This window comes from Sturnira hondurensis, unplaced genomic scaffold (genome assembly GCF_014824575.4).
Source record: "Sturnira hondurensis isolate 20B ecotype Veracruz unplaced genomic scaffold, ASM1482457v3 Scaffold0001721, whole genome shotgun sequence".
NCBI lineage: Eukaryota > Metazoa > Chordata > Mammalia > Chiroptera > Phyllostomidae > Sturnira > Sturnira hondurensis.
The window spans coordinates 13,498-85,586 of NW_028074352.1; the positions used below are offsets into that span (position 1 = coordinate 13,498).

A 72,089-nucleotide genomic window follows, 5' to 3' on the forward strand; every position below is an offset into this window, starting at 1 on the left:
CAAAGTAGCTGGAAGCTGTATCTGCTTGCTCCCAGCCCCAGACTGAACTTGCAGTTAAACTGTGGAGCAATTGACTTGAAAATCAGTTGAAGTGGAGCTGATCTAAAATTTTATAAACAGGTACACAGAGAAAGACACGGAGAGGGTGAGCCCTTGTGCGGACATGGCAACCGGGAAGTCAGAGGGACACTGGGGCAGCAGAGCTCCCTCCCCCTGGAAGCATGAGGTCTCAGCCCTATGCAGGGATCCCCAATCTAGAGCAACAAGAGATGGGAAAGGAAGCTTGCATAGCATCAAGCAGTGGGAATCAGTGGGGACTTGGTCCACTTAGGAGACACAGAGTGCACCATCCCAGAGAAGGAGCTAGGGCATTGTTAAACCACCAGCTTGGCAAGTCCCCTCCGATCTGTCGACTGCTGGAAGGGCCACCCACTGGCAGTACCCAGGTAGAGGAGGGGTCTGCTCTGTACACTCAGCAGTGACTTTCAGTGACTGTGTTCTCTGGAAGGACACTGGGCAGAGAGCCGGTCAGAGTTTACATTGGGTGGCTTGAGGAAGAGGACCCGTATTGCTGACCTCCAGCACAGTGGCAGTGCTCCTTCCACCACCTGCCCTGTCCTTCAGGCTTCAGAGGCAAAGGGGTACAGCACTGAGCTGAGAATTTGGCCCTGCCCTGCTTGGTTAGACAGCACTGGAGAGCTGGACATTTGGCCCAGTCAGACCCCCCAGTGGAGCTGGGCATTTCAGCCCTGCCCTCCTGTTGCTGGCCCCATGTGAAAAAATTAGAGTGGCAAGCAGTCCTGATTTTTTTAAATCCCTGTCTGCTTCGTGGTGGTAGAGGGGTGGCAGCAAGCCACGCAAAGCTGGGTTTTTGTGACTATGTCTCCCAGGTGGGTGTCTGTTTGAGAGTCTGATGGGCATGTGCTAGACTCTACAGCTGCATTATGGGGAAACAGAGCCAAGCTTGGAACCGACACCAGCCGGTACAGCCAAAAAGGGAAGAGGAAGTACACACACCCCCTCCTACAGGAAATGAGCATACTCCCAGACTGAATCACTCCCACTAGATTTTCAGACACCCGTACTGACTGTGGTTCTATAGCGAAGGGAGAGCCCCTCAGTAGGGATCCTTCAAAAGGCAAGACAGGAGACAGACACCACCTCTGAGATCTGGAATCCCCACCCACACACCCTGACAAGCTTGCCAAGGCCCAGGAGGGACAGTGTCTGACTTTGGCTTGCAACACAAACCTCTCAAGAGGCCCGGACCCACTTACCAAGTGGCCAGCTTCAGACAACACTGAAGAAGGATCCAACAGGCTTCACAAACAGCTACCCACAGGGCCACCACAGCAGGCTAAGCAATCTGCTGAAGAAAACCACACTTTTTAAAAAAATCTTTTTATTTTTTCTTTTCTATTTAATTTTTCCTCTTCTTCTCATTTTCCTTTCATGTCTCTTGTTCTTTCTTTCCTTTTCTTACTTCATTTCCTCTCTGTTTATTTCTCCCCATTTTTCACTTCCTATTCTTTATTTTATTTTTATTTTTCTGAACATATATTTTTATTATTTTTATCAATTTTTCTATCTTTTCTCTTTCTCCTTTCCTTTCTGTTTTTCTGATTCTTTTTGAGTCTTGTCTTTTATTATTCATTTTCTTTCTTTTTTGTTGCTTTTTCGTCTCCTTTTTCTTTATGTCTTTTGATATCTTCACCAGAGGACATTCTTTTCATTGTTTCCGAGAAAGAGGAAGGGAGAGATGAAGAGAGAAAAACACTGATGGGAAAAAGAAGAATTTGGTCAGTTGCCTCCCACATGTGCCCAGGCAGGGGAATTATACACACCAAGACTGAGGAATGAACATGTAAACCAGAAATGTGCCCTGACTGGGAATTAAACCCACAACCTTTCAGCTATGGGATGATGCTCCAAACCAACTAAGCTGCAATGACCAGGACTCTTTTTCTTTTTCTTCTTATTTTTGGTTGCTTTTGTTGGTGGTGGTGGTTTGTGTATTTTGCTGAGTTATTTCTGGTTTCATTTTGGCTTGGCTTCTGTGATTCTGTCAGCACCTGTACAACAGTTTGCACAACGTGATCAGGCTTGAGCCTCACAGTCAAGCAGCCTGAGAATCAAACCCACCCATGAATGGGACAACACAATCAAGGTGGGTAGAGGTGGAACAGGGCATAAGGGGGAAATAGTAATGAAAAAATAAAATTTAAAAGAGTATTTTAATTTTAAAAAATTACAGCAAGAGGGCCCACATAACCCACACAGGGGTAATTCCTAGAGCGGCCAGCTCAGAAGATCAAAGAGACTGCACCACTGGGTCCCCCAGGACACCTACGACTGAAGGCCATGCCCCCAAGTCTGGGAGTACTAGCAGTTCTATTTAATACACAGAAACAAACGCAAAGATATAGCGAACATGGGGAGACAAAGAAACAATATCCAAATTAAAAGGACAGGAGGAATCTCCAGAAAAAAGCTAAATGAAATGTAGCCAAGCAATTTATCAGAATCAGAGTTCAAAGTAATGGTTATAAGGATGCTCATCAGCATGAAAAGGGACATAGATACCATGAAAAATAACCAATTGGAAATGAAGAAAAACATATCTGAAATAGAATACAGGGAAAGAATAATCAGTAGGTTGGAGGAAGCAAAGGATTAAATCAACAAATCAGAAGACAAGGTACAAAAAAACCCACTCAATCAGATCAGCAAAAGAAAAAGAGAATTAAAAAGCAGGAGGATAGTTTAAGGGATGTTTGGGACAACATGAAACACAACAACATCTGCATCACAGGGGTACTAGAAAGAGAAGAAAGAGAGCAAAAGATAGAGAATCTGTTGGAAAGAAAAAAAAGGCCAGAAAACTTCCCTAATCTAGTGAAGAAAAAAGTCATACAAGATCAAGAAGCACAGAGGGTCCAATAAAAACCCACACCAATACACATCATAATTAAAATGGCAAATGTTAAAGAGATGGAGAGGATTTTGCAGGCAGCAAGAGAGAGGCAGTTCGTTTCCTACAAGACAGTTCCCATGGGGCTGTCTGCTGATATATCAATAGAAACACTACAGGTCTGGATGGAATGGCATGAAGTATTCAAAGTAATGAAAAGCAAGGATCTGAAACCAAGAATGCTCTATCCAGCAAGGCTATCATTTAAAATTAAAGGTGAAATAGACACGTTCTCAGACAAAGAAAAAAAAACAGTTAAAGGAGTTCATTACTACCAAACCAGCATTGCAAGAAATGTTAAAGGGACTGCTATGAGAAGAATAGAGAGAGGGGGCGACATAGGCGTAAAGAATAAATAAGTACTTATCAGTAATAACTTCAAATGTAAATGGATTAAATGCTCCAATCAAAAGACATAGAATAGCTAAATGGATAAGAGAACATGACCCATGCATACGCTGTCTACAAGAGGCTCCTCTCAAAACAAAAGATTCACATAGAATGAAAATGAAGAAACGAAAAAAAAATATTCCATGCAAATTGAAATGAAAAAAAGCTTGGGTAACAATACTTACAACTAACAAAACAGACTTCAAAACAAAGGCCATAACAAAAGACAGAAAAGGTCACTACATAACACTAAAGAGGTTGATCCAGCAAGAGGATATAACCCTGGTAAACATATATGCTCTCAATATAGGAGCACCTAAACATATTTTTTTAAAAAACCTCTCAGTGGACTTGAAGGGAGAGATCAACAGCACCACAGTGATAGTAGGGAACTTTAACAACCCACTGACATCAATGCATAGATCTTCCAGACCAAAACATGTCAACAAGGAAATAGCAACCATACACAACACTGTAAATCAGTTGAGTTTAATTGATATTTATAGAACATTTTATCCCAAAGCAGCAGAATATACATTCTTCTCCAGTGCACTTGGAATATTTTCAAGTATAGACCACATGTCAGGACACAACATAATCTTAACAAATTCAAGAAGATTTAAATCATATCAAACATCTTCTTAGGTCACAATGGCACGTAATTAAAAATCAACTTGTAAGGTAAATGGAGTCAGTCAGGCTCCCTCACCTAGATGTCTGGGCAACTAAGAGAAGCAGTTTTCTCACATGCACAGAATCACACTGTTATACAGTATCTTGGCAGCCTGCCAGCTTGGTGTGCATGTAGTATATAAAGGAGTTGGGATTTCCTGCCAGTGCAACACCCAGCTTGTGACTTGCATGGATCACCCCATCCTAGCATAAAGGCATGCCAGACAGTTCTGAGGCTCCATGAATTTTCTTTCATCTGACCAAATCCTGTGTGAACCTGCCTGGTCTTGAAAGGCTGCAGCACAACTGGTGCCATGGCAGGACTCATCACAGTATGATATGACTATAGAGGAGCAGTTGGCCCCCTTGAGGGGGGTGGTATCCAGTGGTGAGTCTCCTGGCAGCATGGGTTTCCCCCCAGAATTGGCCCAATGTTAGTGGTGCACCTAACATGGTAGAGAATGCCCTGCAGGTGGTAGGGGAGACCCTGGAGAAGCTAAGTGTCCAGTGGCTGCAGGGGCAATGCTCTGGGTGCTCATGACCCAGTTTCTTTCAATTCTGTGAGCTGAGACAGAGGCTGCACTTTGCAACACAGCAAGTTACATGAACACCAAGGCAGAAAGAAAGCCTCAAAGGCTTGACTCAAATCTGTGCCCTGGAGGAAGACATCCAAACAGTAAAGCCTTGGTGATCCCACTCCCCAGTAGTAGTGAACAATTTGTTAGAAGAGGAGGGGAATTGCCACTTTTGTAAACCCTTCCCTTCCCTGGCCCCACACAGACATGGAACACAGTTGCTGGGAGCAACTGAGCCAGAAGACTGCAGCCCAGGTTGGGTGCTCTGGCAGTGGCACTGGCACCTGGAAAGCTCTGCTATAAGCCCGCTGATCAGAACAGATGGCAGCAGAAGAGCAGACAGAGATGGCTGGAGCCACAGAAGCTGTGCTGGCAATGAGGCAGCCCAAGGAAAAGAAGCAGCACTCAGGAGGGGTGGTGTCTTGAGTTCCCCCTGTCTCACAGTTACAGAGCGACTACATGTGATTGCAAGCTGAACAATGTTTCTTGCAGCCGCAGAAGAACAAGGTGGCCAGAGGCGAAGGAAAAAACTTGGCTGTTTGCCCTGAGAGGACCATCCTGGGTATCTGGAGGATCATTTGGCTGTGTCAGCCTCCTGAGAAGAGGGAGGAATATCATTTGGCCATTTGAATGGGGGAAGGGCCAGAACCCATCTATAGGGGATGGGCAGAGACTGGAAAAGATGAAGACTGAGCAGTTCCCTTGGATAGTGGGTGATTGACCCCCATGAGTACACTGTGTATGTGTCCCCTACTACTGAGTATATCCATTAATGTGCTCCAAGAATTGTGGCTGTAAACCACTGTGAATGAGCTCAAAATGTTTTGAGGGCTTCTGGGGATCCAAAGTGCCCTGGATCCTGCTAGGCCCTGTGAGCTAGATATACATGTGATATAAGAAGGCTTTGGGTGGGATCCATGGCAGCTATAGGAATGGCTACATCAACCCTTGGGTTTCTGGTCCCAACTATGGAAGGGAGCAGAGGTGTGGTACTACCTGAAAAGCAACTGGTGGCAGTGTATGCTGCCCTGTTGGCTATGAAGGCTATAAAAGGAACTACCCCCATGACCATTGCAGGGTGGGCCCGAAACTGGATGGCCAAGCCTCCCAGTGGGATGGCCAAGATGTCCATGCTGGTTAAGTGGGAGGCTTATCTGCAACAAAAGAGTATTTTGTTAACTAGCCCCCTACAGGCCCAGTTGCAGGAAGTATTGGGCCCTGTCTCCTACACAGATGAAAAATCTACTGCTCCTGCAACTATAAAAGAAATACAGACTAGCTCCTTCCATGAAGGGCAGGCACCTATTCCCTCAGATGCATGAGGTACTGATGGGTCCAGCAGGGACCAGCCTGCCGTGCGGCACTCCTGTGGCAAACCAGAAACAAACACAATCTGGTTTGACACTGGAGCAGGTAAGAGTAGCCAGTGGGCAGAACTGAGAGCCATGTGGCTCCTGACTGCTAATGAAGCACCGCCCCTATTTGCACAGAAAGTTGGGCAGTGTACAAGGGGCTAACATTGTGGATCTCTATGTGGCATGTAAACAAATGGATGGTTATGCATAGGCCATTGTAGGGGCAGGCGTCATGGCAACACCTCTGGGAATTATACCACCAGAAGCAAATTACTATATATTGTATGACTGGGCATGCATCCCTTGCTTCTCCTGGGAATGATCAGACTGATACATAAACCAAGGTGCAATGGTTGGAAACGGTGCCTAACAGCCCATCAGGAAGAGAAGTAGCCCAGTGGCTACACTGTTGCCTCTCGCACTTGACAGAAGTCCATGGGGTCTACTATAAAAGCTTGAGAGTTACTGGGCATCTTGGCAGAGGTACAGGAAGCTTGTGAGACCTGTGTTGTCTGCTCACGAGAGCATCCTCATAGGCCTGTGGAAATTACTGGGCAGGTGGTATGAGGACAAATACTGCTGACTCAATGGCAGGTCAGTGTGGTTGGGCCCCTACCTAGTTCCGAGGGGTATAAGTATGCAATCATAGGTGTGGACACGGCTACTAGACTTTTAGCAGCATACTCTGCACAGCACCAGGATCAGAATGCAGTAATTGGTGCACTAGACCATTTATGTACTGCTTATGGGTGACCCTTGATCACTGAAAGTGATCAGGGGATGCATTTTACTGGGGCCTTGGTACCACAATGGGCCCGAGACCTGCAGATTGACTGGATGTTTCATGTGGCTTATCACCCCCAAGCTGCTGGGATGACTGAATGGTATAATAAATGGTATAATAAAGCAGGGCCTACGAGCCATGGCTGCAATTCCTATGCTAGCAGAATGGACAAAATGCTTACGAACTGCCCTCTGGACTCTAAATGAGAGGAGTCAGGTGGGGGCCCAGCTCCAATGGAAGCACTGCTCCACTGGACTGTAGCTCTAGTTCAGCTGCAAGTATAGACCAAGGGTGCTTTGCTAAAACCAGGCATGGGAAAACAAGGAAATATTCTCTTGCCTACACCTGAGGGCCTAGAGCGAGGACAGGCAGCCACCTGGACGTGGCAATGGAAAATAAAAGCCTCTCACATTTGTTGGGTGGCTCATGTTGGCCCTTGGGGACAAGGGGTTGAGAGAAGCTTGCAAACTGCCCTGGGTAATTGGGTATTCATGCCCAGGGAAGTCCCTTCTGCCAGCCACTGTCTTATTAGCTGACCAGAAATTTGCTTGTATATTGCCTGAGGGTCATGATTTGCCATAGTTAGTCCCAATAACTGCTTTGTCTTTTCATTCTTAGGGCACAAAGTAACACCTTAGTGGACTGCGTACATACCTATACCTCAGTGGCTACCAATCAGCATGCTGAGTCTGCACTGAACTTTCCCTGAGCATAGCTACTGGCCTCCCAAGGTGCATTGTGGGGCAACTTTCCTCGCAAGTCCCCCCGGGTGCCACAGATGAGGTGCATAAATATGACCAAGACATGATGTGATTTGCTTAGGGAGGAGAAGTGAGCAGCAGTCAGTTTCTCTGAGGAGAAAAAGGCCTTGAGCCCCCTTCTCCAGGGCTTTTATTGGGTTGTAATACACAGGAATACAGGGTGGCAAGGATCAAACAGTAGATAACACTTCAAAGAAATCTGAGGGCTTCAGAGTGTCAAGAACAGAGTTTTAAGGTTTTCTGCTTGAACCCTTAACATATGAATGAAACCACTCTTAGTAGAGCAGATTTCACAGGTTTATCAGGAAGTTTTTGTGATGCCAGATTTTTCCCCAGGACACGCTCTAGCAAGGCAAGGAGCTGCACCCTTCCCCAGTAGGTATTCAGGCTTCAGGGGATTAGAGCCAGGAAGAGCTTCTCCCAGGAACATGGGGACTCGGGCTTTGTCAAAGCTGGGGGGCGAGAGTCCATTGCTCCCTCTTTGTTGCAGCCCCTCGAGTCCTTCCATGAAGGCCTCCCAAGTGATCAAGTCTGTCTTAGGTTTCCTCCCCCCGCCCCCTCCCCCTGTGAGGGGTCTTACCCGTCATTGACTTCTGACCAAGCTCTGGGGGCAGGGAGAGGAAACTGAGGCAGCATTTGCTACCAGAGACAAGCTTTGTCTCCTGTGGCTTGCATTCCAGAGGTTGTCCCTCGCCCTTAGCCACAAGGGGTTGAGATACAATTCCTAGAACCAGGCAGAGTGGTCTACAACAGTGCATCTCTCTGGCTTCTGCCTCAAACTGGACTTGGTTACAGCACCAGTGGAATAGTGCACATTCCTTCTGGAATGCAACCTGGCCCGTAATCTGCAGAGTAGAGTAGATTGGGGCAGAGTAGCAGTGTGACTGGCTCTGACCATTGGTCGGCGGCTCCAAGTGGGGTGGCTCAGGATTGGCTCAGTTCGGAGAGTGCAGTTGGTTGGGCCAGCCCCTCTCTGTGTTAAGAGCCTCAAGTAATGGGTTCAGGTGAACTAAACTCCTGAGGGTCTGTGTCAAAGATTCACCCTCCTGAACATTCCTTGGAGGCACAAAATAGTGCATGCACTGAGGTTCCCACAGGGTCTCTCTGGCTGTGTGGCTCACATGGGTACCCTCACTTGCACAGGGATCAGACTGGCCACTGTACACAGGGGTGGCCTTATTTGTTGCTTGCTGCTGTAGCTTGTACTGCTGCTGGGGCATGTGGGTGCAGGACCCTGCCTTCCTCACCAAGGGACCCTCGCAGAAGACACCTTCACATACATTGTATAGTGAGGAACCTTGAAGGGGTTGATTGTAGGGTAAATGGAATCTCTCAGGCTCCTTCACCCAGATGTCTGGGCAACTGAAAGAAGCAGTTTTCCCATAACATTGAGGATGAGCCCAATAAGCAGTATTCCTATAACCCTGACTGGGCCTGCATGCACAGCATCACACTGTGTTATACAATATCTTGGCGCCCTGCCAGCTTGGTGTGCACATGTATATAAAGGAGTTTGGACTTCCTGCTGGTGAAACATGTGGCTTGCTTGTGGTATGTGTGGATTGCTCCACCCTAGAATAAAGGCATGCTAGACATTCCTATGGCTCCAAGCATTTTCTTCTATCTGACTGAATCCTGTGTGTACCTGCCTGGCCTTGAAAGGCTGCAACACACAATTACAATAAAAGAATTAAAAAAAACAGTCTAACACATGGAGGACTAATAGCATGTTATGAAATAATAAGTGGAAAACAGTGAGATCAAGAAGGAAATCGAAAACTACCTGGAAACAAATGAAAATGAACACACAACAAACCCAAATCTATGGGGCACAGAGAAAGCAGTCCTGAGAGTTCAGAGCGTTACAGGCCTACTTCAAGAAGCAAGAAAAATCTCAAACAAACAATCTAAACCTGCACCTTCGAGAATTAGAAAAAGAACAACAAGAAAAGCCCAGAGTAAGTAAAAGGAGGAAAATAATAAAGATCAGAGTAGAAATAAATGACGTAAAAACTAAAGAAAGCAACTCAAAAGATCAATGAACCCAAGAGCTGGTTCTTTGAAAAGATAAATGAAATTAATGAAACTTTAGCCAGACTCATCAAGAAGAAAAGAGGCCCCAACTAAATAAAATCAGAAATGAGACAGGAGAAATAACAACTGACAACAAAGAAATGCAAAGGATTATAAGAAAATACTATGAAAAACTATATGCCAAAAAAAATGAGAAACCTGGGTAAAATGGACAAATTCCTAGAAACATGCAATGTTCCAAAATTCAATCAGGAAGAATCAGAAAATCTGACTAGACTGATAACAACTAATGTAATTAAAGCAGTAATCAAAAAACTCTCAGCCAAATAAAAGACCTGAACAAGACAGCTTCACAGGTGAATTTTACCTATGAATTCAAAGAACACCTGACTTCTGGTCAAGATGGAGGCATAGATAAATGTGGCTCATCTCCTTGCACAACCACAGAAAAATTACAACTAAAATATAGAATAATAATCACTCAAAACCAACAGAAAATTTATCTTTGTGGAGGTCCAGCAACCAAAGGATGAAAGACACCACATCCATCCAGATCAGCAGGAAGGATGAAAGGGAAAAGTGAAGACACAGAACCAGCTGGTTCCAAACTCACATGTGGTGGACGCAAACCAGAGGGATATCTTGGGAGTGAGGGGTCCCACCCTCACACCAGACCACCCAGCCCAGGGTTCCAGTGCCAGAAAGATAAGTCCCCATTATTTCTGACTGTAAAAACCATGGGGGTTGTTGGATCAGTGGAAGAAACTGTGAGATTCTCAGGCATCTCCTCTGAAAGGGCCTTGCACTGCACACAGACTTATATAGACTCACTCCCTCTGGCTAACCAATCAGCGTGCAGGGTCTACACTGAACACCAGCACCAGGACTGCAGATTGAAGGGCACCAGTGGTATATGGGGAGGAAGTGAAGTGTCTGGCATCAGGGCAAGAGCTGGGGGCCAGCTTCTTTCCAGAGAGAACTGCAGACAGTGGCCATTGTACCTTGTCTGAGCCCTCCCACACAGAGCCACAGTGCTGTGGCACCATATCTGAATCTCCATCATCCTGACTCACACACTCTGATGATTACCTAAAATCGGCCCCCTCCAATTTACAGGCCCACCCAAGTAATCCTCCCACCCCAGTAACAGTGGCTTTTCTTTATGAAGGGCTGGGCTAGGCACCAAGCTTCAGACTGCTCTAAATCTGCTCAGTAAGCAACAGCTGAGCCTAGCCCCTGTGCCTCTCACTGAATGGCCCCAGGCCTGGCACTAGCAGCAGCCATCTGAAGATCCCTTTACAGGTTAAGCCAAGGAGCCCCAGACAGAACACAGGAAGAGAATGACCTTGGACTGTACCACCCTGGAAACCTCAGAGCCTGTGCACCCATAGACAGTTACAGACCACATTGAAGCACCACCCAATCACCTCCGCAAGCCAGGGAGGGAGGTGGTGGCTGGCCAAGGGTCTCAGCCAGTCCTACCAGCTATCTGGACTGGGTAAATCTCTACCATTGCTGACAACAATCAAAACTCATTTTCAAGAGGAGGGAGTACCTGGCCTACACAAAGGATGGACCTCGAGTACCCAACTCGGGAGATAGGGCAGGACGTGCCACTACTACACCTACTACAATAGGCCATGCTACCAAGACACAGAGTCACAGCAGCTCATCCTAATACATGGACATAAACACAGGGAGACTGCCAAAATGAGGAGACAAAGAAATATGAAAAATATGAAAGAAGAGAACAAATATCCAGAATAAGAACTAAAAAGAATGAAGATAAGCAATCTAGCAGATGCAGAGTTCAGAACACTGGTTATAAGGATGCTCAAGGAACTCAGTAGGAACTCCAAGAGCATAACAAAAACATGGGAAGAAATGAAGGATATGCTAACAGAAATAACGAACAATTTATAAGGAATCAACAGAAGAATTCATGAAGCCAATAATCAAATCAATCATTTGGAGCATAAGGAAGAAAAGACATCTAGTCAGTTCAGCAAGAAATAAAAATAATCCAAAAAACTGAGGATAGTGTAAGGAGCCTCTGGGACTACTTCAAACATTCCAACATTCGCATCACAGGGGTGCCAGAAGGAAAAGAGGAAGAGCCAGAAATTGGAAATCTATTTGAAAAAAAAATGAAAGAAAGCTTCCTTAATTTGGTGAAGGAAATGGACATATAAGTCCAGGAAGCACAGAGCCTCAAACAAGATGGACACAAAGAGGACCACACCAAGACACATCATAATTAAAATGCCAAAGGTTAAAGATAAAGAGAGAGTCCTAAAAGCAGCAAGAGAAAAGCAGATAAATACCTATAAAAGATCTACCATAAGACTGTCGGTTGATTTCTTCAAAGAAAATTTGCAGGCTAGAAGAGATTGGCCAGAAATATTCAAAGAGATGAAAAGCAAGGACCTACAACCTAGATTACTCTATCCAGCAAAGCTATCATTTAGAATTGAGGGACAGATAAAGTGCTTCCCAGACAAGATAAAGCTAAAGGAGTTCATCATTACCAAACCACTATTATATGAAGTGTTAAAGGGACTTATTTAAGAAAAAAAAGATCAAAACTATAAACATTAAAATGTCAATAAATATGTAACTATCAACAACAGAATCTGTAAAACAAAGTAGCAAACAAGCAGAACAGAAACAGAATCACAGATATGGTATGTTCTCAATCACAATGTTCTCAATCATATTGAGAACATTGGGATGGTGACAGTGGGGGGGAGGGGTCTGGCAGAATGGGGGAAAAGGTGCAGGGATTAAGAAGTACGAACTGGTATTTACAAAATAGTCAGGAGATGTTAAGAATAAGTGTAGGGAATGGAATTGCCAAGAAATTTATATGCATGACCCATCGGCATGAACAAAGGAGGTGGAATAGCCAGAAGGAGTAGAGGTTGCTGGGTGGAGGAGGGCAAAGGGGAAAAAATTGGGACAACTGTAATAGCATAATCAACAAAAAAGTCAAAAATGAAAATAAACAACTTTTATTTTTATTGACAACTTTTTATATGCTAAAAAGAAAGAGCTAACACCTACCTCCTCAAATGATTTCAAAAAATTCAAAAGGAGGGAAGACTTCCAAGCTCTTTATACAAGGCCAGCATCATCCTAATTCCAAAACCAGCTAAAAACACCACAAAGAAAGAAAAATATAGGCCCATATCCTTGATGAACCAGATGCTAAAATCCTCAAGAAAACGGCAAAGTGAATCCAGCAATACCTAAAAAGATCATACATCATGGCCAACTGAGATATATTCAAGGGATGTAAGGTTGATAAAATTTCTGTAAATGAATAAATGTGATACATCACTTAAAAAAAGATGCATCACATAAAATCAGATAATCATATCAATAGATCCAAAAAGCACTCAATTATATCCAGCACCCACATATGATAAAAACACAGCAAAGTGGATAGAGGGATTATACTTCAACATAATAAAGACCATGTATGAAAAACCTACAGCCAACATTATGCTCATAGGCAAAAACTAAAAGCATTTCCCGTAAGATCAGGAACAAGACAAGGATGTCTACTTTTGCCACTCCTATTTAACATAGTACTGGCCCAGATGTAGAAATTCACCCCCATGCTTGTCGGTGGGGCCACTGGTGGCCCCCACCTCTGGGACCTGTGGGGACTGCCTGTGTGAGAATATTGCGTTTTATGAAAGTGTGCTGTGACTTAAAAAGTTCAAAATCTGGTGAATCTGGCAGCGATGTAGGTGTGAGCAGAGTTCACTTCCCCCTGCACAAAGGTGGGACACCTAGGGGATCTTTTGAGGAACCAGAGTGAACAGCCAAGAAGGTTGGAGGCCAAAATTGTAGAGAAAACTAAAAACAGATGGTAAGGAGATTACTTTGGGACAATAAGGTTATGGGGACCAGCACAGGGACCAGGGCTGCTGCAGTCCCCAGCCTGGTGCATGACTGACTCAAGAGCCTTGGAAGAGAGCCAGGTCAATGGCTCCCTCCCCTGCCAAACAGGGAGGACAGAACTGCACCAGAATGGACCTGGATGCTTGAAGTCGCTGTGGGGAATAAAAATGTAGTGGCAGACACACAGGGGCGGTGTTCACCCGCTGAGATTATGGTCACCAGCTGGGTCATTACCGGAGAAATCGGGGAGCCTGGTGATGCCTGGAGAAGGGAGAAGAGTTGGGCCTTCATGGACACTGACCCAGATAGTCTTCCATCTTGTTGGAAAGTTGGGCTGTGTGAGAGGCTGTGCACTTGTTGGGAGCGGCAGGCTTGAACAGGAGGATTTTGTTCAAAAAAGAGGCTCTAGGTGGCTGATTAGTGAACTCTCCTGGGGTGGCTACCCCCGGTGCAGCAGCCTCTGCCATCTCCCCTCCTCCACCACCACATAGGCAGAGTCCAGGCCCCCACCACCCGCAGCCTCAGCTCTGCACCCTCCACCTGCCACTGCAGCATCTGCACCCCTGCCTGCAGCCCACCTGCATCGCCTCAACCTAGGCCCCACTCCCTCCGAAACAGTGGCCACGCCCCTGCCCCAGCAGCCACAGTGGTGCCCTGCCCTGTGCAGCACATCTGTCTTGCTAAGAGGATGGAGGAGCTGCCCTCCGAAGAGGAGAACAGTGGGGCTCAGGGAGTTAGCAGTCCCCAGAAAGACTTAACTCAGCGGGGGAGCTGATCTTCCCTGAAGAGACTTTGAGAGTGCCTAGCACCTAGAACAGCAAAGAGTGAGAAGGTGGTGTGTGAGTTGCCACTAATTGGGGCATATCAAGGTCAGCACAACTGGTGGACTGAAGAATCCAGTTTGGCACAGAAGAGTACTGGGTGCCCAGCAGCAAACTGAGGAACTGGGCGTGTGGCCCAGACCTGGCCCCCTCCTCACAAAACCATAGGAAGGGAGAAAAGCAAAACCTAACCCCCTCCGTCTACTGTATCCAGGAAGATCAGCAGAACTTGCTTGGCCAGTTTAAAGTCAGTAAGAGGTTTTTCTTTCTATATATATTTTTCTTTTTATTTATTTTATTATTTTTATTTTCCTCCAAGTGAGACAATGAGATCTGGAGCTGTGAAAGGACCAGAGTCAGACCCAAAGAGAGATTACAAAGTTAACCCTAACAATTTAGAAACAGACAAATTTCACTTCGCTGTCCCAGAGAACTTGCATGTTATTATTTATTTGTATTATTTTTTTATTATTTTTACTTCTTTTATTTTACTACTATTTTTTTTTATTTCTCTTCTTTCTGTTTAGTTTTCTTCGTTTAACTTGTTTGTTTAATTGCACTGTTTGACTGGTTTTTCTTGTTTTCTCTTTCATAGTGTATTTTTAATTTTCCTTCTTTCACTTCACTTATATTCCAATAGCACACTACTCTAGGCCATGTACTTCCTATTCTTGTTATTCAGATCATATAGATTCTGTCATATGATTATTGCTCTAGTATTACTGTAAATAATTGTTGTTCCATACAATTGTAAATACTATGCAGCATCCTTCCACCCCCAGACCTTAGCCCATTTCACTGTCCTCCCGAACTTTATTACTGTTGTGGTTAACTCTTTTCTCTCACACACTATGCCTATTTTCTATCCTTTAGTCTTTCTATATCTCATAATCTGACCTCCCACAAGCTCACTGTTTTCTGGATTCAAATCACAACCCTTCCCCTCTCTAATAAGAGTCTTATCTTTTTTCCCACCTTTCTAAAAAGTGGCTAGTTGGGTGAAATATCACTGTTAACACTATACTTACCCAAAGGATCTCCCATCTCTTCTCTATAGAGAAGGGATACACTCCCAAGCTGTCTTAATCCGTTTTGCCTTCCCTCTCCAACAGATCACAAAAAAGAGTAGGTGGGAGCTGTGAACACCAGTATACCTGCTGGAAGGGAGAAACCACCAACAAAAGGAACCACCAACAGATAATAAAAGAAGATGATGAAGGTGTGAGTGAAAGCCACACCAACCTCTACCCAGGGCCAATCTGGAATTACAACTAAATGGTGAAGAAATTACACAGAACAAACAATTAAACAAGAGTGAGAGAGAAGCCTCAAAACCTCAGACAGACAGAAGAACCAGCTTTGACACAACCTGTCCACACCTGCACAACAGCATACAAGACATGGTAGGTGGAGTGACCCTCAATTAACCAGCTGGAGGGAAGGATCCACCAAAGAAAGACCCAACAACAATCAAAACCCAAATACATCCAGAGAGCCAACATAAATGATAGCCTAAAAGCATCAAGTTCAGGGGATCCAGGAGACTGCACCACTGAATCTCACAGGTCTCCTACCAGAGAAGTTCACACCATAAACTCATGGAGTCAGAACACAACAGTTAGCCAGTGAGGCTAACGAGAAAAGTCTTACAAACAACAGGAAGACAAAGAAATAAACCCCAAACAAAAAGAAAGAAGAAGACTCACAAAGAACACTAAATGAAATAGAGGCAACTCAATTATCAGATACTGAGTTCAAAACAATGGTTATAAGAAAGCTCAATGAGCTCACAAAGAATTACCAGAAACTACAAGGACACTACAATAAACTCACTGCAAATCATATCAGCATGAAAAAATAAATAGAAACTATCAATAAGGGCCAAGAGAAAATGAAGAATACAATTTCTGAATTGAAGAACACAGTAGAAGGAATCAAAAGCAGGCTAGATGAAGCAGAGGATTGATCAGTAAGCTGGATGACAAGGTAGAATAAAACACCCAGAAAGGGCAGGAAAAGGAAAAAAGACTCAGAAAAAAATGAACAGGTGTTAAGGGAACTGCAGGACAACATGAAACTTAAAAATATCCATATAATAGGGATACCAGAAGGAAGAGAAGAAGAGCAAGGGATAGAAAACCTGTTTGAAAAAGTAATGATGGAAAACTTCCCTAATTTGATGAGACAAAAAGTCACACAAATCCAGGAAACACAGAGAGTCCCAATCAGGAGGAACCCAAAGAGGCCCACTTCAAGACACATCATGATTAAAATGGCAAAATTCCAAGACAAAGAGAGAATCTTGAAGGCAGCAAGGGAGAAACAAGAAGCAACATACAAGGGAGCCCCAATAAGGTTAGTTGCTGACTTCTCAATGGAAATGCCCCAGGACAGAAGAGAATGGCAAGAATTATTCCAAGTAATGAGGACCAGAGGCCTGCAACCAAGGCTACTTTACCCAGCAAGGCTCTCAACTAAAATGCAAGGCCAAATAAGGAGTTTTCCAGACAGAAGAAGCCTCAAAGAATACACCTCCTCCAAACCAGCCTTGCAAGAGATGCTAAAGGGTCTTCTTCAAGAAAAGGAAAAAAAAAAGAGTGAGTGAGAATGAAACACACTTATGAAGGAAGTAAAATGGCAATGAATAAGTACCTATCAATAATAACCTTAAATGTAAATGGATTAAATGCTCTAATCAAAAGATGTAGAATAGCTGAATGGATAAGAAATCATGACCCACACATATGCTGCCTACTAGAGACCCACCTCAGAACAAAAGATCTACACAGACTAAACATGAAGGGCTAAAAACAAATATTCCAAACAAAGAGACAGGAAAAAAAGCCAGGGTAGCAATACTCATATCAGACAAAATAGACATCAAAAGGAGGGCCATAAAAAGAGACCCGGAAGGTCACTGGATAATACTCAAAGGAAAAATCCATGAAGATGACATAAACATTGTAAATATATATGCACTCAACATAAAAGTGCCCAAATATATAAAGAAAATCTTGGAAGACTTCAAGAAAGATATTGACAGAAACACAATTATAGTAGGAGACTAAGACCCCACTGTCAAAAATTAATATGTCTTCCAAACAAAATATCAACAAAGATATTGTGGCATTGAACAATGTCCTAGATCAAATGTACTTAACTGATATATATATATATATATATATATATATATATATATATATATACATACACTCTATTGGGCAAAAACATCATACTCAATGGGCAAAAAATAAAAGCTTTTCCACTCAGATCAGGAACAAAACAAGGATGCCTGCTTTCACCATTCCCATTCAACATAGTATTGGAAATCCTAGCCACAGCAATCAGACAAAAAAAAAGAAATAAAAGGCATCCAAATCTGAAAGCAGGAAGAAAAACTGTATTTGTTTGCAGAGGACATGATAGTGTACATGGAAAAGGGATACAAAGTCAATATTCAGAAATAAAAGGCATTTTTGTACACCAACAATGAAATATCAGAAACAGAAATCAAGAAAAAAATCCCATTTGATATAGCAACAAGGAAAATAAAATACCTAGGAATAAACCTTACCAAGGAGGTCAAATACCTGTACTCAGAAAACTACAGAACACTGAAGAAAGAAATTAAGGAAGACACAAACAAATGGAAGCATGTACCATGTTCATCAATTAGAAGAATTCACATCTTCAAAATGTCCATACTACCATGAAGCAGTAACTACTATAAAGCAGTTTATAGATTCAATGCAATCCCTATTACAGTACCAGTGATGTACTTCACAGATATAGAACAAACATTTCGAACTTCTGTATGGAACCATAAATGACCCCAAATAGCTGCAGCAATCTTGAGAAAGAAGAACAAAGTAGGAGGGATCACAATATCTGATATCAAACTGTATTACAAGGCCACTGTAATCAAAACAGCCTGGTACTGGCATAAGACAGACACATAGACCAATGGAACAGAATACAGAGCCCACAAATAAATCCAATTGGTCAATTAATATTTGATGAAGGAGACAGAAGCATAAAATGAAGTGAAAAAAGCCTGTTCAACAAATGATGTTGGGAGATCTGGACAGCTACATGCAAAAAAAATGAAACTTGATCACCAACTTACACCATATACAAAAATAAATTGAAGGTGGATAAAAGACTTAAATATAAGTTGTGACACCATAAAAGTCCTAGAGGAGAACATAGGCAGGAAAATCGCAGATATTCCATGCAGCAATATCTTCACCAGTATGTCCCCTAGAGCAAGGGAGATAAAGGAAAGAATAAACAAATGGGACCTCATCAAAATAAAAAGCTTCTGCGTGGCTAAACAAAAGAGCATTAAAATGAAAAGAGAGCCAACCATATGGGAAAACATATTTGTCAATAATACCTTGGATAAGGGTTTAATCTCCAAAATATATAAAGAACTCACATGATTCCACTCCAGGAAGACAAAACCCAATTAAAAAATGGGCATAAGACCTGAGGAGACACTTCTCCAAGGAGGACATACAGAGGGCCCAGAGACATATAAAAAGATGCTAAGCATCACTAACCATCAGAGAGATGCAAATTAAAACCACAATGAGATACTCCATCACACCAGTTAGAATGACCATCATAAAGAAATCAACAAACAGCAAGTGTGGAAGAGGATGTAGAGAAAATGGCACCCTAGTGAACTGCTGGGGGAATGCAGACTAGTACAGCCACTGTGGAAAATAGTATGGAATTTTCTTAGAAAACTAAAAATGAAACTGCCTTTTGACCTGTCAGTTCCACTGCTTGGATTATATCCTAAGAACCCTGAAACACCAATCCAAAAGAACCTATACACCCCAATGTTCATAGCAGCACAAATTACAATAGCCAAGAGCTGGCAGCAACCTAAGTGCTCATCAATAAATGAGTGGATCAAAACACTGTGGTACATTTGAACAATGGAATATTATGCAGCAGGAAAAAGAAGGAACTCCTACTCTTTGCAATAGCATGGATGAACTGGAAAGCATTATGCTAAGTGAAATAAGCCATGTTGTGAAAGAAAAATATCATATCATCTCACCTTTAAGTGGAACCTAATCAACAAAACAAATAAGGAGGCAAAATACAACCAGAGACATTGAAATTAAGAACAATCTGACAGTAACCAGAAGGGAGGTGGGAGAGGATAATGGGGGGAAAGGGAGGAAAGATTTTCAGGAACTATAAAGGACACATGGACAAAACCAAGCCAGAGGGTGGCATCAGGGGAGAGAGGTGAGGATGACTGGGGTTGTGGGGGAACTGTGGAGGGTAAATGCAGACAACCGTACTTGAATAACAATAAAATAATTTTAAAAAAACCATAATACTGGAAGCCCTAACCACAGTGATCAGAAAGGATGATGAACTAAAAGGCATCCAAATTGGAAAGGAGAAAAGTAAAACTGTCATTATTTACAATGACATAATATTGTACATAGAAAAACCCTAAAGACTCCACCAAAAAAACTACTAGATTTAATAAATGAATTCTGCAAAATAGCAGGATACAAAACTGATATCCAGAAATTGGTATCACTTTTATACACCAATAATGAACTATCAGAAAGACAAACTAAGAAAACATCCCATTTACCATTGTAACAAAGAAATAATATATATAGGAATGAACTTAACCAAGGAGGGAAAAGACCTGTACTCAGAAAACTATAGGACACTAAAGAAAGAAACAGGAGAAAGCACAAAGGAGTGAATGCGTACTCCATGTTCATGGAATGGAAGAATTAACATCATTAAAACATCCATACTACTCAAAGCAATCTATAGATTCGACACAATTCCTATTTAAAATACCAAAGACATATTTCACAGATATAGAACAAATATTCCAAAAATTTATATGGAACCAAAAAAGACCCCAAATAGCCTCATCAATCTTAAGAAATAAGAACAAAGCAAGAGGGATCACAATACCAGATATCTCACTACACTACAAAGCCACTGTAATCAAAAGAGGCTGGTACTGGCCAAAGAACAGGCATATACTTCAAAAGAACAGAACAGAGGGCCCAGAAATTAACTCACACCTTAATGTGAGTTGCATTGACCTGCATAGAGACTCCTCCAAAGAAGACATACAGAGGGCCCACACACATGGGCCCTCTGTGAGGTGAAAAAATGCTTAAAGTCACTAATCATCAGAGAAATTAAAATTAAAACTACAAAAAGATATCACCTCATACGTGTCAGAATGTCTATCATCAATAAATCAAGACAACAAGTGGTGGCTGGCTGTGGATACAAAGGAACCCTAGTGCACTGTTGGTGGGAATGCAGACTGGTGCAGCCACTGTGGAAAACAGTATGAAGTTTCCTCAGAAAACTAAAAATGGAACTGCTATTTGCCCCAGTGATCTCACTTCTGTGACTATGAGGGAGGATCACCAAAAAACACAGAATTTATTTATGAAAAACATGCATTTATTCTTATATGTTTAAACTTTAGTCACTGTCAAAGCGCTCTCCATTTGATGCAATACACCTATTGAGACATTTTTTCCCACTGCTCAAAACAGTTTTTGAACTTGTCAATTTTGATGCCTTTTAGTGCTTCTGCTGGTTTTTTTTTTGTTTGTTTTGTTTTACATCTTCCACATTGGCAAAACATTTCCCTTTGAGGACTTTTTTTCAGCCTGGAAAAACAAAAAAAATTTGCTCAGGGAGAGATCTGGTGAATAGGGAATGTCGGGCACAGGAGGTCATGCTGTTTTTGGTCAAAAACTGCTGAACACTCAGTGTAGTGTGGGCAGGTGTGCGCATAACTCACCCATTATGAAGTGGAAAAACATGTTGAAAGAATCTTCAAAAAATTCACTGAAGCTAAACATAGCCCCTCACAAAAACACACACCGGTACACTGATACAGATGGGTTGTAAAACACTCACCTAGTGGAGGAAGCCTGTACTACAAGCAGCTTGCCGTTCAGAACATAATTTCATATTTTGCAGGGCATTGCCCCTTGTATATTCTAAGAATCTCAAAACACCAATCAGAAAAAATATATGCACCCATATGTTCATAGCAGCATTATTTACAATAGCAAAGATCTGGAAACAGCCCAAGTGCCCATCAGTAGATGAGTGAATAAAAAAGCTGTGGCACATTTATACACAGGAACACTACACGGCTGTAAAAAAGAAGGGAATCTTACCCTTTTCAACATCAGGGATGGACCTGGAGAATATTATGCTAAGCAAAATAAGCTAGTCAGAGGAAGACAAATACTATATGACCTTACTCATATGTGAAATCTAATGAGCAAAATAAACTGACAAACAAAATACAACCAGAGGTATGGATACATGGAATAACTGATAGATCTTAGAGAGGAGGGGTTTGGAGAACTGAAAGAGATTAGCTAAAGAGAGAGAGAGAGTGTGTGTGTGTGTGTGTGTGTGTGTGTGTCACAGACAACAATGTAGTGAAAGCTGGGGTGGGGGGCACTAGTGAGGGGGGAAAGAGGGGGAAAGAGGTGACATCTATAATAGTGTTAAAAATTAAAATTAAAATTAAAGAAATGCCAAAGACTGTAAAAAACCAAAAAACAAAAACCAGATGCAGCTGGACATGCTAGCTTGTAACTCTCTCCAGCTCTCAGATTCAGACTCCAGAGCCAAGTGTGAAGACTTCTATTCCAGAATAACAAAATCATTTGAGGTACCTCCTTTAGCACGGTCTGGCAATCAATTCTGGATGTTCTTCCTCAGTATTTTTTAGAGTAACGGGGAAGAAAAAAGCTTGTGTAATTGCTAAGCGTGGTAGCCTTTTGTTCTCAGTCCACTAGAATTCTACAGAGCCAGAGCCTTACGGATGACCAGTTCAGCCATGGTAATAGCTGTCATTCATTACGCACATTTGTATGCAAGATGTCATGCTCTGCGCAGTTTAAATATCTCATTTATTCAACCAAACTGCTATTATATCCATTTTACAGATGAAATAACTGGGACCTCAGGTGAGGGTAAATAACCAGATATCACACAGCTCATAAAAACCATGGCAGGAATTAAAACTTGTTGTTTTAACACCTGTACTCTGTTGCCTGTTAATTAGCTTAATTATCTAATTATATGAGGGGAAGGTGTAATGAATGCTGTTGCAGTTATGAACAGTGGATGTTTTGATCCATTTGGATCTTCAAAGTGATTTAGAACTGGCTTAGCTTTTCTTTTTGCCATAAGAAAGCAAGCAATCTAGTACAGTCATAATGGCCTAAGCTTAAATTCAACTCTACCATTTATACTACGATCTCAGATGATTTGCTAAATCTCTCTTAATCCTTTATTTCTTCATTTGTGTAACAGAGGTCTCAACTGAGCCTAATGCTTAGTTATTGAGAGAATAAAATGAACCCTGTAGGTTACGTGAAGCATTCAGCACAGTGCCTGGCCATACATAGTAAGTGCTCAAAACATTGTTGAGGACCCCCTCATTCTTTTTTCCTTTGGATGCCACTTCAACAAGTGGCAAGGCAGCATGAAATTAGGATGGTCCACCTATACAACGTATTAAACTCTCCTAATGAACAGTATTTTTTTTAAACCACAGCTATGTGGTAGGCAAAAGTACATTTACAGTTGTGAGTACACAAAACAGAGTTTATTCTTTTAACAAAACTCTTGTAATAATCATAACCTGCCTGTCTTTCTATATGAACAACTGCAAAGCTACTTTTGCCCATCCCTGTAAAAAATCACATACTTCACCACTCTATCAGATTATTAGCTAATCATCACTCACAAAACCACACTGCAATTATATTAATGTTAATTACAATTTATCTAGAGTTTAATAGTAGATAAAGTAAGGTGCTTTATGTTAACTCATTGGAACTTCCTAAGAGTCCTATAGGGGAAGTATTAGAAACCTCCCAGTTTTACACATTAGAACCCACACTCAGGAAGGTGAAGTTATAGGCACATATGGGATTCAGGCATGAATGCTTCCAGCTGAGTTTTTTCCTTGGTCAGCTTAGTGCGTCTGTACTACCCAGTTTTTTTCTTAATACAAATTGTCAATTAAAAAAACAAAACAGACTCAGAGCCTAGATATATGTTGAAGTCGACATATACAAAAGCACAGAAAATGTGATTTCTTGCTACAGGCATTGGGCAAAAAAATGTCTCACAAACATTGACCCTGTGTCTAGCTCCAAGTTTTTACTTGCTTCAGAACTCTGACGTCAACTTAACTGATTTATTCATTTATAAAATAAGGAGAAAAAATTTTTTCTGTACTTCCTAGAAGGCATTTTAAAATTCAAATGAAATAATAGATGAGGAAAAAAATACTCTGGAAACTGGAAACTTTCTATAGATGCGTTAGTACTATAGTAAACTTAGATTTGGGGACTATAAGAAAGATTTGCAGATGAGATTCAGAAATTTCCAAAAGTCCATGGTGGAGTCCCACTTTTGCAGGACTGTCACTATCCCTTCACCCGCCCCCCCCCCCCCCAACAGTGTAGAGCTACTTAAGAGGAAGGAGGATAAACTGCCCGTGAACTTCCATTTCTTATGGTTTTCCTGCCTCCTAACTATAAAGGGTAACCATTAGCCTCCCCTCCCCCACAGACACTGTAATGTCTTGCAAGAAGCCCCAATTCGATTACTGTCAAGAACTGAATTGAAAAAAAAATACATGCAACAGACATTAAGAGTCTGCACACAAGCCCAGAGTTTGGTCTTTGCCTTCAATAACCAATCGCCAGGACTTTTTTTTCAGTCACCAGTTAGTTACATATTGAATGCTCACATATATAAACTACTAAACCAAAAATCACAATCTTCAGACAAAAATGTTTATTTTATTACCCATTCTGTAGGCAGTGATTTATTACGTTGGATAAATATACAATAACTAAAGGGTAACAGATGGTTTTCACAAACCCTAATAGGTTGGGTGGAAAAGGCCATAAATACACGGCCCTTCCTTGTGGAAACAATCCTTTTTAATACGATCAGACATCTCCTGAGGCTTAATTATCGTTCTCCCGGAAAGGACAAGATTTCCTCTGTTCTCCAAAAATCGTGCTAGCTCAAACTAAAAAGTTGTCTTCCCGGATTCCTTTAAGAAGGGCAAATACATTTGTATCACAACTAGACACGGACAACTATCAAGTTTCAAAGAATCATCTGGGCTGTTTCTTTGCAGGACACTGTCGATTATCCTTGGAACTTTAATAGAAATTTATCAAATTTATGAAAACAAGCGGCAACTAGCCCTCCGAGGTCGGCTCGGGAGATCGGAAGAGAGTGAGCGAAAGACGACTTGGGCTGTGCAATTCGCGGGGCTGCGCAGCCGGGAACCAGAGACCTTCGCTCCCCTCCGGCCTTGATCCCTCCCAGGTTTCTCCCGCCGCAGTCTCCCCGCGCCGGAGCCCGAGCCAATTGTGAAGGACCTGCCTGAGCCCAGCCCAGCGGAAGGAGCGGTTTCACGGTTGTTTTTCTGATAAAGAAGCCCGTTCTTTCTCTTGCTTTCACACTCTCTAGTGTTAGATGTGACGGAACAACTCTGCCGGAAGCAAAACAATTTAGAGTGGTTGACAAACATACCAAATCCTCGTAGCAAAAAAAAAAAAAATGGTGTTATTCATCCTGAATTGCCTCCTGCTTCTGCCCTTTCTGATCTTCTGCATCTTGGAATCTCTCCTGAAGCGTTTTATTCTTACGAAGAGAAAATCAGTCGCCGGAGAAATCGTCCTGATTACGGGAGCTGGACATGGAATCGGGAGACTGACTGCCTATGAATTTGCCAAACTTAAATGCAAACTGGTTCTGTGGGATATAAATAAGGTAATACTGCTTTACTGTTTTACTTTGTGGTACCTTTAATCTGTGGACATGTATGCATGTATTTTGCAGATAACAATTCTTTACAGCACAGCTGTTAAGTGCGTAGAAAAAATTACTATTGCCATTTTATAGATGGGGGAAAACATGGATTAATTAATGTGTTTATGATCACGTGATAAAGGGACTTAGTGAAGGTTCTCAGACATTGTGCCCCATTTGACATTGTAAATTTATCCTCACCACTGCCCCTGAAAATAATTTATAGTATACTCCTGAACTTGATTTTACTGATCCCTCGATCTTAACTGTATGGAAAAAGTAATAGTTTTAGCTAATATGTTAACAGTAAGAGGTTTGTACCTATTAAAAAAATAGCTATGCAACAATTGCTGTGCCATAGTAATTTCCAAGAGTTAAAAACAATAAAAAAGAAAAAAGTCTTCAATGTAATTTTTACCAGATTAGGTGTAGGCTTAAGGAAGAAAGCATGTAGAATCTCACCTTTTATTTGGCCAGTAGATAATGTACAAAGAAAGCACCTACTGGCCTGAAATACATACACTACACATTAGTCAACACTGTATGATGTAAACAGGAATTCATGGAAAGTGAAGTTAGATCAGCACCAACCTAGTGAGTGGGCGATTGAGAGAACAATCCACAAACTTTAGGACTCAGCAACACCAATCTGCTAGTGCTTCCCCAGAGTCTCTTTCTCCTATCCGTCCCTTTCCTTACACTATGCTTGGTGTGCCCTGCCCCTTTTTGCATAGCTGTTCTACTCATCTTTAAGATTCAACTCAGGTACCTCTTCTTTTAGAATTGCACTGCATGCCCCTTCTCTGTGTTCCCATAGTTCTCTCTGTATAGCTCTATTATTATACTTACCACGACATATCAGTTTGAACCATACGAAACTGCCAATATTCAATCCTTTATTCTAAAGCGATAAAAATTTCATATGATCCTACTTAAATATAATTTTATGTTTCTTTCTATTACATAGAAAGTAGTAGAAAGTGTGAGTTTTCTGAAGTTGGGACTCATGCATTCATATTTGTGTCCACATGGTTCTTCTACACACCTTGAATATGACCTACACATTAAAATGTTGGAGGAATGAATGAATTGTAGTTAACTCCTTATTTATTTATTTTGCAGCCAGAAAACTGTTATCTGTGAGTAGGTTTTAGTGACAGAGAAAAAAATTTAATGTAATTTTTAAAGCTTAATGTGGAATACACATGCACATGCGTATAACTCAAATATAAAATTCATAATAAAAATAGTATTTTTTTATTTTTGTCTTCTTCTTCAAATCTTGCTTTGAATTCAGTTCCAACTAAAAGAAGCTCTTCAAAGTACTGAGAGCAAAGTGTACCTGTAACCCTGTCAAAAATATGTGTCAGGTGAATTCTTGCCCAATCCTAGTTCAAAGAATCTGTTTTCATCTGTTGATATAAATGCTCACATTGTTTATACTCATTGCCCTCTGTTGTTTTTTTCTAGAATGGAGTTGAGGAAACAGCTAGTGAATGCAAGAGGCTGGGTGCAAAGGCTCACGCCTTTGTGGTAGACTGCAGTAAACGAGAAGATATTTACAGCTCAGCGAAGAAGGTGAAATTTTGCATTTGGTTAGAATCATATTGTGTCAGAGCTGGGAGGGATTTTGGAGATGACCCAGTCATGATGCAGACAAGCTATCAGAAGTTTTGTGATTTGCTCAAGGTTGAATAGCTAGCTAGTGGCAAACCCAGAACTAAAACCCAGAACTGAGATTCATTCCCAGGCTTTAGTGTGTTTTGGAATCTTCCAGGGAGCTAGTTAAAAATTAGGCACCAGAGAGGTTTTCGTTCAGTAGGTCAAGGTCTGGGCCCAGAAATTTGCATGTTTGGTACTGTCTGCACACACACCTGACCCATCTGATTCAGACACATGTAACACTTTGGATGGCACTACAGGATCACTAACAGAGTCTTCTGAAGTCCAAAGAACTCAGGAAGGTAGAATAAACCTAACTGTTTATCAGGCTGTGATCACAAACATATCCATTGTTATAAAGCATTATTTGCCTCATCTGTGTACAATTGAGATGTGCTATATATAATGGAGTTTCCTCCGGGCACTTTCATAAATGTACTTGCTATCTAAATGCGGTAATGGTAGGAAGGTCAGTAGAATTACCTGGGCAAATTTCTTAAAATGCACCTTCCTAGACCTTACCCCTGTGTATTCTGATTAAGTGCAGTATAAAGATCCTCATTCAGCCAAGACTTGAGAACCTCTTGACTTTTAGGGAATTTTAAATTTGGGGACATTTTAACCTCTGCTTTAAATTATAATCTTTCATTTCAAGGTGATGCTACTATTGTTGGTTAGGCCTTAGCTAAGTCAAAAGAATAGATAGAAATTACCCGGGCCAGTGGTGGGCCTTCCTGGAAGGGGGTGCTGTAAGACCAAGGCCTTTGGGTAAGAACCATCTGCATTTCACAATAACGCTTTTACTTAAATTAACAATGATTCCCTTTTATAGAGATGAGTGCTATCCCAGTTAATACTAGCTGTGACACCTTGGGCAAGTCACCTAACCTCTCTGTGGCTAACTTTCCTCAATTATAAAATGGGGGTCACAAACAGTACCTACTTCACAGGGTTGTCATCAGGAGCAAGTAAAGTAATGATGTAACTAACGTTCTTAGAACAGTACCTGGTGCTTAGTAGTCACTCTGTCAGAATCAATTCTTAGTATTATGATAGAACCACTGATATTATCTGTATAATTTTATTAGCCATTATTAAGAGGATTTAGTAGTGTTAGTTACCTAAATAGAAAACATTCATTTCCAGACTCATTTGGGAATAGGCTCTTTTCTGGAAAACATAACTTTATTATTCGAAACAATTCCATGTATTTTAAACATAGTTTTTTTTCTACTGAAATTTTTCTAAGATGAACTAACTATATGCTTAAACAGAGTTTATACAATTGCATATGATATCAGATATTTTGAAGTAGCTATTTTGATGTGGCTGTCTTAGTGTCAGGACAATTTTATGCCACCTAAGCAATAAAACTCTCAGTGTGCTTTCATTATTGAGAAATGTGCAATGTGACCCTCTTACCCCCAAGAGTGGGGAGGGGCGGGACACAATAGGTGACAATGGGGAGCTTGAGGTGAAGGAAGGGCCAAGAGGGTCTGGGCTAATACTCTGGCAACATAAAACAGTAATTTTTATTTTGAGTCATGTTAATTTGGAGGCATTACAGCAGCTTCATCAATTTAGCCACATAAAATGTCGGTTTTCTCAGAATTTAGGGGCATTATTCTGAACAATAGTTTTCCTATTGTGTTAGAGATGTAGATCTAGTTACAAATTGTGTGTTGATCAAGGGCCAAATAACTTAGCTTGTCTCCGTAATAATTTAAATACAGCCCGATGACATTCAGGTCTGGCTGGGCAGCCTTCACAGTGGCACATTGAGGTCCTCCCAGGGTGCTGACGGGCCTCCCCCTCCTGACTTCCTCTCTGCACAAGGTTTGAGGCCTGTTTTGATCTCTGAGGTCAGAAAATCTTGGAGAGTCCCAACTCCATGTGACCTTTGGCAAGAAGGGTAGCCATTCTGTGTTTCATATTTCTTGTAAAAATGAGCACACTAAGAGTTGCTAGCTCATAGAATTGTTATGAGAGTTAAGTGAGATAATGAAATTCTGTAAAATGCATAGCACTTACATATGTGAAAGCTTTTTTAAAAAATATATTTTATTGATTATACCATTACAGTTGTTCTATTCCCCCCCTTCATTCCCCTCCCCCCTGCACACCCCTCCCCCACCATTCTCCCCCACCTTTTGTTTATGTCCACATGTCTCAAGTTCTTTAGATTCTATATTTCCCCCACTATTCTTGCCCTCCCCCCTATCTATTTTCTACCTACCGTCTATGCTATTTTCTGTACCTTCTCCCCCCTTCTCCTCCTCCCACTCCCCTGTTGCTAACCCTCCATGTGATCTTCATTTCTATGGTTCCACTCCTGATCTAGCTGTCCTCTTAGTTTGCTTTTGTTTTAGGTGTGGTTGTTAATAACTGTGTGTTTGCTGTCCTTTCACTGTTCATATTTTTCATCTTCTTTTTCTTATATAAGTCCCTTTAGCATTTCATATAATAAGGGCTTGGTGATGATGAACTCCTTGAACTTGACCTTATCTGAGAAGCACTTTATCTGTCCTTCCATTCTAAATGAAAGTTTTGCTGGATAAAGCAATCTTGGCTGTAGGTCTTTGGATTTCATGACTTGGAATACTTCTTTCCAGCCCCTTCTTGCCTGTAAGGTCTCTTTTGAGAAATCCGCTGACAGTCTGATGGGTACTCCTTTGTAGGTGACTGTCCCCTTATCCCTTGCTGCTTCTAGGATTCTCTCCTTCATTTTAGTCTTGGCTAATGTAATTATGATGTGCCTTGGTGTGTTCCTTCTTGGGTCCAACTCTTTGGGACTCTCTGAGCTTCCTGGATTTCCTGGAAGTCTATTTCCTTTGCCAGACTGGGGAAGTTCTCCTTTATTATTTGTTCAAATACGTTTTCCACTCCAGGCTGTTTCTTTTCCCCTTCTGGTACCCCTATAATCCGGATGTTGGAATGTTTAAAGATGTCCTGGAGGTTCCTAAGCCTCTCCTCATTTGTTTGAATTCTCATTTCTTCATTCCTTTCTGGTCGGATGTTTCGTTCTTCCTTCTGGTCCATTCCATTGATTTGAGTCCCAGTTTCCTTTCCATCACTATTGGTTTCCTGTGCAGTTCCCTTCATTTCAGTTAGTTTAGCCTTCATATGTTCCTCTAATTTGTGACTATAATCAACCAGTTCTGTGAGCATCCTGATAAACAGTGTCTTGAACTGTGCATCTGAGAGGCTGGCAATCTGTTGGTCGCTTAGAGTTATTGGCTCTCGGACTTTGAGTTCTTCTTGCGCCATCTTTTGGGCTGTTTGTGCCTGTTACTTAGCAGGATCGGAGCCCTAGGTGTTCACGTCCCAGTTGAACAGTTAGTTGTAGTCAGACTTCCGTATAATTCAATTTCTGTTCTTTGGCTGTGTCTTTGTTCTCCAAACCTTTGTTGTATTCAAACTTAGTTGTGGGAGAAGGAATAGTGTTTCCACCTATGCCTCCATCTTGGCGGAAGTCATGTGAAAGCTTTTAATAGACTAGTTGCCGGCTCCCTGTCAGTCCCCAAGCATAATGTAGCACCATTTAAAGAAGGGCAACTGTGAATAGAGGCTAACTTTCATTTGTAACAAATGTATAACAAAATGTATTGTGACTTTAGGGTCCATCCAGCAAGAAGCTTAGTTACTCAAAGAACAATAAAAATATGAGAGCAATAGAATGGAGTGAACATAAAAATAAATAGATGATGTAGCTGGTGTAATGGTGTAATCAATTTACGTAGTTCCTCATAACAGTCCCTGCATTTGCCAATTAATTAACCTAGTTTTTTCTTTTTTTTAAGTCTTTTTTTGAAAGATTTTTTATTTATTTATCTTTAGAGGGAAAGGGAAGGAGAGAGGGAAAGAAGTATCAATGTATGGTTGCCTCTCGTGCGTCCCCTCTCATGCTTGGAACTGGCCTGCAACCCAGGCATGTGCCCTGACTGGGAATCGAACCCCGATCCTCTAGTTTGCAGGCTCACACTCAGTCCACTGAGACACACCGGCCAGGGCTGTTTTTTCTTTTTTCTTTTTTCTTTTTTTGCTTACCTTTTAAAGTAGTATTTAAAAAATAGCCCTGGCTGGTTTGTCAATGGTTGTGTTTTTGTTAGCCAATGACTCTTGAGCTATAATCAATAGAGCAAAGTCAAGAGACTAAATTGCAAAATAATATTTTTACCTAGCAAACTTTCAGGCAGAACTATTTTGAAATAAAATATCTAAAATTAAAAGGTTCAAATGGAATTTTATGCTGCAGAAAGAAAGAAGGAGCTCCTACCTTTTGCAACAACATGGATGGAACTGGAAAGCATTATGCTGAGTGAAATAAGCCAGGTGTTGAAGGACAAATACCATATGATCTCACCTCTAACAGGAAGCTAAACAACAAAGCAAACAAGCAAGCAAAATATAACCAAAGACACTGAAATAGAGAACAGGCTGACAGTGACCGGAGGGGAGAGGGGAGGGAATTTCAGGGGAAATAAGGGAGGGATTTAGAGGAACCTATATAAAGGATACATGGACAACAACTGAGAAGGGTGGAAATGGGAGGGAGGGGGGAGGATGGGGGGTGGGACGGGATGGGAGTAATAGACAGAAAACTGTACTTGAAAAATAATTAAATAAAAAAATTTTAAAAAAAAATAAATAAATAAAATTAAAAGGTTCTTTTTTCAACTTTGTACACAGAATCAACACTACTTTTTTTTCCCTACAGCAAATAAAAAATACCTACTTCTTTAACAGTCATTGCATGCAAGCCTGCCCTCATACTTCTTAATGATGTGGATATTTTTCTTATTTTACTTTTAAAGGTGAAGGCAGAAATTGGGGATGTTAGTATTCTAGTAAATAATGCTGGTGTGGTCTATACATCAGATTTGTTTGCTACACAAGACCCTCAAATTGAAAAGACTTTTGAAGTTAATGTACTTGCACACTTCTGGGTAAGTATGATTTCCTTTACAAAAACATTCCCTTTTGTAAGACTCAAAGATTAAGTTTTAAGTGAAGCTTTCAGAAGACATAAGGACATATCAACTCCATATTAAAGTTTTCTCCAGGTATCAGGGATAATATACAAAAAGATCATTTTTGATGCTATAATCAGATCTCATCAGTTATTCTTCCTTCCCCTGATAAAATATTCATAATAATAATAATAAATAATAAACTTAAGGTGCTACATACATTTTAATTCTTAGCTAGATTCTCATATCTCTGTTTAGAGATGGAGGAGGGATTACAGACCATCATCTGTTATTCTATAAAAGGGGAACCCAGTTTGCTTTCAGACTCTCGTGAGACCCAGACCTCCTGTTACATCCTGGCCTCTAATGCAAACTTTATTATGAAACTCACCATTCAAGGTCTTAAATACATATACACACAGAGTTTCTTAGGAGTCTAAATATTGCCCACATAGCCAGTTCCTAAAAGGGCCCCTGAAGGTTTTCTTGGGAGTGAGTTTGGGGTGAGTAATCTCAAAAGAATATTGGAGTTAGTTGGTGAAAATGCAGTATTATGTTTTCATTCTTAAGTTATTCACATCTGTCTTTGTATTTTTATGACTTAGAGTTTTCCCATCTTTCTGCCTCTGTTGAAATGCAGGGTATTGTCCTATTTGGTTCTGAATCCCCATTACATAGTAGGTGCTCAATAAATATTTGTTGTATGAATTATTCAGTAGCTACTGGGAGATTGCTATTCACTTTAATGTTTTGATTACATAACCAAACTCTTTTCCAACAATTTCACATGAAGATAGAAGACATCATTGATAAAAGGTGGAGAGTCAGTGGACATAAGTTATTCACAATATAAATGAGATGGATTCTTAAAGTTTTCAGTATTTGTTGTTTACCTTGATTTTTCTAATCTGGGCACCCTACCCAGTTGCCTTATGTTGCCAAGTTTGGCAGTTAATCTAGGTTTTTTATTTATGGCAGGAACAATGTTACAAAGTATAATTTTATTTCAAAATATTCCCAGTGGGTTTGCCAATCAGAAATAAAAGCATTTTTTTCTGTCTTATAAAAACTATTTCTAGACTACAAAGGTATTTCTTCCAGCAATGATGAAGAATAATCATGGCCATATTGTCACTGTGGCTTCAGCAGCTGGGCATACTACAGTCCCATTTTTAATGGCTTATTGGTAAGTGAAAATGTGCATTTTTTCATTGGTTTCTATGCTTAGCTTTGTTGTACAAAGTCTCCTGTGCAACAACATTATCAACGGTTGACTATTTTAGAGGTAGGTACAAGGAAATTATTCAATTAGAAGCCAACTGCTTCAAGCATTTCTTATCTCTTTTTAGCAACAAGGAATTATAAAATAAGAGCAATAAAATGAACACAAGTTAATATTAATAATTTTAAATAAAGTAAAGTGGAAATAAAACTCTAAAGACAGAGAAAGAGTGCAATCTGGGAGTGCTTTTGAATGCAAACAGTGAATTGGTATGAAAATAATTTTAATTGTTAATAATTGAAGGACTTACTGCAGCAAACAGGGCACAGTCACAGTGTGCCCCACTGTATGCTGTAAAGAACTGATCAGGGTGGCCAGTGTGGCCACAGTGAGGCTGCTGGTTGTATACACCCTAACAGTTCTTTGGCTATTGCTGTATGTTACCAATAATAACTCCTAAAATTCTGAGTTATGATTGTGCAAATAAATATGCATAAAAATAATGATAAAATTTTTTAACATTGTGCTCTTATGAAATTAATGATCTAAATTCTAGAAACAATGTAGATCTAGTTGTTTATGTAGATGTAGATAATGTGTATAAATCTTGGGTTGACCAAAATGTCTGTAATATAAAAAACACATTTTTCATTTTCACCAATAACTTTATTGATTTGGATATTTTGAGTATGTTGGTTATCTCCTGTGTAGTGGAGTGTTGGTTGTTTTCAGTTGATTTGATTGCCCTCAAGTTCAGCTGGTCTACTTGACTATGAGCATTGTCTAGTGAGAAATCTCCAGCAGGGAGCTGTTCAAACCACAGCACCTTCTCCATACACTGCACAGCCTCTTTTTTTTTTTTGCATTTTTACCTTTCCTGAAATAATAAAGCATAATATGCTGAAAATGTTGCATATTTCCTTCTATCTTCAATATTAAAATGACTACACAAAAATTCACCAAGTTTAATAAGTTTTTTTAAAAGCATGCTGATATGACAGTTGCCACAATACAATGTAACAAAAATTTTTCTAATGAAGTTTAAGACAACTAAGCACTACTAGAGCCATCGTACAGAAAAAAACAAACAAACTTTATGGCCAAACCGATATATAGATATAGGCATGGGCAGGTAACGTGTGTGTGTGTGTGTGTGTGTATCTTGTATTTTAAAAGTTTGCAATGATACATACTAAAACATACCTAGAGAGTGGTTATTTTTAGTTAATAGCAATAAAAAGATTTTTATTTTGTTCTTTTTGTTCACCTATGTGTTCTTTCTATCTTTCTGAACATACATTTGCTTTATAGTAGTTTTAAAAATAAATATAGACGTGGATTGAGTTTTGACAAAAGAAGAAATAACTGCTGAAGCAGTCACAGAGCAGACCTGTAGTGTCCAGATTGCATCTTGACTCCTTCAGAGCCACTCAAGTTAGGCAGTGAGCCCCTAGCCATCGGAGGCTCATACAGTTACTTCCTTGACGAAAGATGGCTGCAGGTGCTGCTGCTAGGCCGGTGTATGACACTGTACTGCCCTGACAAATTCTGTCACAATCCCCAGGTAAGCAAGGAGGATCAGAGATTAAACAGGCAGGTCAACCCTGGTGTGCTTCCTCCTTCCCTTACCGCAGTAAATATTGTACTTCTTTTTATTTTGATTTGATTCTGCCCCACTGAGGTTTACAGTGAAAATCAAGAAAGAACATGCCTTGTGTGAGAAATTTATTTTGGTGACTAGTGATGATGCTTTCAACAGAAGTACAGGTTCTCACTGAGTGTTGTCAAAGCAGGAGCAACACACACAGTTGTGCAGATTGTGCGCTACACAATTCTAGGGGGCACTGTTAACAACATTCGGGTCCTTCTAGGCTTGAATGTTGGCAGATGGCACCGAATTAACCTGAGAAGAGGGGTGGCCTTTTCTAATTCACAAAGAGTCACTACTTGGGCTGAGAGGCAGGGCTGCAACTACGCAAGTACACTTTCAGCTAGGGGACAGATCTGAGGTTTGTGGGCCCTCGCAGAACTGTTCTGACCCTCAGCTCTCATTGGCCTGAGCTGTTGTGTCTGTGATCCTTACTGGCCACAATTATCTTGAGTTCAGTTGACTCTGGTTATTGCTATGTATCTGGTCAATGGTAGGACTTCCACAGAGTCACACTGAAGACTTTAACCCAGCAGGTAGCAATGCTTATCAGTTGTTATTTATATTGGGCAATTAAACTGAGATGCTGCTTTTTAAAACAAACTTTTTATTGGAGTATAACATACATTTGTGAAAATGCAGAAATCATGAGTGTACAGTTCAATTAGTTACTGTAAAGTGGACACCTCTATGTAACCACCATTCAGGTCAAAAAATAGAACATCACAAGACCCCAGAACCTCCTTTTGGAATTCTTCCCAATCACCGATCCCTCTTTCCTTCCCAAAGGCAACTCCTATGTTGACTTGTTACACCACTGAATACTTTTGCCTATTTTTGTTCTTTATGTACGTGGAATCGTACTATGTTTGTAAGATTTACCCATGTTGGTAGCTGTAGTTTAATCATTGTCATGCCTAGACAATACTTTACTATCTACACTACCTTTCATGAACCTTTAAGTTGTTTACAAGATATGATTACTATGAGTAATGATGTTCTGAATCTTGATTTACTCCATTACAATCTTATGTGACCTTTGGCAAGTAACAAAGTGCAGAAAAAGAACAACTCTATGCTAACTCTTGGCAAATCAAAATATGTTAAAATCAGTTTTAGACCTGGCTGGTGTAGCTCAGTAGATTGAGCGTGGGCCTGTGGACCAAAAGATCGTGGTTCAATTCCCAGTCAGGGCACATGCCTGGGTTGCAGGCCAGGTCCCAGCAGGGGACTCACGAGAGGCAACCATACATTGATGTTTCTCTCCTTCTCTCCTTCCCTTCCTCTCTAAAGATAAATAAGTAAAATCTAAAAATAAATAAATAAAATAAAATAAAATCAATTTTAGCATATACATTATTTTGTCCAGAAAAAGTTTACCCATTGTTAGTATAATGAGAATGGTTTGCACAACATCAATATAATCTGGCAGCCAAGGAGAATGGACTGGAATGTGCATGTGTGTACAGTAACAACTTCACTGTACTAGTCAGTGGGGGCTGTAGATGCCATTGAGTGAGCATGTGTGCTGTGTGGCTGTCACATTTGAAATCATTGAGCAAGTGGAGCAATGAATCTGCATCAAATTTTGGACACTTATTATCTATCTATCTATCTTTCATCTATCTCAAAACAAATTCACCCTAAAATTTGAAAATATGAAATTTTTTAACACACTCAAGATCATTAACGCTGAGTTTAAATATATTGCTGCATTTTTGGTTCACTTAAAAAAATCAGAAAATACACTTTAGTAAAAGAGAAAAAAATTACTGATAATCTCACCATGCAGAACTAACTTTGGTAAACATTTCTTATAATTTAGGACATTTTAAATGCAGATATATAGTCATGCATTGAAAAAGTCTACATACATAATCTTGCTTTTTTAAAATTTAAAATGAATGTTTTGCCAGTTTTTAAATACACAAAGTCTTCCCAGAAGGTATCCAGCCTTGTAACATGAAAAATAAAGACATTTACTGAAGAAGATACAAAGTACAAGAAACATCGTACATAGGACAATGACGCCTCAGTCCTCTTCAAAGTACGCACCTTAGGACCTCACACAGTTCTCCCAATTGCCATCAGCTGCTCTGTTGTATTTTCCTGAATCTCATCAATGGTGTAAAATCTCTTCCCTTCCAAAAGTGATTTGAGTTTTGGGAAACGCCAGCAGTCACAGGGCACCAGTTCTGGGCTGCAGGGAGGCTGAGTCACCTGGGTTATTTGATGTTTTGCCAAAAAACTTCTATATGAGATGGGATGCATGAGCAGGTGCTTTGCCATGATGAGGCTGCCAGTCACCAGTTGCCTATAGCTGTGGCCTTCTGAATCATTCAAATAGTTTCTGCAGAGAAATGTTAACAGAATTTGATACAGATTCATTGCTTTACTCTCTCAGTCATTTTGAATGCAATGAACACACAGTGCATATGCTCACGCAACAGTATCTTCTGCCCCCACTGACTAGTACAGTGAAGTAATCATTGTTCACACATGTGCATTTCAGCCCATTCTCCTTGGCTGCCTGGTTACATTGGTATGGCACAAACCATTCTTGCTAATTAACAATACTTGGACTTTTTCTGGACAGACCTCAGTATATATGCAACATCGTTTTCAATTCCTGCATGGTATGCCACTGTACATATATGCCACTGTTTATTTAATTTACCCATTATTGTTGGGTAATGTGTTTGTCTGGACTCTTTCAGTTACAAGGAACACAAAACTTAAACTGACCCAGGCCAAGAGAGGAATTATTTTGTCTCTGTGATTAAAGTCACAGTTAGGCTGTCTTTCTTGGAAAGGATATCTGCCAGCAGTTCAGGTAACATCCATTCAACTCCAAGTCCAGCAGATTGGGTAAAGTCATGACTTCCCAGTAATGCCTTCAAATGTTCTACTTCTAGAGTTTATTCTAAGTAGACCAACTTGGATCCAGCACCTGAATAGGTAGGGGGAGAAGGGGCATTAGCTGGCAAAATCAGAGTGATGTTGCCATAATAAAGGAATACATGAATGCCAATGAGCAAAAACAAGAGCTGCCCACTATAGACCTTTAAAATCGTCTCCACAAACAATGTACAAAACAAATTCCTAGCAGAGGGGGCATGGGTGCAGGGAGGGTTTATGGTGACAGATGGAAATTAGAGTTTTGATGGTGAGCATGATGCAGTCTATACAGATAGTGAATTATAATGTTGCACACCTAAACTTATATATATACATTATAAACCAATGTTACCTCAACTAATTAATTTAATTAATTGAATATTGTTTCTGTTTGCCTTCATGCACTGTGTACCTCAGGGACTATCCTTGAATAAATCTGTAGAAACATCATTGATGATTTCCTTAGGATAAATACGTAAAAGGGAAATTACTGGATCTAAGAGCATGGTATATTTTACTGAATTTGATACCTTTTGCTAAATTGCCTTCCAAAAAGGCTGCCAGTTAACTTGTACTTTGGAAAATAGAAAGCTGTGGAAAGCTCTCTCTTGGTTTATCTTTTTAAGCTTAGACATACATTGAAGCCTTAAAAAGAAAAGATTGCTCATTCAATTATATAAAATTAAAAATATTATGTACTTTAAAAAACAACTTAAACAGATAAAATGTCCTCATATCCTTACCACTTACTGCTAGGCAAAAATTATTTTATTTTGTAATTTATATTAGTTACACTTGAAGTAAAATATTTTAATATGCATACACCTATTAGTATGATTTTGTACATTTTCTGCTAATGTCCTTTAGCCATCTATCCATTAGAGTATTGTCTTACTCATTTATAAAAGTTGCCAATATAGTAACCCTTACCCTGGTCTTACACATTGCAAATGCTTTACCAGTTTTTTGGGCTCTTAACTCGGCTGGGAGCTGATAAAGTTCAGAGTATATCATATAGAGGCCTGGTTATTGCCTAGATTTAAAGTTTGATTCTACCATTCTCTTTGTGTCTTTGGGCAACTTCTGTAACCACCCCTGGGGCCTCAGTTTCCTTTTTAATAAGTGGGGATCATTGTGGCATCTACTTCATGGAGTTGCTGTGTGGGTTAAAGGACATAATGCGTCTGAGTCACTGAGGACCGTGTCTGGCATGTAGTCATCCATCTTAGGTATGATCATTTTTGTTTGTTTTACTTTTTCAAGGTACAGAAGATTTACATTTTATGTAATTGAATCTCTCAATTTTTCTTTTTAAGTCTTCATTTTATGCCTAAGCTGTAAGAAAAAGAGTGGAGGGGGTGAAAGAGCTTTCCTTTTCACAGCTTTGTATTTTCCAAAGCACAGGCTGATTGGCAAGAATGTACAGGTGCTCTGTACATAATTGCTAATCCACACAGATTTGTAGAAGAACAATCTGTCTGGTAATGCCACTGAATTGCACACTTTCAAATTTCAAATTTTCTCATATATACTTTCACATAATTTTTAAAATTAATAATGTAATATTATATCTCTATAAAGTTGCTTTTCAAAACACCTAACTGGAAGTGTGATGTTCACTTAAAATATGATTGATTTCCCTTCTCTTTCCAAACGAGGGAACTAAGACAATAAAAATGGCTTTGCACTTTGATTCATTCATTTGACAAGTACTTACTGAGCCCGTTTTGGCCCAGGCATTGTGTGGGACAGACGTTCAAAAAGTTCACCCTGATGAACATCAAATTACAAATCTAAAATGAGCTGTCACGGAAAACTGAAGATTACTATATAGTGGGGAAATAATTTAGGCTAGGGGTCAGGAAAGTCCTCTTTGAGGAAGTCATACTGAGACTAAAGGAAGAATTGGTTTTATGCAGGAGCATTTTCCAATGAATTCATTGAACATATTAAAGCAAATAATGAGCAGCCTACAATGTTATTAAATTTTATGGAAAGAGAAACAACAAAATAAGCACTCTACCGATTTTTTCTAACAATATATTTAAGTTTATTCATTTGTCACTCTAATAAATGATGTTGTGATGCAGTAAGTGTTCTATGTCAGTGCTTCATAAAATTTACCTGAGGATGTTCTAGAATGCAGATTCCAATTCAGTGGGTCTGGGCAGGGCACTGAGATTCAGCTGCTGCCTGTGTTTCTCAGCTAAGGACCATGCTTAACTAAGGAAAACAGCCATCCAAAATACACGTAGTAACTTTCTTGAATTATTTTGTGACCTTTCTCTGTTTATTTTCAGTTCAAGCAAGTTTGCTGCTGTGGGATTTCATAGAGCTTTGACTGATGAACTGGCTGCCTTAAAAAGTACCGGAGTCAAAACCTCATGTCTCTGCCCTAATTTCATAAACACTGGTTTCATCAAAAACCCAAGCACTGCGTAAGTTGAGACAGAAATGGAGATAAAAGGGTTGGTGATTGCATGAATATGAGCCATTCTGTGGCTTTTCTGAAGTATTTTAATCCTTGAAACACCTGAGATGCAATGCCCTGAGCTCAGCTCAGGTTCAGCTTCTATAGATTGTGGGAAAACAGGTGGAGAGACGCAGGGAGAGAATGTATACACATGTAAATATGAATGAGATGGGTGAATTTGCTGATTCTTTCTTTTCCTCTTCCCCTAAACAGTGGTTTTTAGACTTAAGTACACGTGCATTTCATCAGGAGTGCTTAGGAACCATGTAGGGGACCCATCCCCAGAGATGTTGGTTTTTACTGGGTTTGGTTGGGAGAGGGTAGTTAGTAGCTGGGATGGGGACTTGGAACTATGTGTGCATATGTCTAACAAGCATCCCAGGTAATTCCGATAGACATAAATCAGAACCACAATGTGAAAAACACTTTCCATTAGTAATCTAGAGATTATCTTCCAAATTGAGTCCGAGACCATGGTCTTTCCTTGGTTAGCACATAAAATTGTAAGGATCTGCTCTGAGGTTAATTTTAATGTTTTCTCTCTTGGGGAATAGCTTTACTATCTTTGTAAACATATTGTATACTTTTTAAAAAATTCCAACACATACAAATAAGAAAATTTCTTTTTAAAATTTCTTAGAACGCTCTATCCAGTAGAAACTGCTCTTGATATTTTGATGAAAATCTTTCTAGACATCTCCCTATGTGCAGACTAAATGTCTGAATTTTATATAACTGACATACATTACACATGGGGTTCTGGAAACAATGAGTAAACTGCTCACTTTCTTCAGCATTATGTTTATAGACAATATGGTATTAAAGACTTCAAAGTTGCTAAGAAGCTACATTTTAACTGTTCCCACCACAAAAAAGAAATGATAATCATGTGATGTGAGAGAGGTGTTAGCTCACGCTACAGCAGTAATCATATTGCAATATATAAGTGTATCTTATCAACACGTTGTACATCATAAATTGACTCATTGTGACATGTCAATTATGTCTCAATAAAAATTAATTAGGAGACTTCCAGCCAAGATGGATGCATAGGTAGAAATGCCTTGCTTCCTTGTACAGCCAAAGAAGTACAAGAAATTTAAAAACAGAAAGCAACCAGAAATGCCAGAAAATCAAACTATACAGAAGTCTGACAACCAAGGAGTTAAAGAAACTCATCCAGACTGGTAGGAGGGGCAGAAAATGGCAGCTGGGGTGGAGAGGACGCACGGCAAGTTGGTGGACTGGGCATGCAAGGAAGCTGTTAGGACTGAGAAGTCCCTCATTTGTGTGTGGATAAACCAAGAGGAACAACTGGGGATCGAGACAGATCGTGCAACCCAGGGTTCCAACGTGGGGAACTAAAGCCTTAAAACCTCACCCAGGTGTAAAAACTCCTGGGTTGTGGCAGTAGGAGAAACTCCCAGACTCACAGGACAGTCCCAAAGGGTCCTAGGACATACACAAACCCACCCACCTGGGAATCAACACCAGAAGGACCAAATTTGCTTGTGGGTAGTGGGGGAAGTGACTGAAATCCGGCTGAGAGCAGAGCAAACAGCACTGTTCCCTCTCTGACCCCGCCCCCACATGCAGTGCCACAACACAGAGAGGTGAGTTGCCCCGTCCTGGTAAACACCTAAGATTCTGCCCCTTACAATGTAATAGGTGTGCTGAGACAAAGAAATGTGGCCCAAATGAAAGAACAGATCAAAACTCCAGAAAAAGAACTAAGTGATGAGGAGATAGAAAACCTATCAGATGCAGAGTTCAAAACACTGGTAATCAGGATGTTCACAGAAATGATTGAGTTCACTTGTAAAATGAAGGCTCACCCTTGTGAAATAAAGCAAAATATACAGGGAACCAACAGTGAAGGGAAGGAAACTGGGACTCCAATAAACAGTTTGGAACTGAAGGAGGAAATTAACATTCAACCAGAACAAATTGAGGAAACAGGGATTTAAAAAAATGAGGAGAGGCTTAAGAACCTCTGGGACAATTTTGAACATTCCAACATCTGAATTATGGAAGGGTGTCAGAAGGAGAACAAGAGCAAGAAGTTAAAAACTTATTTGAACAAATAATGAAGGAAAACTTCTCCAATTGGGTGAAGGAAATAGACTTCTAAAAAGTCCAGGAAGCTCCAAGAGTCCCAAAGAAATTGGACCCAAGGAAGCACACACCAAGGCACATCATAATTACATAACCCAAGATTAAAGATAAGGCGATAATTTTAAAAGCAGCAAGAGAAAAGGAGATAGTTACCTACAAAGAAATTCCCATGAAACTGGTCAGCTGATTTCTCAAAAGAAACCTTATAGGCAAGAAGGGGCTGGAAAGAAGTATTCAAAGTCATAACAGACAAGGACCTACGTTCAAGATTCCTCTATCCAGCAAAGCTATCATTTAGAATGGAAGGGCAGATAAAGTGCTTCCCAGATAAGGTCAGGTTAAAGGAGTTCATAATGCCCGAGCCCTTATTACATGAAATGTTAAAGGAACTTAGAAGAAAATCAAAACTATGAACAGTAAAATAACAACAAACTCACAACTATCAACAACTGAACCTAAAAACAAAAATGAAAATAAACTAAGCAAACAAACAGGAACAGAATCACAGAAATGGAGATCACATGGAGGGTTATCGATGAGGGCATGGGAGGCAGAAAGAGGAGGGAAAGGTACAGAGAATAAGTAGCATGAATGGTAGGTATAAAATAGACAGGAAGAGGTTAAGAGGGGTATAGGAAATGGAGAAGCCAAAGAACTTATATGTACGACTCATGAACATGAACTAAGAGGTGGGGCAGGAATGAGGATGGGGAGGTGTAGGGTAGAGAGGGGTAAAGGGGAGAAAAAATGGGACAATTGTAACAGCATAATCAATAAAATATACTTAAAGGAAATTAGCCAATTGAAAGAGTTCACTAAAACTGAAAGAGGGTGTCAAAGAGGTACTATGCCCAGGAATAGAATTTGTCAATTTTTTTCATATTTTCAGAATTTAGATACTAAAGTAATATATTTGAGTCAAGTTCTTTCACTTAGACTGTCTTTCAGCAATTAAAAACAGAGAGCATATTTTAAAAATTATAATTGAATGTTTTACCCTAGCCCACAGGATGTTGCACAAAGCTAACCTTCATGCGGGCAAGGGGTATTTCAATTTACAATGGAAAAATAACAGAAGCTTACTGTGGGGCAGGGGGAGTGTAAATAGAAGCTGGCAGGATTCTAGCCTAGTCGCAGGAATATGACCAGGCTAAGGAAGGCTCTGGGGCTTGGTCCTGCCACATGAATCCCTTTGAAGATAAACTGATACTAGAGTGGATGCCAAAAGTGAAGTTGGTTTTAATCTAGAAATTTGTTTCTTCTAATCAGAGGGCAGAATTTATATTCTGGACACTAAATAAAATCTGTAAATTTTTAAACCTCACCACAGTACTTTGCTTAGAGAGATCAAGTCACTTGCCTGTAAGTAGCAGAACTAAGATACAGACCAAGTTTTTTCCTTTTTACACAGAAAACAACCTTTCTGAAAGAAGGAAACTGAACCAATCTCTAAGTGACTGATCCAAAATAATTTGTGTCTTACTCATATTGGAATTTATATTCTGTTTTAAGGCACAACAAGGATGTAATTTATTAGTTCTTATATTTACACATCTAACAGTGTGAAGAAACTAGTTTACTATAAAGGTTATAACACAACATAATCTGATTTTATTGGAATTCAGTGTGATCAAGTGTTCCAATATTTTTTTTGGCTTTTAAGAATTATTTTTGTTACATAGACTTGGCTCTCAAGAAATCACTTTTTCAAGCATTTATTGAAAGTCTACCAAATACCAGGTACCTTATTAGGTCTGGGTACCTTATTATGTATAATCTAGGAGGGTTAGATTTGTCCCCAGGCCATGGTTTGTCTACCCCTGCCCTCATCCTTCTAAAAACTCTGCAAGGTAAGTATTACTATGCCCATTTTATTGACAAACAGTTTGAGGAGTTGAGAAAATTGCCCAAAGCCATACAGCCCCAAAGGGGCAGATGTGGAATTCCTCCATAGGTCCTGGATTACAAATACCTTACTATTCCTAGCTTTATTTTATAACAAAATTTTAATTGAAATTTTTTCTGAAAATAATCATTTAAAATGTATATTAAATATTTCATTGGAAATACCTTTTGGGGGTTTCTAATAATGTGTTATGATTGTAAACAAAATTTAAGTAATATAAAGAAAAGCCCCTTCAAAGGTGTTGCTCTTCCAGAGGTAACCACTTTATTGAAAATTATATTTCCAGCTGTAGGTTCCCAATTTAGGAGGCCATACTTCTTAATTTAATGCATTTTTTCTGGTACATGGAAACAAACATACTATTCTGTACACTGCCCTCTTATCTTAATAATATGCTGTTGTTGCGTTATTTACCATTTACCAAGATATGGAAGCAGCCCAAGTGTCCATTAGTAGATGAGTGGATAAAACAACTACACAATATATTTACACAATAGAATACTACCCAGCCATAAGAAGGAAGAAAGTTTTACCATTTGTGATGGTGTGGATGGAGAACATAATGCTGCATGAAATAAACCAGTCAGAGAAAGACAAATACCATATGAGTTCACTCATGTGGAATCTAATGAACAAAATGAACTAATAAGGAAAATAGAGGCAGACTCGGAGAGCGGGCTGACAGCTGTTAGAGGGAGGCAGAGTTGGAGGCTGACAGAGAGTGAGCAAAGGAGAAAAAAATCATGGACATGGACAAGAGGGTGGTGGTTGCCAGGAGGAGGGGGTGTGGGGGAGAGTGGAGGGGGATAAATGGTGATGGAAGGAGGCTTGACTTGGAGTGGTGAACACACAATACAATGTACAGATGATATAGAATTACATATCTGAGACCTATATAATTTTATTAACTGATGTCACCCATTAAATTCAATAAAAAGGAAAAAATAGTTTATGTGGTTGAGATTGACAGTAAACTGTCCCTTGACATATTTTCCTGACCAAAATACCCGATTTGTCATAAAAAAGGAAAGATCGTACATAGGGTCCAGCATAATAATGGCCCATTTTTATTACAAAATCTTTTATTACAAAATCATAAGCATGTAATTCTGTAACAACAATATCATGCTCAAGCACACCATATGACATCTTAGGTGAAATGTTCAGGTTAAAACTATAAATTATTACACCCATATTATTACCCTACAAACCACACTCAAGCAGGCATTACATCTGCCCAACCCTGTCTACAAGGTCTGTCCAGAAAGTATTCAGCTATGTAAATGTTTCTGAAAAATACAGACATTTATTAAAGACGCAAGATAAACATTGTACATAGGACAATGACGCCTCTGTCTCCTTCAAAGTAGGCACCTTTGGAGCTCACACAGTTCTCCCAGCATCTCTTCCACTGTTCAAAACACTGCAAAATCCTTTGCAGTGTTTGCTCACACTGCAAATCCTTTGGAATCGCCATCAGCTGCCCCACTGTATTTTCCTGAATCTCCTCGATGGTCTGAAATCTCTTCCCTTTCAAAGGTGATTTTAGTTTTGGGAAAAGCTAGGAGTTGCAGGGCACCAAATCTGGGCTGTAGGGATGCAGAGTCACCTGGATGATTTGATGTTTCACCAAAAAACGCTGCAAGACATGTGATGCATGGGCGGGCCTGTTATGATGAGGCTGTCAATCACCAGTTGCCCATAGCTGTGGCTGTTTTCATCATATTGCATCTCAACCCATGAAGAATATTGAGGTGGTACTCCTTATTAATTGTTTGGCTTTGAGGGACATTATGGAAAACACATTTCCAATTTAAAAAAAAACAGTTAACATGGTCTTAATCTTGCTGTTGCTTTGGCTCACCTTTGGGCGCGGTGAACCAGGTGACATCCATTGGGTGGGCTGGGTCTTCGCTTTCAGATCATAGTCATAGACACACTATTCATCTGCGGTTATGATCTTCTTGAGGAAATCTTGCTCATGAGGAGTGGTTTGAATCAAGTCATTAGCAACTGCAGTACGATGTTCCTTCTGCTCTGGTAGCAGAAGCCATGGAATGAATTTTGACACATTTCATGCCAAGATCCTGTGTCAAAATCTTGAACACCATAGATTTTGGATTCCCCAGATCAGCTTATAGTTCCCTCACTGTCAGTCACTGATCTTTGCTGACTGCAGCCCACGCATGTGCAACATTCACAGGTGTTCTACTTACTGCAGGCCTTTCAGAACACGGATCACTTTCAACAGATTCTTGACCATCTTTGAAGCATTTATCACACTTTTATTTCTGTCACACTTACTGCATTGTCTCCAAAAGCCTTCTGAATCATCCGAGTAATTTCCAGAGAGGAACATTCAAGCTTAACACACAATTTGATGCAGATTCATTACTCATTCTATTTGAACGTGAAGGCCACACAGTATACATGCTCACTCAATGACATCTACTGCCCCCACTGACTAGTACAGTGAAGTTTTATTTTTCATGCATGTGCATTCCAGTCCACTCTCCTTGGCTGCTGGGTTCCATTGATATGCAAACTATTCTCTCTATTGAAAATGGCCAGACTTTTTCCAGTCTTCCTATTTAAGCTCTGATCTCCTTCATGTATCTAATTAGCATGCTCACTTTAAAGTACAATATCACTTTTCTCATTTGTCCCACTTTTACTTTTACTGCACATTTTCTCTTTCTGAATTAACTATTCTTTTTCTCTCACTTTTCTCAACTAGTCACAACAGTTAAAATCTGCCTCTTCAAAAATGTTAGTGGCGCAAACAGTTTAGTGACATTGGCAAATTTCCAAAGTGTAATTAAGTATCTTTTTTTCCAAATCATTAGTAAAATATTAGAAACTCAGGACCAACTCTGGTGCAATTCCACACTAAATGCATTTATTCTAACACCCATATAACAAAGGTTACATTTCAGGGACTACCTTCTCAGTAGTGCATATACACAGGGCAGATGTAACATGAAACTACCGTATTTTTCAGACTATAAGACACACCTCCCTCTCTGCTTCCCACCCCCAAATTTGGGAGAAATATGGTTGTTAATGCTGCTGTTGAGGTCTGTTTACATTTACATTGGTGAAGTATTGTGTTATTTATGTTATTAAATATTTTACCACATTTTTTGCTTCAAAAATGTTTTTCCTATTTTCCTCTAAAACCTAGGTGCATCTTGTGGTCCAAAAATACAGTAAATAACACATCTGAAAATTAAATGAAGACCTGATAAAGTGGTAAAGATAGATAACCAAAGGCAATATTAGGGTTCCATGTAGAGATCAAGGACCTAGAGCCGGACACATCCCTATATTTTAATTCCTCTGACACTTTAGAAATTGTTCGCCTAAAACGTCTTAGTATATAATAATAACACTTGTAAAGGGTATCTGACTTCTTTTTCAAAGCTTCTAAAGATTTAAAAGTGAATTTATGTGTTAATGTAGCAAAATTATTTTTGAGTCTTAGTTATTTTCATACTTCTCATTTGCATAATACGGTTGTTGTAAAGCTTCAAGGAGGTAACCTGTATAAAATGTTTAGCACAATGGGCAACCCACGATAAGCACTAAGTAAATGGTTGTTATTAATATTATTAATGCTAAAGCAGCTGTCATTTTCAATCATTTGTGATGGCTAGATGCTACAGGTGACTTATGTTGTGGTTCCTATGGTAATTTAACTTATTTGTTTAGCACTAAACTAGAGCTGAAGCCTCAATGAAATTATTTGTTTCTGAAGACCGCTTCTGATTTCAGTTTGGGATCCATCCTGGAACCTGAGGAAGTGGTAAACAAGCTGATGAAGGGAATCCTGACTGACCAAAACATGATTTTTATTCCATCTCCTATAGGCTTTTTAGTAGTGTTGGAAAGGTAAGCAACGGTTAAGTTTGCCAGCATTATAAATATTTATTTATTGCATGTTTTTCTCATATTTAAGACCAAATTTTTGTTAAGTACTATTAAATGGAATGAAGTTAATAAAAATAATAGGCTTAAAGAATACATCAATTTTTAAACTACCTTCGTTAGTGATTTTTAAACTACCTTTGTTAGTGAAGCAAGATTGGTGTTGTAATTGGGCAAATGAACTGAATCATTTCCACGAGTTTTTTTTCTGAAGAAAGAAATTGGCATATTTTTGGAAGTTTTGTCTTATAAATGAATGAATATAAAGAAGGACAGTTTTTAAACATTAGTACATAGTGGAGTTATAGGATAATAACATTGGAGGAGACCATAGTTAACTTTTATATATTCACTTAAATATATGACAGGTGATTACTGAGCTCTTATTTTGTGCAAAATCATACTGAAGCATAGAGATATCTTTAGAGACCCTCTAGGCTTGCTGCTTCACCTGTGGTTCCCAGCCTGCAGCATCAGCACCACCTGGGGGTTTGCTGGGAATACAGAATCTTCTGTCCTCCTGAATCAGAATTTGCATTTTGATAAGATCCACAGATGATTGTGTGCATATTTAGATTTAGAATAATTTCTTAAGAGCAGTAGTCAACATGGGTGCACATTGGAATTCACCTGGGAGTTTTAAAAATGCTAATATCCCAGACCCACTCCCCAGGATTCTGATTTGATTGGTGTGGAGTGTGGCCTGATCACACAGCGACTTTCCCAGTGACTCTAATGTACAGCCAAGATGGGAAAACCCCTACTTTAGAGAATGCTTCATCGTAACACATTGTCTCATCACTCACCTGGGAAGCTGTGTGGCAGTGAGGCTGGCCAGTGAGTAAGGGGAAACTGAAGAGGCTGCTCAGGTTAAAAAGGAAAAGAAGCCTTTTCTGTCCCTAAAGTCAAGCTTCTCCAATGTGGTAGGGTATCAGGATCACTGGGAAAGCTGATTCAAAAAGTAGATTTTTAGCCCTGGCTGGTGTAGCTCAGTGGATTGAGTGCAGGCCTGCGAACCAAAGGGTCGAGGTTCAATTCCCAGTCAGGGCACATGCCTGGGTTGCAGGCCAGTTACCAGCAGGGGACGCATAAGAGGCAACCATACATTGATATTTCTCTCTTCTCCTTCCCTTCCCCTCTAAAGATAAATAAATAAAATCATTTAAAAAAAGAAACCCAGAAATCTGAATTTTTAACAGAATTGCCACAAGCAGTTGGTTCAAAGATTATACTTTGAGAACTACTGACCCAGAGACTGAAAAAAAATAGAAAACCAAAACCATGGGGGCCTGTGTCCAGTTTTTTTTAGCCCCTTCTGCTAGTAACTATGGTTGAGCATACTTTGAGTTCAGGTAGCAAAGCCCAAGGATTCTTCAAATAGCACTGTGGGGTAGGTGTTAATTTTTTGTGTACACATGAGGAATTTAAACTCAAATTACTTGTTCAGCATTTTGCTCAAAACCAAGTGTATTCTCTGCCCTTCTATTGAGCAATTCTGCTTCCCCAGTCTGGAAGTGGAACACTTTAATAACATACTGGATAATAAAGTATAAAGTGAGATCCTATTCTCACTTCCTTTGCAATGTCAGCTTTTGTTCTTATTTTTGTTTTTTTTAAGCCTTTAGCATCTCAACTGCTCAGTTCTGTATACATCCTCTCATAGATCTTTTAAAAAATATAGAGCATATTTATTTAAAAACTAAATATTTGAAGTCACTTCTACTCTAAAGAATTAAACCTTCCTTTTCCTTTTGAAAAGGAAATGGATTTAATTGGAAAGAATATATAGTAGTGACTGTGTGTTAAAATTGTTAATCTTGTTTAAAATGAACATGGACATGATACATAATAAACATAAGTATTTTAAGAGAAGATAGATTAAAGTGCACTTAATATTAATTTACTAATTATGTTCATGTATGTTTCTTTTAGGGTCTTTCCTGAGCATTTCATAGCAGTTTTAAAACGAAAGGTCAATGTCAAGTTTGATGCAGTTGTTGGATATAAGAACAAAGGACAGTAGCTCTGGCCCAGTAGCTCAATTGGGATTATTGTCCTCGTACGCCAAGGTTTTTGGATTGATCTCTGGTTAGAGCACATGCAAGAATCAACCAATGAATGCATCAATGGATGGAACAGCAATATCTATGTTTCTCTCTGTCTTTCTCTCCCCATCTTTCCTCCTCTCTCTTTCTCTAGTAATTTTTAAAAAAATTTGTAAAGTAATGAACAATAAGTGCCTGTTTTTGAAAATTGACTTATCAGGTTTAAGTTGATTTCATCTTATATTAAATAGAATTTTAATCTTTGTACTTCTGCTTTTTCGAATTATCTTTTTTATTTGATATCACCTTTTGACGCTCTTGCAATCCTCATTTATTACCACTGTTTTCCAGCTGAAAGCTAATTTCATATAATACAAAGAGAAATATCTTAGAAATTTCCTTATGGAAAATGGAGAAAAAGAATAAAAGCAGTTTTACAATAATTTCTAAGGTTTCATGGCTCATCTGAAGGTGTTGCAAAATTTGTACTATAAATGATGAAGATATGTTTTTATTTTTAATTGCATTTAAATTTTATATAATTCACAAGTTTCCTAACTTCACATGATGTAGGAAATATCATTCAAACATTTTGTCCTGCACATTACCACTGTTCCTGAGAGATACCTCACATTTCAGTGCAAAACATTTCAGCACAGGAAACCAGAGTGGACATGTGTTGTGAGTGAAAAAGCATGATTGGGATGTAAGGCAGAGAATCGGGAATGTGCGCCCATAAGTGGCAGCAATAATAAGTGGATCAAACGTAAGCTTGTGGTGTTTCCAGCTTTTTGTTTTGAACAGAACATGGCTTAACCTTCAGGTTAAAAGGAAAATGGATTATGTACCCAAAGGTTTTTATTTTTTTCATTTTTTTAGTGTCTGGAAATTTCTCAGATATGAGACTTACTGAGATGGTAATAGAAGTTCAGAACTATAAATTGAAAATCTAAGTAGGTTTGTTGGATTTCTATTAAAAATATTTTCAAGACTCTGAGACACATGAAGAACATACATATGAAGTAAAGAACTTTGGTCCTTATATCAGAAAGTTCATACTCAGTAAACATACAAATCAGAGTCACTGGCCCCTGTGAAATGTAGCAAAAGGGCCACATTTAGGCACAGACCCTTCATGATAAAAGATTTTGATCCATTTCATAAGCAGGAAATTATATTTGTTCAACATGTGTTAGTTGCTATCCTAAACACTTGTTGAACAAGTTAAGTAATCTCAATGCCGCTGCACATTTAAGGGAGGTTATACTGCAGATTCTATAACATATAAGAAAAGTTTGGAAAGTATTATTCTTACAATAAATTTTTCCCTCTTTTCCATCAACTATTAGGTTGGCCAAAAAGTTTGTATGATTTTTCTCAGAAAATAAAAGACATTTTTTATTTTCACCAATAACTATTGATTTTGATATTTTGAGTACATTGGCTATCTCCCGTGTGGTATAACTGACTGTTCTCCATTAACATCTTGTTTTGATTGCTGTCAACTTCAACTGATCTACCCGATGGTGGAGCATCGTCCAGTGAGAAATCTCTAGCATGAAACTTCACAAACCGCTTTTGACACATTCGATTAGTCAACAGCACTTTCTCCATACACTGCACAAATCTTTGTGTGTGTGTGTGTGTGTGTGTGTGTGTGTGTGTGTTTTGGTTGTATTATCGGCTTTCTTGAAATAATAGAGCATAATATGCTGAAAATGTTGCACATTTTCTTCCATCTTCAACATTAAAATGACTACACAATAATTCACCATTTTTGATTTTTTAAACGTGCATTGATATGACAGCTGTCACAATACAATCTAACAAAAATTGTTTTGAATAAAGTTAAAGACAACTAAGCACTGCTAGTGCCATCTTTTGGGAAAACAAATGAACTTTTTGGCCAACCCAATACTTTATTCTAATATAGAGAATCAAAATAGAATTACTGTTGGACCATATTTAACATTTAGTTGATCTAAAGACACATGTCTACTTTCCAAATCATCATTACATTTGAATACTACAACTTAAATTCCTCTGTACATTAGCCATACTGTAGTAGCACTCTACTACAGTATCTATGAGAAACACACTAGAAATCTGTACAATCAGTTTCTTTTCTTCTCTTTAAAGTATATTTTATTGATTATGCTGTTACAATTGTCCCATGTTCCCCCTTTAGCCCCCCTTATCCTGTACCCCCAACCCTCCAGCATTCCCTCCCTTAGTTCATATCCATGGGTTGTACATATAAGTTCTTTGGCTTCTCCATTCCCTATATTATTCTTTTTAAAATATATTTTATTGATTATGCCATTACAGTTGTCTCATTTCCCCTCCTCATTACCCTCCACCCTACACACCCCCTCCTCCCCACATTCCCCCCTTTAGTTCATGTCCATGTGTCGTATGTTCTCTAGCTTCTACATTTCCCACACTCTTGCCCTTCCCTGTCTATTTTCTCCCCACCATCTATGCTACTTATTCTCTATACCTTCTCCCCCCTTCTCCTCCTCCATCTGCCCTATAGCTAACCCTCCATGTGATCTCCATTTCTGTGGCTCCGCTCCTGATCTAGCTGTCCTCTTAGTTTGCTTTTGTTTTAGGTGTGGTTGTTAGTAACTGTGAGTTTGCTATCCTCTCACTGTTCATATTTTTATCTTCTTTTTCTTAAATAAGTCCCTTTAACATTTCATATAATAAGGGCTTGGTGACGATGAACTTCTTGAACTTGACCTTATCTGAGAAGCACTTTATCTGCCCTTCCATTCTAAATGAAAGCTTTGCTGGATAGAGCAATCTTGGATGTAGGTCCTTGCCTTTCATGACTTGGAATACTTCTTTCCAGCCCCTTCTTGCCTGTAAGGTCTCTTGAGAAATGAGCTGACAGTCTGATGGGAACTCCTTTGTAGGTGACTGTCGCTTGCACTGGCTCGCAGTGCCCGAGGTGTCATGGATGAGACATGAGACAAATTCACATGGACTACCGAGTCCTGTGGAGGAAAAGGGATGGCATGGCTACTCCCTCAAGGTGGGAGCGCCTCAGAGCAGCTTGGCCACCCTCTCAAGGGAAGAGCAGCTTGGAGTAGCCTCGGCAACTCTCTCAAGGGGAGAGCTCGCTGACCCTTGCCTAGACAGGCTTTTTTATTGGGGTTTTTGCACAGGAGTTCAGGTGCAATTTATTAATCACTGTCAGGCAGAAAACAGTAGATCATATACAAAGAACCATTAGGGATTCTTCTAAATCAGGGTCTGTCAGCTAAAAGGCTACAGAACTTTGGGAACATAAACTCTCTTTCTGCTCGGGCCTTTATCATTTAACTAAAAGCATTCTTAGCAAAGCAAGTTTCACAGGATTGTTAGGAATTCTTTCTCATGCCAGATCACCAGGCAAACCTGCCATTCCTAGCACAAGGCTGCACCACCCTCTGTCATTGTTTTCAGGCTTAAGTTAGGCAGAGGAGGCAGATAGCCAAATAATTCTCGGAGACTTCTTGCAGACAGACTGAGGACTCAGGCTTCATCAAAGCCAGGGGGTGAGGGTCCATCACCCCCTTTCTCCATAACCCCCCCAAGACCTTCCCTGGGACCTCCATGTGATCATGCCTGTCTTAGGTGATTTCCCCCTTGGAGAATCTTACCAGCCATTGGCTAACTGATCAAGCATTGGAGGCCAATTATGGAAAAAGGAGCAGAAGCGGCGCTCCTGCCAGGGAGATAAGCTTTGTCTCCTTAGCAGCTTGTGGTCCAAAGGTCACTCACTCAGCCTTTGCCACGGTGGATTTCAGCTCCTGAAACCAGGCAAGGCGATTCCCAATGGGTGACTGTCCCCATATCTCTTGTTGCTTCTAGAATTCTCTCCTTCATTTTAATCTTGGCTAATGTATGATGTGCCTTGGTGTGTTCCTCCTTGGGTCCAAATTCTTTGGGACTCTCTGAGTTTCCTGGACTTCCTGGAAGTCTATTTCCTTTGCCAGACTGGGGAAGTTCTCCTTTATTATTTGTTCAAATAACTTTTCTTGTTGCTCTTTCTCTTCCCCTTCTGGTACCCCTATAATTCATATGTTGGAATGTTTAAAGATATCCTGGAGCCCTGGCTGGTATAGCTCAGTGGATTGAGTGTGGGCCTGTGAACCAAAGGATTGTGATTCGATTCCCAGTCAGGGCACATGCCTGGGTTGCAAGCCAGTTCCCAACAGGGGATGCATGAGAGGCAACCGTACATTGATATTTCTTTCTCTCTCTCCTTCCCTTCACCTCTAAAGATAAATAAATATAATCTATTTAAAAAAATAAATAAAGTAAAGTAAAATAAAGATGACCTGGAGGTTCCTAAGCCTCTCCTCATTTTTTTAAATTCTTGTTTCTTCATTCTTTTCTATTTGGTCATTTCTTTCTTCCTCTGGTCCACTCTATTGATTTGAGTCCCAGTCTTCTTTCCATCACTATTGGTTCCCTGTGCATTTCCCTTCATTTCACTTAGCTAACCTTCATTTTTTCATCTAATTTGCAACCAAAATCAACCAGTTCTGTGAGCATCTTGATCACCAGTATTTTGAACTGTGCATCTGATAGGTTGATTATTTCTTGGTTGCTTAGAGTTATTGGCCCTGGGGCTTTGAGTTCTTCTTGAGCCATAATGTTTTAGTCTGGTGATGCCTGTTAGGTATGAGGGTCAGAGCCTTAGGTGTTCACCAGGGCAGGTCAACCCAATGGCTGGGTTGTGATGCTATATGTGGGGGCGGGGTCAGAGAGGGAGCAATGGCGCTTATTCTGCTCTCTCGGATTTTGGTCTTCTCTGCTGCTTCCCACAAGCAAATTGGGCCCTTTTGGTGCTGGTTCCTGGGTGGGTGGGCTAGTGTACATTCTAGTACATTCTGTGGGTTTCTCCCACAAACTCTCCTGTGAGGCTGGGAGCCTCTCCTGGCACATCAACCCCCACAAATGTTTTCAATCGGTGTTTTTAGGCTTTATTTCCTGTCGCTGGGGCCCTGGGTTGTGGGATCTGTCTCACTGCCCTTTTTTTTTGCCTGGTTTATCTGTGCATGAATGTGAGTCAGTGGTCAGCCAACCACCTATTGCCTCACTGGGTTTACTTGTTTCCTCTCAGTGCCCGGGTCTGCCAACACCACCTTTTCCTGCTGGGATCCCTTTCGGACGGCCACTGACTCCGCCCCTCTTACCAGTGTGGATGAATGGTTTGTTATTGTTGGACTTCGGTACAGTTCAATTTTCTGTCTGTTCTGATTGTGTTTTTGTTTTTAAATCTTTGTTGTCCTTAAATTTGGTTATGCAAGGAGGTACAGTATTTCCACTTATGCCTCCATCTTGGCCGTCCTATACTATTCTTAACCTCTCCCTATCTATTTTATGCCTACCAGTTATGCTTCTTATTCCCTGTACCTTTTTCTCCTCCCATTCTTACCCTCAACCTCCCCACAGATAACCCTCCATGTGATCTTCATTTCTGTGATTCTGTTCTTGTTTGTTTGCTTAGTTTGTTTTTATTTTTGTTTTCAGGTTCAGTTATTGATAGTTGTGCATTTGTTGTCATGTTACTGTTCATAGTTTTGATTTTCTCCTAAGTTCCTTTAATATTTCATGTAATAAGGGCTTGGGCATTATGAACTCTTTTAACCTGACCTTATCTGGGAAGCACTTTATCTGCCCTTCCATTCTAAATGATAGCTTTGCTGGATAGAGTAATCTTAAATGTAGGTCCTTATCTGTTATGACTTTGAATACTTCTTTCCATCCCCTTCTTGCCTGTAAAGTTTCTTTTGAGAAATCAGCTGACCAGTTCCATGGGAACTTCTTCGTAGGTAACTTTCTCATTTTCTCTTGCTGCTTTTAAGATTCTCTCCTTATCTTTAATCTTGGGTTATGTAATTATGATGTGTCTTGGTGTGTTTCTGCTTGGAACCAATTTCTTTGGGACTCTCTGAGCTTCTTGGATTTCCTGGAAGTCTATTTTCTTCACCAAAAAGGGGAAGTTTTCCTTCATTATTTGTTTAAATAAGGTTTTAACTTCTTGCTCTTGTTCTTCTCCTTCTGACACCCCTATGATTCAGATACTGGAATGTTTAAAATTTTCCCAGAAGTTCCTAAGCCTCTCCTCATTTTTTTCAATTCTTATTTCTTCATTCTGTTCGGGTTGGATGTTAATTTCTTCCTTTTGTTCCAAATAATTGATTTGAGTCCAGTTTCCTTCCCTTCACTGTTGGTTCTCTGTGTGTTTTGCTTTATTTCACTTTGGGTAGCCTTCATTTCCTCCTTCATTTTGCAAGCGAACTCAGTCATTTCTGTGAGCATCCTGATTACCAGTGTTTTGAACTCTGCATCAGATAGGTTGTCTGTCTCTTCATCACTTAGCTTTTTTTCTGGCATTTTGATCTGATCTTTCATTTGTGCTTTGTCTTAGCGCTCCTGTTATGTTGTAGGGAAGCAGGGCCTTAAGTGTTCACCCAAGTAAGGCAACCCCCTTTACTGCACTGTGGTACTGTCTGTGAGGGAGAGGTCAGAGAGGGAACAGTGTGGCTGGCTTTCTCAGCTCTAGCCCCAGTTTCCAATGAACTCTGTTGTGTGAGACTGGGAGTTTCTCCCTTCATGGCAACTTCCACAGTAGTTTACAGCTCAGTTTGTTTCCCATTCAGCCAGCCCTAGCTCACCTGTGCAGTCATGCAGTCCCTCTCCGCCCACCTGGCTGGTTGCCAGTCTCAGTCCCTTTTATCAGTCTGGTTGAATGTTTCTTTAACTCCTTGGTTGTCAGAGTTCCATGCGGTTTGATTTTCTGGCAGTTCTGCTTGTTTATGTTTAGATTGGTTGTTATCCTCATTTTGGTTGTTCGAGGAAGTAAAGGGTTCCTACCTATGCCTCCATCATGGCTGGAACTCTGTACAGTCAGTTTCTAACTCATTTTGAAATGGATGTAATTGATTATTCTTTTACTTAAGTTACACCTGCTATAGCTTGCCAAGTGGAACAGTGAGGAGAAAAGCTAAGGGAAAGCTGATAAGGTAAGTTCAATAAGATAACTGAGGTTCAACACTTGGTTCAGTATTTGTATGAACTTTGGCCTTAATCATTATGGTTACGTGCGACTTGCATATCATGCTGAGAGAATGATAATCAGTTCTTTTTATTCGGTGTTAACCACATGCTAGGCACAGTTTGCCATTTAATCCCCTAGCAATCCTGTGTAATAGGAATTGTTGAAGGTCTTGAAACAGCTGTGAACACAATTGTAGTAAGCAGAAACCCAGAGTAACCTTAGAGGCTGAAGAGTCCTACTCTTCTGGAAGGTGGATGATGGAATGAATGCTGAAGATGTTCTGAATTTAGTTGTTCGCTTAAAAAATTTTTTTACTGTTGTTCAATTAGTTGTCCCCATTTTTACCCCACTACTCTCCCCTGCCCTACCTACCTCCCTGCCTTCCACATTCAGTTCTCCTTGCTCCCCATTGTCTTTGTTCATGGGTCCTTTATACACATTCCTTGACTTGACTCCTCCCCCTTAGCTCCCTCCCCCACCCCTCTGGTTACTGTCAGTTTGTTCTTTATTTCTCTGCCTCTGATTATATTTTTATTGCTTGTTTGTTTTGTTGATTGGGTTCCACTTATAGGTAAGATCATATAATATTTGTCTTTCACAGCCTGGCTTATTTCACTTAGCATAATGCTCTCCAGGTCCATCCATGTGGACCATGTGGTCCATCCTTTTCATGTGGTTGAAAAGGGTAGGAGTTCTTTCTTACTGCTTTGTAGTATTCCATTGTATAAATGTACCATAGTTTTTTGATCCACTCATTCACTGATGGGCACTTAGGCTGTTTCCAGTACTTGGCTATTTTAAATTGTGCTGCTATGAACATTGGGGTGCATAGGTTCTTTTGAATTGGTGTTTCAGGATTCTTAGGATATACTCTTAATAGTGGAATTGCTGGGTCAAAAGGCAGTTCCAGTTTTAGTTTTCTGAGGAAATTCCATACTGTTTTCCACAGTGGCTGTACCAGTCTGCATTACCACCAACAATGTACTAGGGTTCCCTTTTCTCCACATCCTCACCCACACTCGTTTGTTGATTTCTTTATGGTGGCCATTCTGACTGGTGTGAGGTGGTATCTAATTGTGGCTTTAATTTGCATCTCTCTGATGACTAGTGATGCTGAACATCCTTTTATATGTCTCTGGGCCCTCTGTATGTCCTCTTCGGAGGAGTGTCTGTTCAGGTCTTTTGCTCATGTTTCAATTGGATTTTTTGTTTTCCTGGAGTAGAATTGTGTGAGTTCTTTATATATTTTGGAGATCAAACCCTTGTCCGAGGTATCATTGGCAAATATATTTTCCCATTCGGTGGGTTACCTTTTCATTTTGTTGGTGTTTTCTTTAGCCGTGCAGAAGCTTTTTTATTTTTATTTTTTTAAAGATTTTATTTATTTATTTATTTTTAGAGGGGAAGGAGAGAGGGAGAGAAACATCAACGTATGGTTGCCTTTTTGTGCATCCCCTGCTGGTAGTTAGCCTGCAAGGAACCAGTTTGCAACCCAGGCATGTGCCCTGACTGGGAATCGAACCGCGATCGTGTGGTTCGCAGGCCCGCGCTCAATCCACTGAGCTATGCCAGCCAGGGCTTATTTTAAGAAGTCCTATTTCTTTATTCTTTCCTTTATGTCCCTTGCTCTGGGGGACACATCAGTGGAAATACTGCTGCATGGGATATCTGAACTTTTCCTGCCTATGTTCTTCACTAGGACTTTTAAGATATCATGACTTATATTTTTATTTGCTTTAAAAAAACTCAACTTGCTTCAATTCACCAACATCAGGAATTACTGCTGTGGCTCTATGTTTGAAGACATTGTCATTTGAATGAAGTTAATCTTAACTCTGAACCCACCTCTCAACAAGTTTGTAAAAAAAATCCATCTCAGCAATCAGTAGAGCTACTTTGGAAGGTCACAACAAAATCAGAGGCTTACGTTGTCTTGGGATAAATGGGGAAGAGTGCTTGTGTCATCTATCATGGTATTCTGTGGCCCTAAACTAGGACCTTAATGACAGATGGCTCTCCCTATTGTGGGGTGCAGAAATCCTGACTGTGGCAAGAAACCAGCCTCCAGTGACACACTATACAGCATTCCTCTGAGCCCTTGCTGTCGCCCTGGAGCTCTGAAACAGGACTGCTGGGACTCACTGACATCTCTTCTATTCCCATTGAGAATGCTTCCATGCTTGCTTCCAGAAACACTCTTCCCTGCCCCTCCCCCATGCCACCTTTCTCACTTGCCAAAAATCTACCCTTTTTTATGGAAACAAGAATTAGAAAGAATGGAAAACCAGGCTGAGGAAAAGAGCTAAAACTGACCTTTAATGCATCTTCAACACCAACTTGGCTAGAGAGTAAATGGCTAATAAAGATTTTACTGTGGGTAAGGGAAGCAAGTATCAGCAACCTCCTCTCCCAGGCTGGCTAACAGATTTACTCCCTTGGACGATTGTGAGAGTTTCAACACACCTAAAATCACACAGCTACTTAGAGGTCAAACTGAGGATTTGGACCCAAAGGTGCTGACTATTTGCTCACTATTATATATAAGCCTCATTGGAATTTTTGGGAGAGGAACCATCACCCTAAACCCCTTCCACTTCCTTTTACCCCAGCTGTCTTTGATATTTAAACAATATTCCTAAATCAGCCAAAAATGGCAATTAAAGCTATTTCACATAGGAATTATTTTAAGCTGAAATAAAGTGCAACAGTGGAGATGCTCAACTATTTCACTTGAAAAATGTCCAGCCTGGCCTGGCCCAGTATCATCACAGTATAATTTCCTGATACTAAAATTCTGAGCCTGAAATTATTGGGATAGTCTTAGTCTACTGGACATCACATCCTTCCCTCAAATAGAAAAGAATTCCCACATGACCTTATTGCCTATCTGATTACTCAAGTCTCTCTCTCTCTCTCTCCCCCCCACCTTTTATTTTGGTCTAGGGATGACTGGTCAACCTCAGAATTAGGGAGATGTACATTTTATTTTTTATAGTCTTCTCCATAGCTGCCAGTACCTCAGAACTGCAAAAAGAACACTGGGCAATCTAATCAATCTAATTCAAGCTAGCTGTTCTGGAACCTCAGTTTTCTCATCTGTAACAAGATCAAATTAGACTATGTAATCTCCAGTTCCAGTTAAATAAGTGTCTATCTATAATCAGCACATGCAAAACCAAACATTTCTCTATCTCATCTGTGTTCCCTAACAAAGAATGACATTTCTAAAGTGTCCAAGCCAAAAACCCAGGGTTATATCTGCTGCCTGACCCTCATCCCTCACCTCACCAAAATCATCTAATCTCCACACATGTGCAGTATCAGTCACTATTCCCACATTTATATCTCCAGGTGAATCTCTCCTCTGAACATCAGACAATTCCAAATGCCTCCTTGATATCTCTGCCTCTATAGCCAACAGGCATTTCCAGGTAGTATTGCCAAAATTATGCTATTGATGTTATCCTAAACCTGCTCCAAACCGCACTATGCCAGTTGCTCAGATCCCCCAAAATTAGAGTCATCCTTGATTCCCCTATCTCCTTCCACACATCCACGATAAAAGCAATTTTATTTCTCCTGCTTAGAAAATACATCCAGAATTCTATCGCCACTTACCACCCACACTGTGGCCTAAGCCACTCTCACCTTTTGCTCCCCTTTGTGTTGTTCCCAACACAGCAGCCAGGATAATTCTTTAAAATATGAGCATTTCGTGCTTCAGCTCAGAATCCTCCATTGGCTTCTCATCTAAAACTTTTTTATTTTAATGTGGAACGCTTCATGAATTTGCATTTCATTCTTGCTTAGAGGTCATGCTGATCTTCTCTGTATTGTTCCAATTTTAGCATATGTGCTGCTAAAGTGAGCACTCTCTTCTAAAAATTAAAGCTAAAGTCCTTACCATGACCTACAAGGCCATATGAAATCCAATTTTCTTACCCACTACCTTACTACTTGTATTTGTCAGTGTTCTACAAAGAAGAACCAGTAGAAGATTTTATATACATACATACATGAGAGAAATTATGTCATGGAATTGAGGAATTGGCTCACATGATTGTGGGAGGCTGGCAAATCTGAAATGTGGGGGAGGCTGGCAAGCTGGAAATTCTTGGCAGAAGTTGATGCTGCAGTCTTGAGGCAGAATTCCTTCTGACTCAGAGTGTCCTAGCCAGTTCAGGCCACTATAACAGAATACCAAAAACTGGGTGCCTTATACACCGCAGAAATTTGTCCCTCACGGTTCTAGGAGCTAGAGGTGCAAGATCCAGCCACTAACAGATATGGTATCTGATGGATGAAAAACTGTTCCATTCATCGCCTCACAGCCCAGCCAGCATGTCTTCTTGCTGTCCTCACATGGCAGAAGGGGCAGAAGATCTCTCTGGTGTCTCTTTTATAAGAACATTTAATTCCATTCATGAGGGCTCCACCTTCATGACCTAATCACCTCTCAAAGGCCCCATCTCCAAATATCACCACACTGAGGGTTGAGTTTCAGCGTATGAAGCCTGGAGGGGACAGAAACATTGAGTCTACAGCACAGTGAAAACTCAGCTTTGCTTTCAAGGCCTTTGTATTGGATGAGGCCTGTCCACTTAATCAAGAATTATTTTCTTTTACATAATGAGTACTGATTACAGCAATGTTAACCACATCTTCAGTAACACCTAAACTAGTATTTGATTGAAACTGGGAATTATAGCTTAGCCATGGTGACCACTAAGTGTAACCATCCTCACCCTCTTTCAGTTCACTCCAGCAATACTGGTCCCCTTGATGTTCCTCAAGCCACCACACATGTTCCCAACTCAAGAACTGTTTCTTCTCCAGAATGTTCATCCTCTACATTGTCACAAGGCTAGCCCACTCTTTCCTTTTAGTACTTTTCCTTAGGTCTTTTCAGAATTTCTCACTTTATATATAAAATTGTATCCATGCTTACACGGCCATATCCTACAAGATTCCGTGTCTTCATCTGTTCTCTACTATTCTCTTTGGCATTTATCATTAGGGAGCATACTATATATTCTGGTTATTTGTCTTCTTTATTGTCTTCATTCCTCCTAGAGCATAAGCTTCCCAAGGGAAGAGATTTGTTTTTTTAATTGTATTTAATTGATTATGCTATCACAGTTGTCCTAATTTTTCTCCCTTTGCCCCTCTCCACCCAGCAACCTGCTTCTCTAGGCAATCCCACCCCCCTAGGCAATCTCTACACTATTGTTCATGTCCATGGGTTATGCATGTAAGTCCTTTGGCTACTCACTTTCTTATACCGTACTCTACATCCTCATGGCTATTCTATAACTACCTATTTGTACTTAATCCCTCTGCCTTTCCCCCCTACCCCTAGCTACCCCCATCCCTCTGGCAACCATCAGAATTTTTTTATACCTGTGCTTGGGTTTCTGTTCTGGTTGTTTTCTTAGTTTGTTTTTTAGAGTCAATTATTGATAAATTTATATTTATTGCCATTTTTGTTCATAGTTTTGATCTTCTTTTTCTTAAATAAGTCCTTTAACATTTCAGATAATAATGGTTTGGTGATGATAGGCTTCTTTAGCTTTTTCTCATGTGGGAGGTTCTTTATCTGCCCTTCAGTTTTAAATGATAGCTTTGCTGGGTAGAGTAATCTTGGTCATAGGTCCTTGCTTTTCATCACTTTGAGTATTTCTTGCTAATCCCTTCTAGCCTACAAGGTTTCTTTTGAGAAATCAGCTAACAGTCTCATGGGAATTCCCCTGTAGGTAACTAACTGCTTTTCTCTGACTGCTTTTAAGATTCTCTCTTTATCTTTAGTTTTTGGCATTTTAGTTATGATGTGTCTTTGAGTGAACTTCTTTGCATCATCTTGTTTGGGACTCTCTGTGCTTCCTGGACTTGCCTGTCATTTCTTTCACCAAAATAGGGAAGTTTACTCTCATTACTTTTTAAAATATATATCCAATTTCTTGCTCTTTCCCTTCTCCTTCTGGCACCCATATGATGTGAATGTTGGATTGCTTAAAGTTGTCCCACAGGTTGCTTATACTATCTTCACTTTTTTGCATTCTCTTTTCTTCTTATTGTTCTAATTGGTTGGGGTTTGTTGTTTGTTTGTCTGTTTGCTTCCTTATGTTCCAAATAATTGATTTGGTTCTAGGCTTTATCCACGTTATTGTTGATTCTCTATAAGTTGTTCTTTATTTCAATTAGTATATCCTTCATTTCTGCCTGGGTCTTTTTTATGCTGTTGAAGTACCCACTGAGTTCCTTGAGCATCCTTATAACATTTGTTTTGAACTCTGCATCTGATAGATTGCTTATCTACATTTTCTTTAGTTCTTTCTCTGGAGTTTTGTTCTGTTCTTTCATTTGAGCCATATTGCTTTGTCTCCTCATTTTGGCACCCTCCCTGTGCTTGTTTTTGTGAATTTGGTAGAGCTGCTTGACTCCCAGTCTTGGTAGTGTGGCCCAAGGCAGTAGGTGTTCTGTAGCGTCAAGTGGCACAGCCTCTTCTATCACCCAAGCTGGTACTTGAGGTGCACCCTCTATGTGGGATGAGTACACCCTCCTCTTGTAGTTGGGCCTTGATAGCTGTGGGAAGGGCGTTGGGAGGTATTTGCCTAGGCCAGTTAACTACACAGACTGGCTGTGACCACTGACCACCAATCTCTGCCCTCTATGGAGAATCAGCTGTGTAGGGCCCCACTCCACAGAGCAGGACTTACTTCAACAGGGCTCTGGTGCCCACTGAGTCTGTCCTTAGAAAGTGTTGCTTGTGGAAGTGGTTGGGTGGTGGTCATGGGCTGTAACTGTCCACTGTGTGTACAGACTCTGCATTTTCCCTGGAGGGACAGGCCAAGGTCAACCTGTGTTCTATCTGGGGCCACTTGGCATAAGCTATAAAGCAATCTTCAGATATCTGTTGCTTTGTGCTGGGCTGGAGGTGCTCAGGCAAGGCCAGACTGTGAACCAAGGCCAAATGCTACTAGTGCTGGACCTGGGGCCACTAGCAAGAGGTATGGGGGCTTGATGACACCAGAGGCTGCTTGTTTGAGAGGATTTAGAAAAGTCTGAGGCTAGAACCAAAACAAGCCATTCTGTGGAAAAGCCACTGTTAGTAGTTTCGGTGAGCCTGTAAGTTTTGTGGGGCAGAGCCTTAAGGAATTACCAGTGTGGGGCAAACAGTGTGAGCCAAGTTGATGGAGTCTCAGATATGGTGCCTGCTGCTCTGTGGCTCTGTGGGGCAGGGGAGGGTTCAGGAAAGGAACAATGGCCTCTACTAGCAGTATTGTCTGGGAGAAAGCTGTCCCCTGCTCTTGCCCTGATACCAGACACCTCAATTTCTCCCTGTATGATACTGGTGCCTTTCAAGCTGCTTCCCTGGTTCTAGAGCTCAGAGTAAGTGAGTGTAAGTCTGTGCATGGGCTCTTTAAGAGGAACTGTTTGGGAATCTGACTCAATGTCCAGTGGATTTTGCAGCCAGAAGTTACAGGGACTTATCTTCCTGGCACTGGAACCCTGGGCTGAGGAAACTGCTGTGGGGCTGGAACCTCTCACTCCCAAGATATTTCTCCTCATTTGTATCCACCAGCCTGTTCCACATCTCCACATCTCTACCCTTCCTACCTGTCTGGATGGATGTGGTTTCTTCTTTAATTCCTTAGTTGTGGACTTCCATTCAGCTCAATTTCTTATGGTTTTCGTGATTTGTTTTTTATGCATTTTGTTCACTCAATGCCTGGAACACTCCCTAAAGCATACCTACTGCCACACACACACACACACACACACACACATATACACATACACACACATATAAAACAAACGCTCATTTCTTCTATTATTCTATCTCCTAAATATCTCTTTGCCACGACCTTCATTCAAGCCACAATCACCTCTGTCCTGGATTCCTGAAAAGCATAGCTAGCCTCTCTTTATCAGCTCCCACCCTCTTTCCAATGCATTCTCCATCCTACAGCATTTCTCAATCTGGTAATAGTATGCCCTACTCAAAAACTTTTACTAGCTCTCATTGATGCTAAGATTCTGAGTGATTGTGCCTCTTCTTTGTCCTCTCTCTTTTCTCTGTCCCACACTCGGTTCTCTAGACAGAACTTCCCATTCCTTGAATGTGCCACGATCTCTCACTTCCCTGTGCCTGCTCACACAGTTTCCTATATCTGGAACACTCTTATTCCCTTCCTCATCTGGCAAACCCCTGCTCACCCTTTAGGCCCCATTTATGGCTCGCCTCCCATTCCCATCTTCAGAACTGAGTAATATGCCCTTGTTGTGAGTTCATGTAGCTCCTTATGTTTAGGAGTGTCATAGCACTTCACACCAGGTAGAAAGTAAAAGGGCGACAGATTTCTATCCTCCCAAGGAAATGGGTAGCCAGAAAGCAGAGGTAATCACAGTAGCTTGATTTGACAGGAAACAACGAAAGACAGAATGGCAAATAGGGATGAGGTGAGTAAAGATGTCACAATATTTTCACAGTGGAAGAGAGCAGAACATAATTAAAAGCAAAAGAGACAGGTCCTGTAGGTAGGATGAGATTGGAACCAACGGAAAGGAAGAACAATTTGGGAGACAAGGAAAGAAAGGTCCAGAAGCAGACTATAGGGATCAGGACTCTTTCTTTTTTATTATGAGGAAAGAAGTAGTATTGATAAATATGCTGAGGCTTTCTGTGAGGTGTGAATTTGGGATTTGCTTGGACAGATTCTAGGTTTTGGAACCTCCAGGAGAACTTTATATGACCTTTGAGGCTACCTAATACTCCTTTGTGAATTTGGCAGTACACAGACCCCCTGGTGATGAACTAAAGAACCTCTTTAAGAAAGAAAAAAAAGAAGTATTTATTTGAAGAGATTAAATTTCTAAACTTCTACTATAGTTAGACTAACCAAACAATGGATTAACATCATGTGCATAAATTCCATAACTTCTTCATTTTATGGTCTCCAAAGAAATATTGTTGATCTTTCTTATCATCATAATATACATTGTGCCTTCCAACAATTACAATACAGTATCGGCTCTCTTGAGCTCTCCAGTGTGCAAGGGGTGCTCACAGAATGGCTCCACTCAGAGGGTAAAATCTAACTTGGATGGCATCTCTGCCACTGTCCCCCCTATATTCTTTAGTTTCTTCATTTCTTTTGCTATATAAGTGTTATGATTAATACTTAATATCATTATTATCTATGCTCCAAGTTATAAATATTGTAATTATGCTATTCTATTTTTTCCCTTTCTGGTTATCAGTACCTGGGTAAAAATAATTACATTTCTAAATTGGTAGTCAAAGGGATGGCCCTCAAGTGGGACATTAATTGAAAATAGAAAAGAAAATAGAACATTAAGAAAATATTTCAGTTTAGGAAGAATCTAAATGTTATGGATGGTACTACTTTAGTCAAGAAAATCTCCCCCAAAGCAACTCATAGTAAAATGTAATGTATAGACAAATTAATGATATAGTCAAATTGCCTTCATTCATATCAGGAGCAAATAACTGGCCTAAAATGCTTTTTTTGGTTAAGAAAAGCTGCAAAAATGAAGACAATAATGTCATAAAGACACACAAACAAAAATCTCCAAAACCTAGAAAAAAATTAAGGAGCAGATTCTGTGCTTCTAGCATTGTTGAGGCATCTAGAACCCCATATTTTAAAAAAAAATGAACATTCTGACCCCAAGATAACAAGAAATAGAGAAAAGGTAATTCACCAGTTTATCTCATGCTGAATAAAATTTGTCAGCACCCAAACTGAGAATAATGTTAACTAAGTAATGTTCGCTAAGTGATTTTCACTTCCTCAAAGTTTCCTAATTTTGGGTTGATTGAAATACCCCAGGAGGTAAAAGAATCTATATCTTGCTATAAAATTTTAAATTGCCTTTCAGAAGCCTATCCATAGTAGTACATGAATTTGGATGGTGTGAGTCTTCTGGTCTGGCCCCCTCTCAGCAAACTGATTATTGGGTTATAGACACTTAGACAGAAAACAGATTCCTCACAGGGCAGCCCAGCATCGCGTCTGACCTAAACCACATGTGTTAATATTTCACTGGCTCCATATGATCATCAATGCAAACCTGAATGTACAAGGATATAATCAAGAATCTTTTTAAAAATACACTCTGGGTTTAAACTTAAAGAAACAAATATTCTCTCTTCAGTGAAACCTGGTATAACCTAGGTCTGAGTGTCTCATTCTTGGCACTACTGACATTAGGGGCTGGATAATTCTTTCAACAACATCCCTGCCTTTACCCAGTAGATGCCAGTAGCATGTGTGACAACCAAAAATGTCTCCAGACAACAGTAAAATGTCCTGTGAGAGGCAAGTGGTTGAGAACCACTCAGTTGGTTTTAAAGTAGTTGGTCTAATTTAATTTAATCCTATTGTGGTATGTAAAGTTGGTACATGAAGCCTTTAAATCAGTCTATGGCATACAGTAAGTGCTTTATATAAATTTAAACTATTACTATTATCATTTGATTTATATAGCCATTTACTACTCGCAAAGCCAGTTCATGCTCTCTCATTGGACCCTTATAACTACCTTGTGTGTGAGGGAAGGTTGCACTTGTGATGTGTGGTAAGGCCTGTGTTGGGTCAAAGCATGCTTTATTTTTATGTCTATTTTACAGTTAAAGAAACTGAGACATAAAAAAAAAGAAATAGGATTGGCCAAAATCAACACACTTTTTTTATTGTGGCAAAATACACAGAACATAAAGGTTACTATTTTAACCATTTTAAAAGGTACATTTTAGTGGCATTAAGTACGTTCAAATTATCGTACAGCTATCACCACCATCTAGCCCCAGAACTTTTTCATCACTCCAAATGGAAACTCTATACTGCCTTTTTTCTGACCATAATATACATCGTACCTTCTAACAATTACTATGTAGTTCTCAAACAATAATTTCTCATTCTCCCTGCCCCGCAAACTCGTTCCTGATAACCACCAGTCTGCTTCTGGCTTCTCTGTATTTGACTATTCTAGATAACTCACCTAAGTATAATCATACAGCACTTGTCTTTCTCTGCCTGGGTTATTTCATTTAGCATAATGTTTTCAAAGTTCAGCTATGTGGCATGCACCAGAATTGCATTCCTTTTGGGGGAAGAATAATATTTCATTATACATATGTAATACATTTTATCTGTTCATTCATTTGTTGATAGGCTCTTGGGTCATTTCCATCTTTGAGCATTGGAGGTAACACCACTTTTAAGTGGAGCATTCTAGCTCCTGGTGGAATGCTCTTTCCTGAATAATCACAAAGAGGACTAATTGTTTCATAACCTACAATATTCCCCCAAATCAAGAGTTTTTCAGGGAAATAGGTAGCTTGTAAAATGATGAGCTAACTGAAATATCGATGCTGAGCTTTCATGAATAAATGAATCAAACTAAGCTTGGTTAGGCTACACTTTAAGTTTCTTTAAGATAATATCTCTACATTTTCCTTTTTCTTCATTAAAAAAAAGTTTACAGAGAGATCCAAGAAGCCATTAACTGATGCAGTATCTTTAAAGTTATTTCTAGATGTGAAACTTTATGGTGAAATGTGGTCCAGAACCTTTTCTCTTTCAAGCAAGTTTAGAGAGTACTTTCTCTTGGGTTCCCTTGTCCCTGTAACCAAGCTTTTACTGGCAACTGGCATCTTTCAAAGTTAGGGGTGTATCTGACCTAGTAGAACACATGGACAAAGCCTGCCTGCACACCTGGCTCACCCCTGCCAGTCCTATCAACACTTGGAGCACAGCTCTTCCCTGGAGCTCAGTGCAGAAGGCGGGCAGGGTGGGGGTGGGGTTCTTTGCTGGGACTAGACAAGTGCTGAGCCAGAGAAGGGTACAGAGCAGAGCCATGAACATTGTCATGGATCTCCTCTTGCTTCTGACCACCACTGTCTGTTTCTACTTGGAGTCCTTGGTGAAGACTTTCATTCTGCAGAAGAGAGATTCTGTGGCTGAGGAAGTGGTTCTCATTATAGGAATGGAACACAGGCAAGGTAGGCAGACTGCCTGTGAATTTGCAAAACAGAGGAGCAAACTGCTTCTGTGGGGGATAGATAAGGTAATGGATTCATCTGCTCATCTTCTAAAGTAACAAAATAAGACATGTTTAAAAACTGTTTGACTTAGCATCTGCTTACCTTTGTATTTTTCTTTATCAAACTTTGATAACTGAATGCCCTGGGCCCTTATGCTGCATATGCATGGGGATGGTTTGGTGAAGGAAACATATGGCGCCTCGGGCGTGACTGTTACAACGTGACCTGCCAGTCAGTAACTGAGACTCAGGAGACAGGCTTCCTCCAAGCTATTTAAATTGGGCAGTCACTGAATCTCTCCCTCAACCTCAGTTTTCTTCTCTCTCAAATGGGGATCCTAATCACAAAATGGGCAAGAATGGCCTGGCCTGTGGTCAGCCTGTAAGCGAGGAATGGTGTTTTTTAAGGGTTGTCAAAGCAAAAGCCAAACAAAGAAAAAAAGAACACCAGACAGAATCTCTTAGTGCCTCCCATCATATACACACAATTCTAAAGTATTTACTACCTTGCTCTTTAGAGAAAAAAGTTTGCCGACCTCTGGGCAAGAACATTAAATGGGTGAATGTTTTAAGTGCTTAGAACAATGTCTGGCTGTAGTAAACACCAGTTAAATAAGTAAAACCTACAGGCAGTGAGTCAGGTTTTCTCGTGACCAATTGTATTTCTCTGGTACATATTAGTAAGCACTACATTAACTACTTAAAGTAAAACTGAAGTAACTGAAATTTTGTATCACTTCCCCTAAATTTGTGAATTATGGCAAAGCCATGAAAATGTACACAGAAAAGTGTTTACAGGACTTAAGTTTAGAAAAGTTGTAAATTTTTTTATAATCAGATTTTCCACAAATCATAATGATTTCAATTGCCATTATATTATTACTCTTTCATGTCTATCACTATATCATATCTAGCTGGAAAATTATTTCACCGGTTCTTCTAGACAGTGAAGAATGCTATACAAGAAAAGTTTACATTTTTATGTAACAGATATAGATTTTTGTGTGACAGATATAGACATTCATATAATAGATGAGTTGATATAGATGAAAGTGATTTGGCATTTGGTTTGGTCCTTGAAGAGATTCCAGTGAATTTTCTACAAGAGGATGTGATTTACAAATTGAAAAAAATTATCGTCTGCTCTCCTCGGGCATTTATCAAAAAATATAAATAAGTATAAATCCATGAAAAAGCCTTGATGAAATCTAACCTTTAGATCTCTTTCCAGATGTGTATTTTTAGGGAGAAGACTGACATTACATTTTTTAATTTACAGTGTCCAATAACAAGAGAAAAGCAAAGTTAGAAAGAAATAACAATAAAAATATGTAAATACGATTCTGCTTGAAGGATGCCTTTGAATCCTTGACTTTTGTAGTTAAACATTTGAGACAAGAAAGGATCCACCACAAAGCTGTAAATGTAACTCGGATCTCTCCTTTACCTGTGGAAAGTGCCAACTGCCTTGTTGTTTCAGAGGGTTTCTTTTGCCTTACAGATGAGTCACGTTAGCAGTTTGCCCTCATTTCATTTAAACCATTTCTTTAAACCAATGCACACTGGAATTGAAGCTAAAGCAAGCATTTTGCTTATGAAAAGACAAGGCATTACATTTTGCAATGCTCTTGCTCAGCTAAATCACCTCATAAAAATTCTAGTTACTAATGCTCTCTACCAGCCTTGAATCTAGAGACAAAAGAGTGTATAGTGGTTCTTTGTAAACTAGTAATGAGTGAGCTACCAGCTGAAGCCTATATCGGTGAACTGCGCTCTTGTCCTCCCTCTACTCCTTTTCTGTACCCTCCAAAATGCTATGAGGGGATACTGTCTTAGTGACTACGTGTCCTAACCTCTGAGTCTGTTCTTTGGGATTTCAGGCTACTGCTCCAGGGTTTAGCCCGCCAGAGTGAAAAATGAAGGACTAGGGAGATGGTGCAGGCTAAGGAAAACCACCTGCTACTCATTTAGGAGCCACCCCAAATAACAGCTACACCACTAACATCCCAAAATGCAGGAAAGGCATTTCAGGTGGCCTCGCCCCTTCGTGACCAAGAAAAGTTGGGAAATTGTGAGAGGGAAAAAGTAGAACTTTTAAAGCCTTACAATATTTTCCACAAAAGTCAGCAGATGTCAAAATTTGAAAAGAATTCTACTTTTTCCGAAAAGCAAGTCAAGAAACATCTGAGTAATTTTATCTTAGGAAAGAGGCCTTTAAATTTAGGGTGAAAAGAAGTTGCTTGGCTTCCATGTCCTGGAGTTAGGTGAAGTTGTTACACAGGTGAGAATCCAACCAGTGGCCCTTGCTCATTTTCACTCCAGGACACTTGAAGATAATAGTATTATATCCCCAAGAGTAGTAGCACTGTCTCCCTATGAAAGTCTTCCTTCAATTTTTTTATTGTTATTCACCTACAGTTGTACCAGTTTTTCCCCCTTTGCCCTCCTCCACCCAGCTCACCCCCTGACCCCATAGTCAATCCCCACAGTCAATGGTCCATGTTTGTGGGTCATTCACACACGTTCTTTGACTAGTCCCTTCCCCTTCTTTCCACCATTCTCTGGCCCCCACTCTGGTCACTGTCAGTCTATTCCGTGTTTTCAGGCCTGAAAGTCTTTCTCAAATAAGTGTTCTTTCTCTTTCCCCCCTATATTCTAGAGGATTTAATCTGAGCCATCAAGAAAAGTATGATGGGCAGAGGTATATAGTTTACAATTGCTACTTGGTGCTTTACTGCTGATTACATAGTCAGCGCTCAATACTTTAAATAAATTGTTGAGTTTTCTTTTCTCCTTACTCAAACATCTCCTTTCATGACACTACAAAGAGCAACATCTTTCAAGCATGTTCTTTAAGCTATGAGAGGAGCCAAGTTTCAAGAAACTGCCTCCTGGAAAACCTCCAAACCAACATGAGAAGCTGGAAAAACATGAAGGATTG

At 40.1% G+C, this 72,089-nt stretch overlaps 1 protein-coding gene and 1 non-coding gene across 2 annotated transcripts; one reads left to right on the forward strand and one right to left on the reverse strand.

Annotated features, from left to right (window-relative positions):
* Positions 1 to 24,450: 24,450 nt before the first annotated feature.
* On the forward strand, positions 24,451 to 50,465 carry LOC118976167 (estradiol 17-beta-dehydrogenase 11). Its single transcript, XM_037030512.1, has 7 exons — positions 24,451 to 25,117; positions 26,627 to 26,734; positions 31,633 to 31,764; positions 32,868 to 32,974; positions 39,857 to 39,994; positions 47,825 to 47,941; positions 49,910 to 50,465. The coding sequence occupies exons 1-7, from the start codon at positions 24,905 to 24,907 to the stop codon at positions 49,998 to 50,000; spliced, it is 906 nt and encodes a 301-aa protein (XP_036886407.1). The 5' UTR covers positions 24,451 to 24,904; the 3' UTR covers positions 50,001 to 50,465.
* A 10,379-nt stretch (positions 50,466 to 60,844) lies between these two features.
* On the reverse strand, positions 60,845 to 60,951 carry LOC118976538 (U6 spliceosomal RNA). The gene has a single exon (XR_005064298.1). It is a non-coding gene; the product is annotated as a U6 spliceosomal RNA (small nuclear RNA).
* Positions 60,952 to 72,089: the final 11,138 nt, after the last annotated feature.

Coding starts and splice junctions, on each gene's coding strand:
- LOC118976167 (XM_037030512.1), top strand. CDS start 24,905: ATGGTGTTATTCATCCTGAATTGCCTCCTGCTTCTGCCCTTTCTGATC. Junction 31,765..32,867: donor ATGTACTTGCACACTTCTGG/GTAAGTATGATT, acceptor AACTATTTCTAG/ACTACAAAGGTATTTCTTCC. Junction 47,942..49,909: donor TTTTTAGTAGTGTTGGAAAG/GTAAGCAACGGT, acceptor TGTTTCTTTTAG/GGTCTTTCCTGAGCATTTCA.